The sequence below is a fragment of the Athene noctua genome, chromosome 1, assembly GCF_965140245.1.
Source record: "Athene noctua chromosome 1, bAthNoc1.hap1.1, whole genome shotgun sequence".
NCBI classification, from domain to species: Eukaryota; Metazoa; Chordata; class Aves; order Strigiformes; family Strigidae; genus Athene; species Athene noctua.
This window is the reverse complement of record NC_134037.1, coordinates 229,046,911-229,118,999: the sequence shown is the minus strand read 5'-3', so window position 1 is coordinate 229,118,999 and position 72,089 is coordinate 229,046,911.

The following is a 72,089-nucleotide window of genomic DNA, read 5'->3' as shown; positions in this document are numbered from 1 at the left end:
TACAGTCTAGAACAGAATTTCACTCCTTACAACTTAATAGAATTCACGGCACTATTAGGTTTTCAGCACAGTACCCTCAAATAAATTGTACGGATCTCTATCAACTATGTCAGCTTTGCCAAGAGCTAACACCATATGAATAACCTAATACTATTTGACTAATGTGCTGGGATTCATTGCTCTGTTTCAGATATTAAAATTGTAGACATCTGCATGTGAGCTAGTCACAATAGTGTCAATAGTAGTTTAAGGTACCATTTATCTTATCAACAGAAGTGCTGTATTAAGGCCTGTTTCTTAGAAGTTCTTGTTTTTGTCATTGGACTGTATTGATAGGGTGATCAACTCATCTGTAGACATCGAAAAGATGTCTGATGGATCCTACAGTTTTTTACTCTTTAGTGACTCAGTTCTAATCTTTTTATGTTCAGAAAGGTAGGTGCCTATGTTAACTGTGGGTTCAGTTCACCAAACATATTTTAACAGGAATTAAAGCCCTAGTTTGAAATTACTGGGAATCAGTGGACTATGCCTTAAAGAGCTGACTACTAAAATCTCTGTTATCCTTAGAACCTGGAAGACAAGCACAAAATAATGAATCGTTGACTATGTCTTCCTTAATTGACCAGAGACAGAATTGATGATGCAACTCCTCAATAAAAGAGAACTGGGGACCTATCTATCTCTTCCCCTCATGCCAAGTGTCACAAAATGACTTAAGAAGTTATATTGCTTAGGGACATACCTCTTCAGAACTGACAAGAGAAAACTGGGGAGGAAACTCAAGCCCTTGACACTTCCCAATATCCACTTCTTTTTGTTATCTCGTTTCATGGCAGTGTGAATTTCTGCAGCATTCTCTTTCTCTTTAAAGGCCTAGCCATTTGCTAGACAAGTGTGGATATAAACTAGTTGATCACTACTTGGCCTCAAGGAAGGAGGCTGGTCTTTGACTCTCTTTTATTAAGCAGTGTCGCAAAGAGCCATTTATGTCTTTAATCCATTGATTTTTAATATAGACTAGCACATTAGTAAGACAGTGGCTCCTACCAATCTTGTCAATGAAGTAAATGTCTCCAGGGAAAAAGACTGAAAACAATCTTCTACTTTTTTAACAGTTACAGAAGGTTATGCTTACAAAATGTTCATGTAATTGCACAAAACATGAGATTCTAATTTTTCTTTCACTGATGTCTTGACAACTTTGGTAGCTTCCAGGGAAATTTTCTCAACAAGTTTCAGCAGCTTATTTGTGAGGAGAATCAAAAGGCTGAGCAGCATAATATTTGAATATAAATTACAAGGTACAATCTATCAGGTTTTCAGATCTTCTGCTTAAAATTTGAAATTCAGTACTGACACCCTAATTCTGCATATGTATTTCAAAGTTGTTTCCTTATCATTGTGAGTTGTTAACTAGCAATTGTGTTATGACAGTTTGAAGTAACTTCTTGAACTTTAATCAAATCTTTCTGATTCTTACTATCTTTTTTCTTATACCACAGTTATGGTCATATTAGTGATCTATATTCTCCATACCAATGACCTCATGGTCATTAAACTTCTTTAATGTATTAATACAACTATAAAAGATATTGTCTCACTACTTGCAAAATACAGTGGGCTCATTTTTCTGCCATTTCTCAGACCTTCCTTTTGCTATACTTGCTTTCTGCTTTTGCTCAAAGCTGTTCTTCCGTCTGTTCCTACCAAAAAAAAATGTAATTTCAAGTATGAAACATCACATATTTTATTAGCTGATATTGTATGACAAGTGCTTAGTTTGGCACATTCTTTAAAATATGTGAAAATGCACTTTGTAGAAAAAGACTGAGTACTTAAGTAGTAGAAGTAGTAGCTACTGTATTATGTACTGAAATGATTCAGTAGCAAATAAAATGAGCACATTCTTTGTTGTCTTGGGTTCTGAAAAGCTTCCTGTCTAAGCACAGAAAGAGAAGAAAATGTAACTTAGGAGAAATAATGAATGTGACTATGGCAAAAATACAGGGTTTTTTCTTTTGTTTTCCTAGTATGGGATACATGGAGAAAATTAAAATGTGGAGGGAAGTAGGAAATAGGGTCTACATGGAAAAGAAGAAATATCATGTAAAATGTTTCTCTGAAGAGACTGAGAGAAGAGTGAAACAGAAATACCAAGTTGCTACAGCACTAGGAGGCTGTGTCTACACAAAACAGTGGCCTCTCACTGTTGGCTTTTCATGAAACGTTAGGACTGACTCAAGGGGTACTGCTACATTTTTTGGCTTAGATTATACTTGGTGATGCACCAAGCTAACAAGTAAAGGGTTCCAGTCACACTATGTCTTCCACAGGTTACTGACATGCAGCAGAAGGAAAGTCCAGAATTGTTCCCCCTTAAGAGGTTCCCCACACTATTCAATTGCAAAAGTAGATGCAGAAATTGCAGGGAACTTGACCCCAAATGATGTTCAAAAGAGAACTATGAACATAAGGGAAGTAGGAAGTTCCTCAGAATTTATGTGGTCAGGGATACTCATTTATGTAGCTACAGTGTTAAACAAGGGGAGTACATCTCAAGGTGCTTAATTTCTTTCTAATTTTTGAAGTAAAACCTCCCTGGAGTGCAAATAGTTTCTGTCCTATTCTACCTATGGCCTGAGTATGCTGTCCTCCAGGACCCACATTTTCAAAATTATTTGAGAGCTGAAGTCTGAGTTCACCAAATTTTGTTATTTTAAAACCTTTATAAACAGTTCTAGTTGGCCTTCTCATGCTCATTGCACAGACACAAATTATTTGTTTTAGTACTTACCCATTGCATGATTCAGGTAGAAACTTTCACATTTTAGTTTATTTAAAATGTAGCTGGAGAAAGTAGCATTACTGTCATGTCCCAATTTCTCGGGATGGCGACTCAGAATCACCAATTCCCAGGTCAGGATTAAGGTCAAACAATATATAGGATTCTTCAATGCACAAAACTTAATTTTTATTTGCTCACAACAAATATAGGCACGAAACATTTTCCGTAAGACTTGCAACACCTGCACTGAGTGGTAACCCTCATAGCATACACCAACAAACCACAAACCTTGCAACATACACCAACCAGTGGTAGTTCTTATAACATGCCCCAACAAACCTTAAACATGGCCCAACAAGCCTTCCCTTATATACAGGGGTACAAGGATAGAGAATGGGAGAGAAAAGGAAAAAAAAAAAAAAAAAAGGTGAGAGAGAAAGGCAAAAAAGAAATATTTCACCAATTCTTGTTCCAGCACTGTTTCAGCCAGCCTAGGGGTACAGTTCTGGATGAGCACAGCAACCCGGGGCTTGTCTTTTTATAATTCCTTTCCTCACCTCCAGGCAGGAACCTGGACTCATTAGGCTAATTAGGCATCATGCACAGCCTATGCTTCGAGAATTCTCCTTACTTTGGTGCATGCGTAGTTTATTTGCTCATAATAGATATCTTGGCATGATACTTAGTAAGCTGTTCAGCCTCTGCAACAAGCTGTAAAACTTACCACATACACCAGCAAACTGCAGACCTTATTAACATACACCCACTAGCATCAGACAGGCCCCAACAAGCCTTTGCCTTATACACAGGGATACAGAATGAGAGGAATGACAGAATGAGGTTGGTGGGCTTTAAGGTCATTGGGGCATTACTCCCCCCTCTCTGCAGGTATGACCGTTGTCTGACCTTTCTTCTTGGCACGTGAAAAAAGCTTCTCTATTGGCTTTTTACAGAGTCACTCAAGATAGGGAAGTTCAGCTTCAGAAAACTGTGTTCCTAACTCCATAGAACCCCCTCCTTTCTCTGTGTCTTCCTGCCGTTACCTGCACAGCCCCAGCATTTCCACAGAAACTGTCTTCTTTACCAATGTTCTTTATCAGATGTTTGAGACGTTAATTATGCTTTCATAGGACCGTCACAATTACTTTCTTTTTGTAGTATCCAAACCACTCATTTTGGTGAAGAAAGATAAGGTAGAAGTCCTTCCTATATTTATGTGGTTTGTAAAATTTTTTTTTCTATAAAGTCCATAAAGCAAATATTAATACTGAGCTGTAGAACATTTGTGATTTTTTTTCTCCATAACATTTGTGTGTTCAAAGGAGAACAGCTTTAACTAGAGAAAAAATAAGTTCATATTCCTCTCTAAATATTATATCTATTAGGATTTTCTTTCTTAGATATGGCTTAACTATATTCAAACAAAGGAAAAACTGCAATATGAATATCCAATATAATTGCTGAAACTTCTATCTACTAGGCTATGAGAGCAGAGGGAGGTACTATTTCCTCTTTCTGTCACTGTTAGAAGATAAACTGTTTTAAGTGCCTAATCCCAGGATGATATTCAAGGCTATGAACTCAGTAGAACCCCTAATAGCTTTACAGAGTCTTAGGCTAAACTCATTTTTATCAGCACTCTGCATTTCTTATATTAGGTAGCTTGTCCTTCTTTATGTTATATTCTGTATGTCTCATTCTAAGGTATTAAAATTTTGTAGACAGCCTGAGTTTGGGGTAAAGAAATCAGCAGAAGAAAGGTTTTGAAAGTTTGTCTCATTGTTCAAATACCAAATCCACTTAGGCTCTAACTCTCAGAAATTGGGGGTGCAGAAGGCACAGTTAAAAGCATCTATCTATAATATGACTAATATAATAATTCATAAAGGTTTCTTCATACATGCAATGAAATATCACATTTCAACCTCACTTAATTAATATGTACTGCAAATTAATTTTCATGAGCTTTCTTTTCCATTCATCACTGATTTAGCAATGTGCAAGTGTGTGGTGCCTCTGCATAATTACAGGTGTCTGTTTCATTTTTACTAGACAAGGTATAATTAATATGTAAATTCTTTCTTTTTTCTGTGGGAGAGAAGCATGTTGGTATTATAGAGAGCAATGTGTGAACTATGGGACAGTGACAGGATAAATATAAGGAGAGTTCATTTGTGTATGTGCAGAGGGAAGTAAATTACAAGCTTCTCTGTCCCTTACTACTAACAAAATTGTGCAAAGTTATGCATCGAGAGGCAGATTCAGAAATAACAGAAATTGAGGTCTAAAGGGAAACAGGAGATGGAAAAAACCACACAAATGTTTGCCCTGTAGGTGGGCATAATAACAAAATCATACAGGAGAGAGGGGAGAAAAAGTCTGAGGAAAAATATCAGATGGGAAACAAGGCAACAACAATGGAATTTGTTCTGAGCTTTGCTTATATCAACGTACATCAGGAGTAAAAAACTGTAACAATTTTGGGCATAATAGAGAGTAAATGGGAGGTGAATCTGAACAGTTGTGTGAGAATTTCTCATGTCCATGACTGAGATACTGTCGGCACCAGTTTTGCCTTTTCTGAAAATTTTTCTACCCATTCACAACTTCAGTGAATGTCCTTTAGAGAATCTATAAACAGATTAGGATCATCAGTATTGGGACTGGCATGTTTAATATCTTTGCTTTGTTTAATATCATGGACAACAGGATTGAGTGCACCCTCAGCAAGTTTGCCAACAACACCAAGCTGTGTGGTGTGGTCAACAGGCTGGAGAGAAGGGATGTGCCATCCAGGCCATGAGAAGTGGGCCTGTGCAAACCTCATGAAGTTCAACAAGGCCAAGTGCAAGGTCCTGCACATGGGTTGAGGCAATCCCATGCACAAATACATGTGGGGCAGCCTCGAGGAGAAGGACTTGGGCATGTTGGTTGACAAGAAGCTCAACATGAGCTGACAATGTGCAGCCCAGAAAGCCAACCGTATCACAGGCTGCATCAAGAAGAGTATGACCAGCAAGTAGAGAGAGGTCATTCTGCCCCTCTACTGTGCTCTGGTGAAACCTCACCTGGAGTACTACATTCAGCTCTGAGGCCTCAACATAAGAAGGACATGGAACTGTTTGAGCGAGTCCAGAGTCCAAAGATGATCAGGGGTCTGGAGCACAGGCTCCCCCTATGAGGACAGGCTGAGAGAGTTGGGGTTGTTCAGCCTGGAGAAGAGAAGGCTCCAGGGAGACCTTACAGTGGCCTTCTACTACTTAAAGGGCCCCTACAGAAAAGATGGAGAGGGACTCATTATCAGGGATTGTAGCGATGAGATGAGGCGTAACGGTTTTAAACTGAAAGAGGATAGATTTAGATTAGAGATAAGGAAATTCTTTACTTTGAGTGTCTGGAACAAGTTGCCCAGAGAGGTTGTGGATGTCCCCTCCCTGGAAGTGTTCAAGGCCAGGTTAGACGGGGCTTTGAGCAACCTGGTCTAGTGAAAGCTGTCCTTCTCATGGTAGTGGGGATGGAACTAGATGATCTTTGTTTTTCCTTCCAACCCAAATTATCCTATGATTCTATGATTGCCTGTCGTACCAAAAGTGGGTTTTTTACCTTCCTGGTTGATATGGTCATATTCACTCCTTCAAATATGAACATGATTTGAAACTATTTCATTAAAACATGGGTATTTCAATTGTTTATTACTGATTGTACCATATTTTCTATATAACTGTACATTTTTTTTTAATAACTAAGTGGAGGTTTTTTACAGAACTTCCAAATAAATCAACTTTGTCTTTCCTCAATACCAATTCCATTGTCTAGTATACCAAATTTTCCTTTTCTTGTATTTTAAAGCCAGGAACAGGAACAAAAAGAATTACAGGTCTAACCTAAGATTCCCATTTGTAATACTAGCACTGACCTCAAAATAAGTAAGAAAAACTATAATATGTACATTTCAACCAATTTGTATTAACTTTATAAAGGTAAGTACTTTATGGCGTAGATGCAAATCAATAATGCTTGATCACAGTTGTAATGTTTATAGTATTCTGATAGATTCAGATACTACTAGAAAGCATTAACTATTACAGAAGTATTAAAATTTGAGCTACATTCCTGACTCATGAGTTTGGGGGCTTGGGAATATGGGTAATATTGAAAATGAGCATTTGAACATTATTTTCTCTGGCAGTTTATTTTGGTTTTATTCTTGCTCTCTTAACGATTTGAACACAAAACTATAGAATCTTGTTGTAAGTATGCCAGCTGAACAAATTTTTGGAAGCATATACTTCTGAGGTTCATACAGCTGTTAGATTTTGGGTCGGATCTGCTATGTGATTGCTGCACACTTAATTCTTCTCTGATATAAGTGCCATTCTCCTGAGATAAGTGAAGTTTCATGCCTCCATTCTGCAAGAAACTCCACTTAGTTGGACTCCTGTGCCCACATAAAGCCAAAGGTCTGACGGAAATCTTGGTTAAGAAAATTGCCCTGGAGCTAGGAGGGGGAAATTGAATTGTTCATATGAAAGAATTTGGTTATGAGAGCTTTTCCTCAAGCCACTTGGGCCTGTCAAGGTTAGCTATCAGAGCTATCAAGGTTTTAGGGGTTTTAATGTCATATAAACCTTGTATATGACTGAAGCTTTCAAAACTTTTGCTCAGCCACAATCCTATTTCTACAGATATGAGCGTTTTTCATAAGCAGATAATTTCTTCTAGTTGTGAGGTTTCACCACTGAGCACACAGCTCAGAGCACATCTGGTGAAAAAACAGCTGCTTCACAGGATTACTGTAGAAATTATCTAGAAAAAAAAATTACTTTATTGCAAAGACTGGGAAAGTTATTAGTGTTTAAGCTTCGCTGTATTGACAGAATCACTCCCGAATATACTTTTAAGAGAAGATTCTTAGGACATAACTGGACTAAGATCTCATAACACATGAATCCACCAGGAACACTGATGCACTGGGGAAGAGAAAATATTTTTAAACCTGTGGAAAATCACAATCTGCCACTATATCTTCACTAGATCACATTTCTCCTGAGGGAATCAGGGGATTATTATTCAGGTTGACCACTTCTATAAGTAATAAATTCCTGGGGATTCTGGGCATTTAGAAGTGCTCCTGAATAACTTGCTTACAACAACATGCCTTTCTGATTACACTGGTAAGTAGAAAATACTTCTTTAATGCCTTGTGTTCAATTCTACCTGGATTGTGCAGCTTGTAAGGGTTCACATGCTGTTACTCTCTGAGTACCTGAGATATGTCCTAGGGAGCTGTAAAATGGTAAAGGCTCCCACTGCTCTGTTTGATTATTTGTCAAACCCTTTTAGTTATTATAGGTTACCCTCCCCCCAAAAAAAACACTAGAAGAATAGCTTAGTTGGGAATATAAAACCCACTGTCATGTCTATGACTAATCAAAAGCAGGAGTAGTATGAGTACAGAGAATCAGACAATCATATATGATACTTCCACCACACGTTTTCCTATCCTTCCAGTATTTGCATCATGAGAATTCCTGAAATGTAAACAAAAAAATTCTAGAGTGTAAAAGAACCACTTTGTGATGTAGTTAGAAAAAAATTTCTCTGTTATGCTGTAATTCCATTCCACAAGGGACTACATTTTCAAAAATATTTTGCAATTATAATTGAAGGTAGTTTTTCCAAGGTATTTTTTTCTTTTTTCCTTTCTTATATATATTTCTATTATCAGCACTGAATAACAGAATTTGTAGAATTCTTTCCCAATGGATCTTTTAATAGGTAGAGAGCTGAACTCCTTTCCAGATCTGTCTCCATATTTAGACTTTTCAACGTTGGATACTACAGTGTTTTTGAGAATCAAGACCCGAATCTTTCATGAAATATCATGCAGTATTATTGTTGACAAGCTACTTAGAAAAAGTAGCTGGCTAGTGGAACTGATGAACACAATCTTAGAAGACTAATATGAATCAGTTCAATTTTGATGCTTACTGCAGAAAAAATATGTTTTGTGGACAACATATTTCTGAACATGAAATTCTCTAATTTCTAGTGTTCAAATGCTAGTCTCCACATCTGAAAAATAATTTTTTGGACAAAACTCAGAAAAATAATTAATATTTTTTCTTAAGGGTTATTTAAACTTAAATTTCCCTAATTTCCTTTTCATTTCACTACTATTAACCAAAATTGAAAGAGGGGGAAAAAAAAAAAAAAAAAAGAAAACACAAAATATGGAAATTGCATAAATGAAGGTTTTTTAATGAGAATCATTCAAAAATCATATTAGTAGAAGTTAAGATTATTTAAAGATTTCAAAGTCTTCCATATATTTTTCTCATTAAATAGCTCTATTAAGTGCGTTTCTGTACAGAACTGAAGTAAAGGATATACACATTTTAAATCAGGTTCTGAAAGCACATTGATCTGTATGGGAATAACAGAACTGTTAGAATACATTCACACAAATTGTTTTCAGAGAGTGACCAAACTGATATACAAGGTGTGCAGTCCTTTTATGTATGTAAACTTGTATGACAAAACACATGCCCCCATCCAAGGAATGATTCTGAGGAAACAGCCCATCCACAATTCTTCATGATTTTTTCCATCATCATAAGATTTTGTTTTCCTCTAAGGCCTGATATGTGTCATGGAGCCAATGAAGTTTATCTAGAGCAAAATTAGAATTAAATATGAATTAAAGGCTTTCAGAACATGCATACTTTTTATAAGCATGTCACCTCATCTGTACTCAGAGACAACCCAGCAAAATCTAGAGGTAGCTCAAAAAGAAGATTCCTCCCTTTCATACTAGACATTGGCCAAGTCTTTAAGAAATTTCTTCTGAAATAAAATAGTAATAACTTTCATAAGTAATAAAATCTTAAATAACAATCATGGTCATATATGATCACGGATATATACACGGATTTCTGAAGCATTGTAACCAGATCAGTATCTGAAAATCCCCAAAGTGGGGAATTATAAACCAAAATATTGTGAAGATCAAAACTATGTTATCTATTTCAGGTAATATCAGAAAGTATACTCAGTAAAGCTCTTAGTAAAAATTATTATTTTAAGTGAGTATAAGAGGAGGTAACTACCACTTGAATAATGCATGGATTCTGGTTACTGTGCAAGATCAGCCTTGACCAGGGTAATTTAAACATGGTATAAAAAATATAAAAATCAACTGAAATTACTGGCATCTGAAGTAACCTGATGCTTTTTAAACTTGAAATATATACACAACTAAAGATGAAGAATACCAGTTTTCATGTCATGTATACAATACTTTATTGAGGTGTGAAACAAAAAGGTAAAGACAGGAAACAGTGATATGGAAACAAGGGAAACCCTTTTTAAAGCAAGTAACACAAGTAGCTCTTATATTAAACAGATTAGTATGTGCTTTACAAGACTAAAATAAAAATATGTGAATCACTTTTTTTTTTTTTTTACCCACACTTTTTTGCACCTATGACAAGAGAGAGTGGAAAACAACTTTCATAAAATGTTCTCAGTTTTCTTATTAAGCAAATTATTGTGCAATTATTACACAATTTTTAATGCAATAATCCACAAATATTCATTTGATATCCCTCCATTGAATCTAATCTTGTTTAGTTGAGTTTGATCTACATAGGATATAGAATCTCTAGATAGCAAATTTAAGGGAAGAGAAACCCTGAGAGAGAAACTTTGTTCTTTACATAAGGTCATTGATTTCAAACACAATCCATCTGGTTTTGCCTTCCTTTTTAAAATTATCTTCCTAACATTTTTCAGAAGACAGTGAGTCACTTTCTTCAGGGTATTATTTAGTATATAAATGTTCTAGTATTTCATATACAAATATGTTATATTAATACACTAGAATCTTTCATGGAAATCACAAAAGCAAAATATGAATAATTTTTCAGTAATGTAGCAGAATACAATACAGGGAATACTAGAGAAACAAAACTATATTTTGAGTAAATGAAGTTTGTAATCAACTTGTTTGCTTAGTTTTTTTTCCCCATAGGGAGGTTTATAATCAATCTCTCTAAGATGAGAACTGGAGGGATATACACGTTTAGATGTAAGTTCTTCTTTCTATGTGTGTATAATAAAGATTTTCAGCTACTATAATCTTATAATTAGTTCATTTGGTTGCTGACTATTTTTGGAATTCAGGCCATCTCTTTATATTCATAAATACAAGTTCAGGATATTCATTACAGGCATTTATACCTGAAAAAAAAAAAAAAAAAAGATAAATTTTTCTTAAATAAATAAGTTAGTTGACAATCATGTCCACTTACATGAGACATTTATGTCCTCTATACAGGAAAGGTAGTCCCCATTAGCTGGTCATCTAAATAGCTGAATCTCTTTCACTGAGTTTATAGGGATCAAATTGACAACACCAAGCTTTTTTTCCTTCAACGTGTTCAACAGATGTCTAAGAACAAACTGCTGACAGATGCAGGGCATGAGAGTGGAGGTATGTCCAAAGATTTACACAACTTCTAGAGCATTTGTCTCAGAAGCAGAAATCTTACAATCTGAACTCTAGACAGTATGTACACAGGAACTCAAAGAATTATATCTAAGTCTATGCAGACTTGAAATCACATCCCCACAGGCAAAAAGAGTCTTGCCCAGCATGCCATGAAATACCCTGCAAGGAAACATTTTCTACCCTTCTGTTGGAGCTGAGCTATATCAGCCAAGAAAGAAATCTAGTCAGCTAAAAACTAGATCTGTCCAGAAGGTAATGGGTGGAGCTGTGAGATTCTGCTCTTTTGTCTCAGAGATAATGTTATTATTTCTGGTTTTAAATCTAGCAATAGCATAATATGAAATGCAAGTAGGGAAAGTAGAGTTATGTTTAAAACCTTAAATCTGCTCCTTTTGCTCCTCAGTCAGATTTCCTGTCACTAGCTACTCATTTCATTCTGTAATTCTGGTACATCTGGGTATATAATCTCAAAATGAAAGTTGCCATTAGTTTTGTGCAAGGAGTATCTTTATTTAGTCATACTCTCTCCAAATGTGAGTTTAACCTCTTCTACACTTATCTTCCAATCCTCAGAAATCCGTACTCATTTATGAAAAAAGTTTATTAGTATGCTCCCGTTTTTGGCAGACATTAGCCGGGAGAAATGCAAAGTGGATAAAGGCACCTCACATTTTTTATCAATTTAATTTATAGTCAGTAGAAGACTCCTGGACATGATGGTTATGATAGTCCCAAGATGTGTAAACAAAGCTGTCTAGTCTTTTTCTCCCTGGCAAATTAAAAACCTTAAAGCAACCTTTTCCTTCTACTACTCATCACTCATTTCCAGTGAAGAGCCTCTTGATAAGCTGGTGGAATGGTTGGGGGAGAATGATACATCAAAATAGTAGGGGGAAGTGACTCAGTTGAGAAGTAATGAAGCTCTCTCCATGGCTAAATAATTTGTTATTTCATTACAACTGAAGGAGCAATGCTGGAAGGAAGGGGAAGATAGTCCACTTAAAGCAGCATCAAAACAAAAACAAAAACAAACAAAAAAAAAAAGGAAAAAATACATTTCTCAAATTAGCTCCTAAATTAAGCAGATTATGTTATTCTCTATCAGTCCTAAGAGAAACCAGACTTATTTGGATCATTCTGTGTTGGGTTTGTGTGGTGGGGTTTTTGGTAGCAGGGGAGGGGGCTACAGTGGTGGCCCCCTCTAAGAAGCTTCTCGAAATATCCCCCAGCTCCGAGTCAGACTTATCTCTGCCAAGGCTAGACCAATTAGTGATGATGGCCATGCCTCTGTGATAACATATGTAAGAAGGGGAATCTGAGATGATTTGGGGACTTTGAGGATGAGTTACAAGAAGGGCACCTGTGTGAACACTGAGGTCAGTGGAAGGAAGGAGAAGGAAGTGGGGGAGGTGCCCTGGAGCAGGGAGCCCCCCTGTACCCTGTGGTGAGGTGGCAGGCCCACCCCCCTTGCCACCCATGGAGGTCACAGGTGGAGCAGAGATTCACCTGCAGCCTGTGGATGACCCCAGGGACTCTATGGGAAGAAGCAGCCTCTGCTATTGTAGTTTGGCACTGGCAGGACTGCAACACATGGAGGTGACATATGCCAGAGCATCTCAAGAAGCATGTATCCTGTGAGGAGGGCTCACGACAGAGAGAGTTTGTGAAGGTCTGTCTCCTGTGAGAGGGATGCAATGCGGAGCAGGGGGAGGAATGCAGAAATGTGCACCCCCCACCTTGGAGGAAGAAGCGGCAGAATGACTGCACCCCACATCCCCTGCCCCTGTGCTGCTGGGGGAGGAGATAGTAGTATCCAGAAGAAAACTGAGCCCAGGAAGAAGAGATGGGTGCGGGGAGGTGTTGCTGAGATACAGTAAGGCTTCTTTCTCTTCCGTTCTGCTTGTTAAGTGTCATATTTAGTGTTTTGAATAGAAGTGATGCCTTTTTGCCTTTTTTTTCCCTTCCCCTAATGAGCCTGTGACTGTTAATGGGTAAGCAACACCTCCCTGTACTTATCTCAGTTTCTGAACCTTTCGATTCATTTTTTCTCCTTCCCAGCATTGGAGGTGAAGGAGTGAGTGAATGGTTGTACAGTGCTCAGTTGCCCTCTAGGCTCAAACCATAACAACTTCTTTACTGGCTGAGTACTTTACACAGTTTTAGAGAGACAGTAAAATTTCAGTGCTTTAGTGTCCTAAATGTTAAGACTGTAATATACTCTGAATTCTGCAGATGACCCCAAGTGGGGTGGGAGTGTTGATCTGCTCGAGGGCAGGGAGGCTCTGCAGAGAGACCTGGACAGGCTGGAGCCATGGGCTGAGGCCAACTGGAGGAGTTTCAATAAGGCCAAATGCCGGGGGCTGCCCTTGGGCCACAACAACCCCCAGCAGCGCTACAGGCTTGGGGAGGAGTGGCTGGAGAGCTGCCAGTCAGAGAGGGACCTGGGGGTGCTGATTGACAGCCGGCTGAACAGGAGCCAGCAGTGTGCCCAGGGGGCCAAGAAGGCCAATGGCATCCTGGCTTGTGTCAGCAATAGCGTGGCCAGCAGGGACAGGGAAGGGATCTGACCCCTGTCCTCGGCACTGGTGAGGCCGCCCCTCGATTCCTGTGTTCAGTTTTGGGCCCCTCACTACAAAAAGGACATTGAATGACTCGAGCGTGTCCAGAGAAGGGCAACGAAGCTGGTGCAGGGTCTGGAGCACAGGTCGTACGAGGAGCGGCTGAGGGAACTGGGGGTGTTTAGTCTGAAGAAGAGGAGGCTGAGGGGAGACCTCATTGCCCTCTACAGCTCCCTGAAAGGAGGTTGCAGAGAGCTGGGGATGAGCCTCTTTAACCAAGTAACAAGTGATAGGACATGAGGGAATGGCCTCAAGTTGCACCAGGGAAGGTTTGGACTAAATGTCAGGAAATATTTCTTTCCAGAAGGGGTTGTTGGGTGTTGGAATGAGCTGCCCAGGGAGGTGGTGGAGTCCCCATCCCTGGAGGTGTTTAAGAGTCGGGTCGACATAGCTCTGAGGGACATGGTGTAGTTGGGAACTGTCAATGCTAGGTTAATTGTTGGACTGGATGATCTTCAAGGTCATTTACAACTTAATTCCTTCTGTGATTCTGTGAATTTCTCTCAAATTTGTGACTTCAATTTTATGTGTCCAGTCCAAGAAATAGCTTCATCTTCTTTAAGGGACTGCATGCATTTTCCAGTAAATATAAAGCTATATGTCAGGAAAAAGGTAGAGAAGACACAAAGAGACAGAGATTTGTGGGCTAACACTGCAGACTGTTTTTCAAGCATGTTCATTAAGTTTCATTTTCTATTCTCTGAACTTAGTCTGTGTGTTTCCCTGTAGAAATAAGCAAGAAAATCCATTGTTTCCTGTGTACATCCCCCTTAAATCTGTACTTAAAATTCATTCTTTAAATATGTGGCACTTTGAAGATGAGCTTACAATAGGACTTCAAAACGTTGTTGAGTATCAATCATTTGGTGAAAAACAATTGGAATTACTTTGTTAATTTAGTCATTTATGTCTAGAATTAAGTATTTTAATCATTTATTGAATATACCATCTTTTATTTCTGAAAAAAGAACTCTTATTTATTTGTAGCCATATTTGGTGCTAGAAAGTGGATTAATTTAAAAAAAAAAAAAAAAAAAAAACAACAAACCTAGCATGAATCCTTTTAGCAGGAGACCAGGTGTGTCTGGACAGACATGGCCCATTCCAACTGGCTCTAATGGACCCACCACAGGACACAGCTGAGATCCTCAGCCAAGATGGTGGTGCATCAGCGAAGAAAGCGCAAAATGCTGCATGCCAGTGAGGACTGAGGAGAAAATGTGAGAGAAGCAGCCCTGTGAGCACCAAGGTGAGAGAAGAAAGAGGGGGAGGATGTGCTTCAAGTGCCAGCCTGTGGAGGATACCATGCCGAAGTGTCTATCTTGACCCATGAGCTTTCTCATCTTAATTTATCCCTCTGTCTTGCTGAGGACAAGAAGCAAGTGAGCACCTGAGTGACAGTTTGGCTCTTGGCAAAGACTAACCCAGAACAATTTTTCATGTTTGTCTTTTGACACATTGATATAACAAAGGAATTCTTGCAAACCCTTACTTTTCTTTTACACTTTAATATTAAGTTTTAACTCATATAGGCATATTTTGGTGTTTCTTTTTATGTTATTTACACTCATTTTCAAGTTATGATCTTTCTCCAAACTTAATTCTAAATCATACGTGCACACAAATGCTTACAGTGTCAGATAAATGTAAATTGGAAACATTTAAACAGTTTTAGAGCAGTTCTTGAAGGATCTGATAACCCTTACATTTATAGAAAACTGACAGCATGGCACTAATTCTGAAACAAAACATTTTTCCAAGCTGCTCTTTACATAATTGTATAAAAAGGTATATTCATCTGAACTTAAGAGAGTAGAATTAGTTTATTGCTTTCAAGTTGGTAATAATTGCACAAATTATCCCTGAATTGAAAGCTGTATGCTCACTATACAAACAACAGTATAATTCATACTTTGCTGAACAGCACCCTCAAAGTACATTTGCAACATCATAATATACTAAAAAATCTATCTTATATCCAATTTCTATTCTAAAATTGTAGAAAAATGTTTATCAAAAGATGAGAAATAAGACTCCACTCCCTACTCAGTTGAAACTCAAAGGAGTATAAAGAAAAGGCTACCAGATCAATCATGGAATGGAGAACCTTTCATGCAAAAAAAAAGGAGGTTAAACAAGGTAGGCTGAAAGCTAATATGAACTCTTCAGGGGGACTGCTGCATCAACACTTCAAAGGAATGGAATAGACACAAGGAAAGCTTTTTTTTTTTTTTTTTTTTTTTGACTACAGAAGACTATGTCACCGTGAGATCAGTCTAAGTATAGCAATTTGGAAAATCATAGGACACTAACCACCAGAGTAGTGAGGTTCTGGCATAGCTTTCCACTATAAAAAATAAATATGTAGATAAAAATAATAATTAACATGTTATCTGGTATATAAAAAGATTTATATAAAAGATGTCTGTTCAAGATAGCACTCAATAAAACTCAATGGTTCAAAGGTTTCTTTCTTTTTCAGCTCCTTCTGGGTTTCTAAACTTTTTTGAAAATCAAAAGTTTTTCACGAACACTGGCACATGTTAGGTCCTAGTGAATATGATAGCCAAGAGAAAGGGTTCACAATCTGCCCTTAATTAATTTTTAAACCAGATTATGCCATCCTTAACAAAGGTTTCTCTCCATTCAATCTCAGATCAGTATGCAAATTGTATTACACTTTTTTTCTCTTTAAATCACAATGCCTTAATTTAGCTAAACGTCAAGAAAATAGATTTATTCTCCTGGAAGGAAGATGGATAATTAAATCTTCCATGAAAATGATTAACTCTTATTGAAAAAAAGAAACCAAACAAACTAGTGAGAAACATTTAATTGTAATTGACTGAAAGAGTGCCACATTAAGAGAATATAGATCAAAACATTTGCCATGCACAACTGACATAGGCCAAAACAGAAAAATCCAGTACTTAGATAAGAGGCAAAAACCCTGTCATGGATGAAAATATTTGACAGGAAGTTGATTTAGTAGCAGTTCAAGATTTTGTAATAGTGTGAAGTGAATCAAAAAGTTAAATTTTAGCAACACTTAATGATTGACCAATTTAAAGATTAACAAGGTGATTTTGTAGAATGTTATGATTAAAATAGGAGTTTAAGTACAGATTTGAGAATTACAAGATTCACACTAATTTGCTACAAAGTATTCTAAAACTAAGTATGTGTATATATATATATGTATAAATACAAAACATACACACAAAGAGAGCAGAAATATTTGGATATCCAGTGAAATATATAGAAGTCGACACTTGTGAAGATAAACATGTGTATTGAATCACATACATAGGTGGAGAGGTGGATGAAAGAAACTACAGTTAAAATATCCCTCTTCTCGAGTTTAGAGCAAACACAATACATTGGCATTCCTCAATGGGTGATAACTGAGCCTTGAGAAGTCTGACTTGACCCTGGCCTTTCACTGGTTTTGTGGGCAAACTATCTTCAAACCTCAAGGAGTCTATACCTGAGAGATATCCCAGCTCAGGAGAGATACTGTTCACAGACTACTGCAATCCAGGAGATCTCAAAGGGTCTCACTTAGAATCACTATTTATAGGGTCCAAGGTAGTTGACTTTCATGAGATACTTTTCCACTTCAGCCCAACTCAGATGACGGAGTATTCTGGTACTTTCTACCAATTGTGCGGGCCCAGAACTTGTTAGATCTTGGAGTTCTGGTATCACCCTCTTTGGGCCACAACCCAATTACGGATGTACTAGGCTGTCAGGAGGTATTGATTGTTATTGTTCTTAAGCGATAGAGGAGGGGGTAGAAAACAGCCATGATAAGTGAGTGCCTTAACATTCTGGTCCACTGCCTTTATAATTGCTGTTCTCAAACAGTAGGAGAGGAGGAGGCAGAAACCAGGTGTGCTAAGTGGGTGCCTTAATGCTCTGGTCCACTATTTTTCCCAATTCATCCTGGGTTGGCATGTTGCCCAGGATGGTGCATCAAGGGCTGAGCAACCCAAGAGATGGGGGGAGTTGCATCACCCACACAGAATAAGTCACCTCTACTCTGTTGTGTATCTTCAAATGCATGACATCAAATATCACTAGGAATGACACTGCAAAATCACCATGCCCCTATAATTCCTCTTTTCACATGGTGCGTGGCTTCTGCTACCACTTGTCTTAAACAGGTCTAAAAACAGGAGAAGAAAAAAACGTTAAATATTATTATTGTCATTATTTCACTTATAACTCCTATTAAAATGTCCTCTGTTTCTATGGCATAGCAATATTATACTGAGAATCTTACACTCATTTTTATCCCCTTCTTTGCCTTTGCTGTTGGGCAGTGTCAGGCTATTGCTGCTCTGGGAGTTAGCTTACAAAGGCTACTTTATTGCTCTTCACTGAGCACCATCCCACAGGGACCTTTAGTGTCACCTCAGTAATGCAACTAGCTGCCTCCAGTCCAGTGCCTAGAATGCAATATTTATTTTTACCTTTGACTGGATTTCATTTTCTCATGGTGTCAGAAATAATATGCAAAAGCCTGGCTTGAATTCTAATTTTTGTAATGTTGCATATTCGGATTAGCATCAATCAAAGTTTTGGTGATGGAGAATAAGCAAAGAGAGGGAATGTCTGAAAAAAAAAAATTTAAAATACAGATGTGTGGTGAAAAAGCCACTATGTTTACTTTAAAATTCAACATGTATTTAGGTAAAGTAATAGTGTGAAGACTGGTTCTAAATAAAGCAACAAGTTATAACGCCCGAGGCAAAAAGCATATCCATTCCCTCATTATTGCACGTTGAGAGGAAAGCACAGCTAAGTAAGGGGAGCATAGAGGAATCCTTTCTAATTTAAATCTGAGTACAATCTGTATCAATTTTAAACCATTGAATTTAAACAACAGACATGGGAACCCAGAATTGGATTGAAACTGGATATTTATTCCATAATACAGATAGGCATGCATATTCTTAGACAAGTTTTTGGATCAGTTGTAAATAGCTCTTGATCATGCCAGAAGGCAGATACTGGATTTGATTTTGATTTGGAAACTGATATTTACACAAATTTACATTTGAATTAAAGATGATAAAATGCTTCTATTTATCATGCAAGCTATTAATTCAAGACTTGCTAATGGAGGATGCTTAACTGTAGAGAGAAGCTAGATCAATCTTGGTAAGACTAAGTCAGGAGAGGTAAAGGCTTTATGTTGTACAAGGTTGCTGGGTTTGGGGTATTTTCCCCCCTTTGGGTTGTTCGTTTGCTAGATTTGGATTCATCTGATTTCATATCACTTTTTTATAGGATTACATTGCACTGAACAGGATAACAGATGTCTATACACATATTATTCACTCCCAGTGGTCCATAAAAGTTAGTGACTATTAAAGAAATACTTCACTGCAACACTGACTTCTTGGCATTTCTAATATTTAGAATATGTAAGGCAGCAGTGCACTTTTTGCCTGAATAGGGACCAGATTTTTGCTCTCTTCCTCAGTTTGAAGGCACTTTAATATGGCCATAACTTCAGGAAGACTGTGGCAGCTGCACAGTCACTTTCCCTGTTCCAGTATTCTTTGTTTCAGAGAGACAAATCAGCAAATGTTTTCATAGCTTTTTCTGACCTACTTCATCCTACTCTGAATACTAAGGTTCAGGGCTTTCCTTACCTTTTCCATAGCCTTTACCCACTCTATTTTCAGGTATGCAGTACAGAGAATCATGTGATGTCCTGGTTTTCTATTTGCTACAGCTGAAATGAGAATTAAGGGGGCAGGGGGATGATATTAATTCTTCCACATGTCCAAATCAAGGCAGAGACAAGTTAAACATCTCTTTATATTCAGAAGAATATTCCCAGAGTAAGCTCTTACTTCTAGTATACCCGAGGGTAGAATTCATCTCACTTAAATTTAAACAGCTAGTGTATGGAGACTATGTGTGATCTTGATATGTAGCCTCCTCTCACAGTTAATGAAGAGGAACAGGCACTTCTAGGGTGCATTTCATCTCGTTGAAAAGTAGTTGACAAAAACAGGACAGATAAACCATGCCTAGAGTAACCTATTTCTCTGTTTCTTTATAAAAATAGTTTAAATTACTATCAGTCTCAGATGAGGACTTCTACATCTAAATGTTTCTAGTGTTAGGGCAGATGAAACTCACCTTCATTCTTTGGATCATACTTTTTTCCACTAAAGCAAAAAGGAAATTTGTCGTAATTTGTCAAATGTATAAATATTGCATCCTTTTGTTTCAGTAAGAGATAGTTCATGTGCCTCTCCGTAATGAAAAGGTATTTAAATAGTAATTGAGTTTTGTTAATTACATAGTTTTTGACAAAAACAAAAGCAATATATTTACTTCTTTTTTTCTGTTGTCCTTAATTCAGACACTACAACATAGCCCTACTCTATAAATCTATTTTAGAAGTTTTCATTCCATTTGTGGTAACAACAGTTGAACAGTCTACAGGAATGTATATTATTCTGGTTTAGTACAGAAAATAATGCGTGTGTTATATTTAACCTGGAAAGTGTTTCTGTGGCACAATATTAAAAAAAGGAATAATTTACAGAAGTGTTTTGTTCCTGTGTGGAACATGTCACTTCAGCCCCTGATATATGAAGGTCTAAAAGGTCACTTCTTTCCTTATACATGCAAGTTTATACATAAAGCTTATACATAAAGCTAATGCTTTTTTCTGAATTCCATTAGCTTTTTTATCAAAGGCTTGCAGGTGTTTTGATGTATTTCAACAAAAGATCTATTTATCAGGGATAGTGGCGGCAAACATTAGGAGGGATTGAGAACAAAATTACTGAAGATGTGCTTCAATGCATTCCTTTGTTTCAATATCTTCAGTGCTTAACTGTGTATATGTTGTTTTTTCAATCCACAGAAGTCTTAATTAACACCTAATGGATCTTTCATGCTACATGGAAACCTCACATATGTTTGTTGTACAATTTTATTTGCATAATAATGCATGAATTCATTTTACATTAACCTCAGCAATAACCAAACTGTGATTGCTCATTTCCATCAAGTCAGACCACCTTGTTTGTAATGCTACAGACTTATTTTATATGATTTATTAATGAGCTATTTATAGTACCAGGGGTGTTCTTAGGAGTAGCTTTCCCAGCCTATGAAACTGGGTCAGCCTGATATTAATGTAATGTTTGTGATTTACTTGGCAAACAACCTAACTTTTTTGAGCAGCATTATCAAGTTACACATTTATGCAAAATTTCAAGACATCTAAACACATCATTTTCCCCCCAATTGCTTTCTATAACACATCAAATAAATTTAGTATACATAAGGAGCACATATTATCTAAGTACTCCATAAAGAGCAATACCAGAAACCTGCCTATTTAGATCCATCTCTTCCACTCAGGCTCATATAAATCTGCTTATTACAGTGGCATTCTTTCTAATTAACTCCTGAGAAGAATCAAAATCTTAATGTAGATTTCCAAAAGGAATGCACTAGTAATGAATAATCTGCAATCTGTATGAGCTTTGACTGTTAACTTCATTGCTAAATCATGGGATACACTCACTTATGTGAGGTGTGCACACATAAAAAAGAATAGCCAGTACAGATTTACTGTGAAAAAGAAGGATTCAGAGCAGTAAAGAATACAAAAATGACAAATTATGATTTATTTAAAATAGAATTCAATCAAGTTTAAAATAACTTTTATAAATATGGTAGCATGTATTGGAACTCCGTTCTATGTTCTAACAAGTGTCTGTGACATTATTGAAACACTAGATATAAGTTATAGGACTTCATACATTTAACAACTAAATGGACTGGGTAATCAAAATTTGGTTTGATTTATCCAATAACAGGCAGCTTTCCTACACTAAGTGTAACAGCCCTTTATGTGAAATACAAAATATCTACCGGACATATGTTTTCTCACAATCTGCTATAATGACTAATTATCTAGTTTAAAAATCTACAATTATTCTAGTCCATTTTCTTTTATTTATTTTTTTTCTGCTTCAGCTGCTAACTCTGCTTCTAGTTATGCCTTCTCTGCTACATTAAAAACTTTCTTGTGTCACATATAATCTTTCTCAAATTATATGCTTAGGTCATACTTTTATATGTTTTTTAAATAACTTATATATTTATATCACATTTTTGTTCTTTCCAACACCAGCATTTTAAAAACTTGTATAGATTACTGTAAAAGTTGAACAAGGAGGTTAGAGATTGCTGTGGAAAAAATAGTGACAAAAATATCATGCAGAACATTAAGGGAAGTAATTTGGCACTGAAGAAATAGAATTTGAGACTTCAAGTTGTTTGTAGAATGGATCAGACTTATATTCAATAATGTTTTTTAAAAAATTTTTTTCTTTTATACTTCTTAGCAAAAGAATTTGTAAATATTTTCATGTTATTTAGTAGGTGATATGTTTCTATCTGATTATTGAGCTCTATATTATCTGTATAATTGGGTTATGTTTCTTAGAAGTACTATTAATCCTGACAGAGCTTAAGAGGAGATGATTGTAAATGTTTATGCAGAAAATGTGTGGAAACAAAAGTTTGGAATACAAAGGGGCTTGATTCAAGATATCACATATAAGTGTTTAAACTTATTTAAGATTATGAGCTCGCTCTGCTACTCCAAATGGATATTAATATTCTGTTGATTTTGTGTGGTATCTTTTAATTGTACATGATATCTCCGATTCATCTGAAATGGATTAGATACCTTTATGTGGGTAACCAAAGAGGTGAAATTCTAGATGGCTGTAGGCTGGTAAGAAGTCTCCAAACGCTTTTGTTACATATTGCAGTATTTTGTATTTGATAGACTAGAAATGTTAGAAAGTAAGATGAGACTCTAAATGTGAATTTGACAGCATTCTAATATGAAGAAAAACATTGCTTAGAGTAGTTATTAATATGCTACATCCTCTTAAACGTTGACATTAATCACTGGGAAAACTACTGTGAATTACTGTGCTTTGAAAGTGAGTCAACAGACTAGTAACAAAAAAAAAAAAAAAGTCAGAAACTCACCTTTGTGTGTTGTCATTTGATCTTTAGAGTTTATGATAATAGCTTTTAATTATGCTTCAAGATATTTCACATGAAGAGTCAAGCACTATTAATAAGAATACTTGCTTCCTGTGTTTGTTATTCTTTATTGATTTGAAGGGTGACATTATGCAGGTTTGTCAGATTTTAAAAAACATGGGCTAATATTGCCTTCATGAAGCAAAAACATGTTGTGTTGTTTTTTGTTTTTTTTTTTTTTCATTTTCAACATGATAATGGAATGATCCATTATATAGAGAATTTCAGAAAACTAAATTATTCTTCTGATGAGAAACACAGAAGAATCCAATCTATAGATACAGGAGAGTGAAAAACCCTCAGATTTTCCCAGTGTGCATAAAGGGTGGAAAAGGGTAGAAATTAAGATCTGGATAATTTTGAGTGTTTTGGATAAAAGGCTTCATTCTAATATGTCAGTTTCTTCTGCTTATCAAGTGTAGATCTTGACAGTGGTTTAATGCAAATATTGTGAATGTTGCTACTGTTCATTGTACATGCTAAGAATGAAGAATCTACTGTAATTTTATGATTGGTTTATATGAACAACTCTATTTGTATGTATGCATATATATATATATATATATATGAAGAAAGGGGAAGTAAGGGTAAGCTTATTTTGTTTCTGATGCTTTCTGTCTATGTAACCTCCGAGTAAAAACCCAGATTATTATTTCCATTAATGTTGGATCAGGGTTCTAGCTTTTCTTTCATGGTGACAGGGAAAACCTATAAACTAATAAGGAAATTCATGCAGGACTTTTAAAACTAAATATTGCTAATGTTCAATGTTGCAATTAAAAAAAAATAAATAAAAGCATGATGGAAATTAAATTTAGTTTAGAATTGCATTGAGGCAAAAAGTAAATATTGGTTTAGAAACTAAAGTAAAATGTTAAGTTTCTGCTTCTTCAGGTTTCTGTAAACATATAAATGTAACAAAAATTTCCACTTAAGGTCATAGGGTAATAAACTTTTCTTTTTTTTTTTTTTTTTTTCTTTGGTTCATACTATACTGAAAGATGAGGAAGTTGCCCAGTCACACTGAACAATACATTGCTATTAAAATATTAACATTGAACAGGTTTATAAAATATTTCTTGTGGCTGCTACAAAGTTTTATTTTAAAAGACATTTTACTCTGACAAAACCCCTAAAAACCCCATGTACACAGGAAAAAATACAAAAGTGTTAAAAAGAGAAAAGCGTTGTTCAAAGGGGATAAGAAGTACCAGCTGTAGATCATGTAAATTACCTAGAGCTCATGAAATCTTTTTAAACAGAACACCTCATAAGAAATAAGCCATTTTGTAACCCACCTCCTAGCTTCCTAAACAGCGAAAGGATTGACTTGAGTGAAGCCCAGTGTTTCAAAAGCTGTTGCTTCATATTTTCTCAGGGCTAATTAGTAATTTCCAAATTAAGTTTATTCTGCTTTTCAGTTCAATTGTCTTGAAAGAATATTGAACACAACATCCAAGAACCCAACTGTGTCCTCAACAAAATGTGGTGTTTCTGAAGTCCAAGGCTGAAATAGAGTGTAAGTCAAACATTCCTGAATTCAACCCTATTAAAAGTATTTTGCCACACTATATTGATCCTGTTTCCAATTACAATAATTAAAACTCAAAAATCACCTCTAGGCATCCTAATGAAGCTTCAAACAGATATAGAAAAAAGGCCCTTTGCAGTTTTTCAAAAGTCTTGGAGAAGAAATTTCTGGAAGAATAGACACCTGAATAAAAAAAAAAAAAAAAAAAGGGGGGGAAAGGGACAACAGAGATACAGTATTTCAGCATGAATATGTGTTATACTTTAGACTAAGCAATTTTCTGCAGTTTCATTGGAACAGAATTTGGTGTACACAATTTTAAGTTTCACAAAGTCATCTGTCTGTAACACGAAAAAACATTCAGGTTTGGCTGGTTGGTTGTCCTTTTTCAAATTTCTAATGGAAAAAAAGATGCATGATGGCAGACAAGAACTATTTCAAAAAAATGTTTTCCCGCCCAAACCCAAGAAAATCCCAATTAACTGCTAAGCACACCAGATGAAGTTCCAGAGATGAAGGGATTATTTACTATTACTAAGTGTATTGTTTGTTTCACAGTAGTATCACTGTTCATTTTCAAAGCGCCCACATACGCTTGACCCTTATTTTCCAATGACTATTTGAATATCAAATGAAACCCCATGAAAAACGTTGTAAAGTATCATCACCAAGAGCATATCTTTCCTCACTGAGAAAAGTGATTTAAAATGTGACTAATTAAAAACATTTATCATATTTCTGCTCTCCTTTTTTTTTTTCCTTAACAACAATGATATCATTTTAGTGACTGATGTATTCAAATTCATGTGTTTAACTTAGTCATATGACTAAAAATTAGTTAAGTACTTAGTGGATAAGAACACTTAATGTTAGAATATTATCGTGTGATATTTCATGTGCATTCTTTAAACTCCTATGATGCTTGTTGAAACATATATTAAATTTTCTTTTGAAATACATCTGCTAAATGAGTTCAAATACACTAACCTATATAAAATAATATAAAATACCTGCAAGTAGTATATGTAACATACTATTTCAGTATCATCATAAGTAAAGGTTTTAAGAATTTAAGTTTTATAATATCAAGGAAATGGTTAATGCCCAAATAATTCTGTTAGCCTCTATTAGGACTGAATGGTATAGGCAACATCCAGAGAACAGCTTTGTCTCCTGGGTTTTTTTTGTTTTGTTTTGTTTTTTTTTTTTCCTTTTTTTTTTTTTTCCTTAACAAGAATCAATTTATAGTCATAGCACATTTGGTATCCAGGAAAAATCTTAGTTTTCCCTTCTTTGGCTATTGTTGAAAAAGAATAGGAGTAGAAGCTCTTTTAGTGAATCAGAAATTCTAATCAAAAGTCATTATCAACATGCAAATATAACAGGATGTGTACAATGAAACAATTATCTTGGTATACGTTACAGAAAAGAAGTTATAATTTACCATTTTGTCTAAAAACAACCCAGATGTTTTATCTTGACTGAATCTCTTTCTAGGGGCCATCTTCACTGAGAAATGGAAGTTAGGTATGTATTTTAAGAGCATCTATTTAGAATGTAAACAAAACTTAGAAACAATTTATGTGGACTGGATGTCAGATTCAAATAGTATTTTGCAGAAGATATGGGAGTTCAAATTTAGAAACAAAAGACAGAAATTAACACACAGAAGTGAAACCATTTATTTAAAAGGTCTGAATAAATAACATGAGCAGTTTCCCAGGGAAAGAGGTGACTGAAGGATGTGGGGTACAATTACCAACTCTCTTTAAAAAAAATATTTCACTAAAATTAACCTATCAAATTGCAGGTTTAAAATAAAGAGAATTAATCCTTTTCCAATGGGTAACTCTTACTGCAGGATGTTGAAAATAAGAATGGTTTATCTGTTTTTAAAAAAGGAACTAGAAACGTTCATAGGAGAATCATTCAAGGAAGATTATTAATTATATAGAAACCATATTAAGAGGTCCTTGAGACAAAACCTGTTTTACTTTGGAAAACATTCTGAGCATTATCACTACATATTTGTCCTATTCTTATCTGCATGTAGATGTGGCACTTAGGGACATGGTTTAGTGGTGAAGTTGGAAGTGTTAAGTTTATGGCTTAATGATCTTAAAGGTCTTTTCCAACTTAAATGATTCTGTGATTCTTCCTTGTTGTGGTTCAAGCACCACACAGCCACTCACTCACTCTTTGCCTTTCAGGGATGAGGAGGGGAATATAAAACAAAAGTACGGGGCATAAAGACAAAGACAGAGAGGGATGGCTCCCTAATTATGGTCACAACCAAAGAAGAGACGCAACTGGGAAAATAAAAACAAAGGACATCAATTTAATGTGAACACCACCACCACTACCACTAATTTACCAATCAGAGTAGGACAGTGAGAAATACAACCACATCTTAAAAATACCTTCCCCCCACCCGTCCCTTCTTCCTGAGCTCAGCTTTGCTCCCAATTTCACTACCTCCTCCTCCTCCTCCTCCAACCGGTGCAGGGGAACAGGAGATGGGTGTTGAGGTCAGTTCATTGCCCATTGTGTATGCAGCTCTTTCCTCCTCATGGGGAGGACTCCTCAGACTTTTCCCCTGCTCCAGTGTGGAGTCCTTCTCATGGGAAACAGTCCTCCATGAACTTCTCAGACATGAGTCCTTCCCACAGGATGGCAGCTCTTCATAAACTATTCCAACATGCATCCCTTCCATGCATTTCAATCTTCCCGCAACTGACTGCTCAAGCACAGGCTTCCCTCAGAGTCCCGGCCTTCTTTGGGCACAGCCACCTGCTCCGGTGTGGGGTCCTCCACAGGCTGCAGGTGGGCATCTGCTCCACCGTGGACCTCCATGGGCTGCAGGGCACAGCCTGCCCTCGCACCACGGGCTGCAGGGGAGGCTCTCCTCCGGTGCACTTCCTCCTCCACCTCTCTTCAAATGATCTTGGTGTTTGCATAGGTGTTTCCCTCACAACTCCTCCTCCCAGATTCCCCTTCTTAAATATGTTACCACAGAGACACAACCACCATCACTAATTAGCTCAGCCTCAGCCAGAGGTGCATCTGGCTTGGAGCCAGGAGAGCTTCTAGAAGCTTCTCACAGGAGCAACCTCTGTAGACCTTCCTCCGTTACAAAAACCCCACAACACACAAACCCAACAGATTCCTCAAAAATCAACTTTTGGCCACTGTAAGAAACAGGATAGAAATATACATGGACCTGCTGTTTAATGTGGTTTAGGTGTAGTGTTAGCAGTTGTGTTTGTTAGCAACAGTGGCAAAGCAAAGTCCATCTATTACTTGTTTTCCAGCTCATACTAGATTATTCCAATCAGTTAGTTCTGGAAAGATGTAATCAAGGTTTTTGATCATGGGCATGTTTTACTGCAGGCTTCACCCATGACACTAATTCAACCTAAATTTGTTCATACTATCAAAAGGATCAAACAAGAAATCAAAGTAAAATAACTGGTATGGTTTTATTATGTCAGCGTTTAATCAATTTATGAAAAAGTTCATGAAGTTCACTACCTTAATTGATTCAAGTATTCTTTCTAATCATATATTCCAGACTAGTTTCTATTTTTAAAAAATGTGCTTTTAATTATATCTTTTACTTATACTGCTTTTATTATGTTAGAAAACAAATATATTGAGAAATGGATTAGTGGGAACTGCAGAAATTTTAGTACTCCATAGTGTGGCCAATCCTACACTCTCATCACTCTGACATATATATTAAAGACAGCTCTATTACACAGACGTATTTATTTGAACATGTACGGATTTATCACCAGGAACTAAAGAGACTTTACCCTTCAAAAAATACAGTTCTGACATTGAATTCTGTGGCGCAGTCTACCCTCTACAGTATCCCCTTTTCGATCTGCCTTTACTTACTTCATAGTACCCTAGTATCAGGATTTCATCTCATAACAACCATACCTAATTATTCAGTTGTGATAATTTTTTATCTTGTTAAGAAGTATAAGAAAGCTCCAATGCAAAACTCCCAGCAGAGGCCTATAAAGTTCATCCATATATCACTGAGCAATCATAATTCACAGAATCACAGAATTGTCTAGGTTGGAAATGACCTTGAAGATCATCCAGTCCAACCATTAACCTAACACTGACAGTTCCCAACTACACCATATCCCTCAGTGCTATGTCAGTCCGACTCTTTAACACCTCCAGGGATGGGGACTCCACCACTGCCCTGGGCAGCCCATTCCAACGTCCAACAACCCCTTCTGGAAAGAAATATTTCCTGACATATAGTTTAACCTTCCCTGGTGCAACTTGAGGCCATTCCCTCATGTCCTATCACTTGTTACTTGGTTAAAGAGACTCATCCCCAGCTCTCTGCAACCTCCTTTCAGGGAGCTGTAGAGGGCGATGAGGTCTCCCCTCAGCCTCCTCTTCTCCAGACTAAACACTCCCAGTTCCCTCAGCCGCTCCCCGTACAACCTGTGCTCCAGACCCTGCACCAGCTTCGTTGCCCTTCTCTGGACACGCTCGAGTCATTCAATGTCCTTTTTGTAGTGAGGGGCCCAAAACTGAACACAGGAATCGAGGGGCGGCCTCACCAGTGCTGAGGACAGGGGTAAGATCCCTTCCCTGTCCCTGCTGGCCACGCGATTGCTGACACAAAGCCAGGATGCCATTGGCCTTCTTGGCCACCTGGGCACACTGCTGGCTCCTGTTCAGCGGGCTGTCAATCAACACCCCCAGGTCCCTCTGTGACTGGCAGCTCTCCAGCCACTCCTCCCCAAGCCTGTAGCGCTGCTGGGGGTTGTTGTGGCCCAAGGGCAGCCCCCGGCATTTGGCCTTATGGAAACTCCTCCAGTTGGCCTCAGCCCATGGCTCCAGCCTGTCCAGGTCTCTCTGCAGAGCCTCCCTACCCTCGAGCACATCAACACTCCCACCCAACTTGGGGTCATCTGCAAACTGACTGAGGGTGCACTCGATCCCCTCGTCTAGATCATCAATAAAGATGTTAAACAGGAGTGGTCCCAAAACCCAGCCCTGGGGGACACCACTCGTGACTGGCCGCCAGCAGGATTTAACTCCATTCACCACAACTCTCTGGGCCCGGCCATCCAACCAGATTTTTACCCAGCAAAGTGTGCACTCATGCAAGCCTCCACCAGCCAGTACTTCTGCCAAAATTAACATATTTGTGTATATTACACTAATTATCATTGACTTCGTAATTCCAGATATCTAATTTTTATTGTTTACTAGACCAGGAAATTATTTAATCAAGTGATTAATATAACCCAGTTTGATTATTAGGTTAAAATCTTCATTTGACTTGAATTATTATCAGGGCCTCTTGCAGTTTACTTGTTTATATGATGACAAGAGTGCCTAAACCTCCAAGCACTAAGTAAACCATAGCCTAGCTAGCCTAGCTGTACTGTGCATCGAAGTATCTCAGTAAGCTTTTCAAGGTATTCTCCCAAGTTTCTTTTTGGAGTTGCCTGTTTGGTTGGTTGGATTTGATCAAGTACTCAGTATATCAGAAATACATTCCCTCCAATATTTATGACTGTTACCTCCATTCTGCTCTCACAGAGATGAACAGTTTCCCATGACTTGTACTGTTAGATGCTAACTTCTAATTGCTGCATGCTAAGAAGGTAGATGTAACAACCACTTCTCATACAGATCAGCTGCTTCTCTTCACTGAGTTGTCCCTGTCATTTTTGCCCATGACTCTGTTCAAGCATGTTCTCAGGTTACCCTCCCTTAGTAGCTAGTAATAATACTGATACAATCAAAACAGGACCTTTTCACCTGACAGATTTTCATAATTGTAAGGAGGTAATTCTGCAAGATTTATTAACACTGAAAAAGAGGAATGAAAGACAAATGTATCTATATTAATTTTCTTCAGAAAGTGGACTAGCTATTCCTATTCATGTCTGCATTTATTATGTTGAACTTAAATGGCAGTGGAAGTATTTGAAGAGATATAATAGTAAAAGGTATTAAAAACCCTAACTGAAAAATGCTAAAGATTTTTTGTTTTGTTTTCAAAATCAAATTAGACTATCTTCAGTAAAAAATGCAGATTTTTCCTCTGGAGATGGAAGTTGACAATACTAAGCCCACCAGCAACACATTAAAAGTATAAAAAATATATAATGAACAGTCCAATTTATATAATAACATATAATAAATACTCCAATGGATCAAGCATTGTTCTTTTAAGTGTAAATAAAATATGAACGTCTTTCTTTGAGTTTCTAGAAAGCAATGAAAAAATGCATGGAATATACATATATGCAGTATGAAATACCTTCTGTTTCCTATATAAATCAAGAAAGTGTTATTTTATCTAGTGAAGATCCTCTAAAAGATAGAAAGCTTAACTCAGGGGGAAAAACTATTAAGCTTTTATTTTTCCTGCTTACATTGTGGATGTATACTTGCATTTCATTCAGAGGGCATTCATATCATACACCATTTTGACATTTCAGTCTCTACCTACCTACTTTTTTCTACTTCTTGAGGTTCAGTGAGAAATATGCAGTCGTTCTCTTGTCTAAGACAGGCCATTTCAAGCTGAAGCAAGAGAGCAGTTATAACACTATGTCATAATAATAAATGGTTAACAACTCTACCCTTTCCAAAACCTGCACTCTTCAGTTTTATCACATTACCTGGGGACCTTTTATTTGACATTTTTGTGGGGATGAGTGGGTCTTTTTTTGTTGTTGGTTGGTTGGGGGCTTTTAAAATTTATTATATTTCCTGTGAAGTTATGGAAATAACAACTCAGTAATAAAATATAATAACTATGAAATTATTTTGTAAGCTTTCTCAACTAGTTTCTAATATTTTATACTATTTAAAAGAAACTGGAGCACTGCAGAATAAGTCCATATTTCATTCTTTAGTACTTTCAGTTCAGTATTTTCCTACAGAAATATTATTTGATAATAATATACATATACAAAATAAAGCAATTTACCAAACAATTTCAGAAATATGGATTTCATGAGAAATAGATTGTCTGTAGAACTGAAACTATGCAGAAACTGTATAAAATCAGTGAAAAGCCTTGGTAGAAACAAAAGAGAAACATAATATAATAATCTCAAAATATTTTCTTTTGACTTCTTCAAATTAAATAAATATGGAATTTCAGAAATAGCAATGAAGCTTCTGCAACATATAAAAAAATTATTTTTTCCAAGTATGTTTTTCCAAGTGTTTATTTCTAATTGATTATTATTGAAAGAGCGTAATAAGACTTTAAACGGCCCAATAAAACTCTACAAGCAGACTCACATGTGTGTGTTTATATATGTTCATATTATTTATTCACATAATCTAAAAAAATGGGTAAAAAATCTCAAATTTAATTTTTATATAACCTATCTTTTTTCTTCAGTATTTTGTTTTTGTCATAAAATCAAAATGTACATTCTTTGAGTAAATGGAAGCTGAAATGGAATTGTAACATTGGTACAATGATATATAGTATGCCTACTTTCCTCACACTTATCTGATCACACAATCACTCAATTTTGTTTCATATATAGCTGATGTATATATTGTGTTTGTGTGTATATGTACTGTGTCTTTACACACGTGTATTTATATAAATCACAAAATTTTATCAATGTTTTGTACATAGATATTGTATAATATATAAAAATATGTAAAATATAAATATGTAGTATTTGATTGTAGATTAAATTTAAACTCTTCCAAATGTTTAAAATACCCACTATGTACATAGGAGAAACGATTGCATAAGCATCCAATATGTAGTCATGTTGTGCAAGAAATTTTGCAAGAGAGAATTCTAACATTTAACAATCTATCTCATGTTTTTTTACGAGGATCAACCCAATGAGAATTTTGTTATACACAAGTATAAATCATGGAAAATAAGGACAGACAATGAAAATACAGGAAGACCTTTAACACCAAAGTGAAGTTTGATTTTAGCTAACATTTACTTCCAGATATCGGAAATAGCTTGACTGCATTCCAGAATAGGTGACATGTTTATCTTACCTGTGCCCTCCTGTTCCCCAGTAGTCTTTGACTTACCATATTGTGACCTTTATAATAGCTTTACAAAGGATCAATCAGGCCAAGACAGAACTGTAATACAAAGAAGTATTCATTATTTTATATTGGCTTAAACTAATAGGCATGACAAGTAAAACACAGGTGATTGATTTCCTGACCTTTAAACTGTTTTGTATGTAAAGTGCATAAGTTCCAGCCATACGAGATATTTAATGTTAAAAATGAATTTTAATGTTTAACTATATTTGTTATATGCTGCCAGTGGAACTCATGTTTCATGACAGCAAAATCTACAATTCCATCTCTTTGCAATGACTCCTTTCATGAACTTCTCTTATACTTTTCCGGTATAGTATGAATATCAAAAGAATAAGATATCTTTTAATAGCTATTGCTTTTATGTGACTAGATACTGAACTGCAATCAAGCCAAAATCAAATTCAGGAATTTTTTGGAGGCTAACTTTCCAAACAGCTATATAAACTAGTAATGTATCTTTGGGACTGAATATAAAATGACAACATTAGAAATTGTGTGGGAGTGGGAAAAATATGTGAAAAATACATGTTTTCCTGTTTTGACAAAAATCAGAAACCGTTGCAGAAAGAAATTCATGATCTAACTACCATAAAGAATTCCTTGAATCTTTATGCATTTGTTCACTACTGAAAGTAAGTTTTAGGCATCCACTCATAACTTGATTGTAGAAGATTTAGCTAAGATTTTCTAGACCCCACTATGGATTTAAGTATGTAAAATGCTGGAGATCAGTTTTAATACGTGAATCAAAGAATCTGATTTTCAATTACAATAGAAAGATAGTGACCTTAAAAATCAAACCTATTTATAGGATCTCCTGTTAGACACTCAAGTTCAGGTGCCTTTTCTATAAGTAACTTCTGTTTGAAGATATCAATTCTAAGAATGAAAACAACCTAAAATCACAGTGAATGGCAACAACTGTTTAACTATCTCTTTCAAGTCTGTATTTCAGTGTTCTTTTCATGTACTTCTTTACAACACCTTTATATTCCATTAATCTTAACTTTCATAATGTTTAGTGCTTTGAAAAATCTGTAATTGGCCCAACATGTAGCTAACTTCATTCTGCCTAGAGACCAGAACATGGATCTCATTACCAAGCAAATAGCAAATAATTAAGGATAATGAGGACATTTGCTCCCTAGGATCTTCACAGTTAGAGAATTATTTTTTTTATTTTTTTCTACTGCTTCTGTGAATCTGAATGTAATCACATTCATACATATATATTTTTTTTAATACATGCATTTCAAAGCTTGTATTTATTTTCACTAGCTAGTGTTATCAACTATTGATCCTTTTGGCTTTTTTCATTAAACCAGAGGAGTCTGTCCTTTGCTGAAAATACAGTAGGTCTTAAGAACAGCTTTGGTGGGTCATTTCAACACATATCAAAAATCACCAAAAAATGTTACATGGCCAGAGGTTAAAATGGGTACTTCTAGCCATGGTTCTTCTTGCTCCTCAGCTATAAGTTTCTTAGCCACTAAGGCAAGCTATGGATGAAGAATTACATTGTATTTATCTTTATAAATAAAAATTGTTGTGATTCATGCAAAGTAAAAAAAAAAAGAAAAAGTGATCACCATAAGTATTTGAGAGACTAGATTTCAGTGAATTTTCTGAAGTTTTTTACCATTGTTTTGTGTCAGTGTTCACACTTATAATAAAAGTATGTCACCTTGTTAAGCAATAAGATGTAGCCATACTGCATAATTATACAAAATAAACATACAGTTAGCAGTTCTCATATTTAGTTGGTGACTAATTCTTAAATCATAAATGCTAGAAATTTTGTTAAATTTGTAGGTTAAGTGCTTCTTCCTAGAACTAATTGACATGTCCCACTCCTACACAGTGGTGAAATAATATACAAACAGCATGTGACACTTAAGAGTTCTGCTCATTGTGCTGGATGACTATATGCAGAAAAGTAAAGCACTTCAGGAAATAAGGTGAAATTAGGATATTTTTTTTCTTTCTGCATCTCCTGCAACTTTCTTCCTCCTTTGCTTTCTCTTTTTTCCCCAGTTTCCCTTATTTGAAGAGTGTTCCAGTAAAACCAAACAAACAAAATCAATAACTCCTTCCTTGAAGTCTGGCAGAATTTGATCAGAAGAATTATTATTTTTATTATTATTGCTTCAGAAGTGGAGAAGACATAGGGATTGCTTACTTCGGCATGCATTTTCTATTCCCTATCTGGAAAAATGACACCTCCTGGAATTCCCTGTTACAACTATTAAGTTGTCCTGTCTAAGCTATTTTGTCCTCTCTAAGATCTTAGACTCTTTCAAGATTTCATTACTCTCCTCATAGCAACGAAACACTACATTTTCAAAGAATAACATGTGCTTGATATACTTGTGTATTGCCAGATCTTCTAACAGGATTTTAACTGAGTATCCCTTATAATTGCTAACTGAGTATTATTGCTGTCTATAACTTTCACATCCTACAAATAAGAGTAATGGCAGCAATTATATTTCTAGAAGAGTTAATTTGAAAGATGGCATTTCTGGAATGATGTAGTTGGAGGTAGTTTTGATCAGAATGCCCAGCTGTAAGTATCTGAACATGTCTTGCAGTTATCCATGTTCTTCTTAGCATCTCAGTCTCTGTTAAATTAAATTCTTTAGTCAATTCACACTTTAGTGTAGGCTACAGGATAGGATTCTTTGATTTTATCTTCTTTAAAGAAATATCATGAATAGCACTTTAAAAATTACTATCATTAGATCACACAATGTATGATTGGGCAGGGCAAATCCTTAGTGCCTCTAACAGTAGGTGATAGTAAAAAAAAATGCATAAAAGGAATGATGTGTGAGGAAAAGCTTAAAAAATATAATAGAAAAAGAGACAAAAAATTATAAGGGATCATATCTGCAGTTAAAAGATCTAAGTCTTGAGAAGGATATGCAATCTTGTTCATATTCAAACATTCAGGATTACCATCATGTACTTGATACTTCACATATGATGCGGTTTCATCAAAAAATAAAGAAAAAATTAATGGCAGAATGATTAAGACTCAGTGTTTCCTCCACTGCCATTAAGACTCAAAAGCCAAGATCCACCTGACACTGCAAATCATCATCAAATGTAGGATTCAAATTATACTAATAACAAATCTTTAGTTTTACATCTATATGTATATATTCATATAGATGTAACATGTACTTCCTCTTTGACCATAATACAGGATTTGGGGCATAACAGTTCCAAATAATTAATTTTTATTGCTTGTTCTTTTGTTTTATCTGAAATACAGAAGAAATTTCAATTTCAAGAAACTATATGATAGTGCTTACTAACTTTATTAGTCCTGTTTAACTCAATATTTTCTGAAAAATAAGAAGTCAGATGTTTGTTTTGCCACCTCATTGGAAGAAATCTAGAGCATGATGTCATGGCTTTTAAAAGAAAGTTTGAGTATTTATGACATACAGATATGTCATGTGTAATACATGACATGAAGTATGTGATGTATCTTAACCTTCTTTTCAATTGTGTATACTTACATATACATGTATATATACGAGTATATATAAATATGCACATATATATGTATATACAAATATATATGTATGTTTTTATACATGTGTGTGTGCACGCAAACTAGTGTTGTACATACACACATAGTCACACTTATTACAAATACCTTTTTATATCCTTCTACAATTCTTATTTCTATCTATTGTCAAAGTCTAGGTGTCAGAAAAATCAGACAAGATATTTTCTCAAGATTTTCTGCAGCCCAGCTTCTTTAGATTCAAATGTGTTATTTAAGAGTCTCAGACTACAAATTTTGCAGTATTAGGGGTTTTAGTTGCAATTCTACAGATCCTAAAACTGAATTTCTCTCTTTCAGAAGTTTATTATTATTTTTACTTTAATACATTTGAAGTCACACAAACTGAATTTTACAAACCTGGAAAAAAAACACTCCTTATTGATTACAATTATTACTACCAGGTACTTTTGAAGAATAATAATTTTGAGGAAAATCTGGAGAATAACCTCAGCCAGTGAATTTTTAAAATAGTGTTTTTAAACATGTCGTCTGAGAAATATGTATTCACTATATCCTAAACATAAGTTTTTGTAACAGGACCAAGAACACCCTCCTGAATTTCAAGGTGAAAGGTTAAGGTAGAATTTTCAGAAATAGCTACTACTTATATTTCAAATACAGTTTATTTAACAACTTTAAAAGTCAGTGTAGTTTATGGCAATCAAACAATTGAAAATAACTACTGAATTTCCTGAAGGTCTTTCATCCTTCTATACTTAAAACATTAACTACAATAATTAAACAAAGTAACTAAGCAATCACAGATAAAGGTAAAATCAAAGTTCATCTTTGTGCAAACAGGATTTCAGTTGAGAAAATTTAAGATTAATTGGTTAATCATTCAAGAAATAAATAAGTATAGAATAACGCAGTATTGGACCAGAATTATTCACCCAAAATCATGTAAATGGGTGACACTGAGCTCATTAAAAGGAAAAAAATAAGAGGTTTAGTGGTTGACTGTGTCTGAGCTAATCATGATAGAGTCCATTCACAGTCATTGGAGAGAAATAGACACTTCCAAGTATGTTTCATTTCACCCCAAATGAAATGTCTAAAATTGATCAGATTAGCAGTGCCCTAAAAGATACTTTTTTCTCCACTAATCGGAAAGGGCATACACAGAGACTAGCTTAGCTGTCAGCATCTACAATGTGGATGGTCAAATATAACTAAAATGTAACATCAAATTTCTGTAATACATATGCACTGTTTTCCATATAACTAGTCAGATCCTATTTTCAAGAATATTTTAAAAGTAGTAACAAGATGGAACAATTTAAATGGACTTGAATGGACCTAGATGAACAAATACTAATGAAGTTTACAAAGCTGTGAGCCTGCCTCCTTAGAAAATAACAACTTAAAAAGTAAAAGAAATCATACAGACAGAATAATTTAGAGTATTTTAATATAATTCTCAGCTCTTGTAAAAGGGTAAACACAGCAATAAGAGGTTTAAGCAACTGGGTACTAGTTTAAAACTGATGAAGTCTTTCAGACTGAATAAAATGGCATTTTAAATTTACAAAGTTGTGCCCAAGACACTATCTTAAGAATATGCCATATGCTTAGTCATAAAATGTAACTGACATTTACAATTAGCAAAGTTATACTGATTTCAGCAGATACTCTTGTAAACTACATGCAAGAACACTGAGTGTGCCACAGTTTGCTAGAGAATTGAGATCTTTGGTTAACTGATCGGTGGGTGCATGCATTTGCTGTTTTCTTTTTTTCTGGTGTTAGCAAGATTACATCTTTCTCAGTGTCTGTGTCTATTTAGAAGTTATTGCCATAATATGTAAGTGTACTAGAATAATAAGGAAACAATGATTTATAGGACCGTGTGGATATCAAAACCTAAAAATTAATTTTCAAAGCTGAGTTTACCCTCAACATGCCTGCAATTTGCAGTCTTTGAAACTGGATGTATACAGAAGGTGTCCTTCAAATATTCAGAGCACAAAGGAAAATTAGACTTGCTGTAGAAAATGTTACATTAGTTTAAACTATGGCTTAACTCCAGGTATTTGAGAATTTCATTATATTAGAAAATGCTGGGGGGAAAAAAAAAAAAAAAGTCTTTTCGCATACTAACTAGGTGCTGCTTTGTTCATATTTAAACTTTACCAATTATTTTGTAAACTGGTTATCACAGTGAATACCAGGTGGGCTGGTTTCAGTCATGTAAACATGTTTATAGCCATTAATGACTGCTTAGAAATTCTTATGACTTCCAGCTGCTGCTGCTGAAATCTATGAGCTTGCTTAATTCATGCTTGCCACGTTTTTCAGGCCCATGTCTTAGGTCACTGTAAATGTCTGTGAATCAAACTGTATAGGAAAAAAATCTGTTTTAACTAAAGTTTGCCATCTGAAATCAAGCATCTAGTCTCAATTTGTCAACAGGAAGTGAATTTAACAGTGCAAACTGTTAACAATCAAACTCTTGTTTATGGGCAAGGAGGAATTATCTTATATGTATACAATCAATAATTTATTGTTAGTATAATTGTAATTTTAACAGTCCAAGAATCATTATTATTATAGTTCAGATCTGGTTGTTACAGAATAGTTCTATAGAGACGAGTCTCAATAAACACCCATGGTTTACAGCTGTGGGGTCTCCAGTCTTAGCCTATACCCCATCGCTTATCACCCCATAGCTGTTCTCCTCTACACCACATCCTGTGTTACCCCTTTTTAAGGCTTATGCTGTAGTACCAGGCCTCTATTTCTCCATGCTGTCATTAGGCAAGCTTCGTTAAATTTTGGTGGCACTGTTTATAAGACATGCAAAAGCAAACCAAATTGTCTGGTGAATTAGAAAAATTACTGTCACAGATAAACCAAGTGAAACAAAGCCATGGGCAGGTCAAGAAAAGATCAGACAGAGCATGTCCAACAAGCTGGAGTCCTGAGGTTTTTTTAAAAGCATGTTTCCCCTCTTACTAGCAGTGTCAATACCATATTTCAAGCTGAAGAGTAACAAAACTTGGCTTTCTAGTGCTAATTCAGGTACCAAAGAACATCCTGCCTTCTTCCAGCTGCCCATTGCAGATGCCCTAAAATTGAGATCTGGAGGCCAGTTAGAACACTGGTGATGACAGATATGACACGATCTGCATAAGTTCCATGTTCTGGAGAAGCAGCTGCAGGCAGGAAGAGTTCATTAAGACAGTTAGGATGGTTTAGAGTGCTTATGTTAAACGTGTTATATATACAAACAATAAAGAAAGAAAACTATTCTGAGATGGCAATTCATCCCAACCAGAGATAGATTCAGTGTGAGGAAGTGACTTACGACAGTCTGCTCTCTTCTGATTATAATGGGAGAATACACAGCTAACTTGGAAACCTGAATTTAAGACAGCAGAAATAAAAGAGAAGAAATAATCATTCATACTCCAATAGCAGAAAACATTTCTAAGTAGCTTTTGATTATGTGTTTTCTCCGCCACTATTCCAACCCTTCAGGGTAAGAGACTTCTCTGTTTCTGAAATCATATACCCATACTAAACTGCCAAGACTTGCTAACACAGCATAGTGCCATGCTAATATCTCTACTGGTCTTCAATCTGTTCCAGAAATAGTTTTTATGCCCCGTTGACTACTGTCTGTATAAGCATGCCCTCTCTTTTTAAATCTAAAAACCTCAGTTGACTACATTTTTCTTTTAAACATAAACCAAAAGTGTGAAATGCAACTTTAACTGTCACACATCTTAATTAATTTTCCTTTTTCATGCTTTGTGAAACAACTGTTTCAGTCCTAACTCCCTCCTGTTCCCCACTTCAAAGAGCTTCTCTCAGAAAATAAAACAAGCTCTTAGACTGGTGGGGTAGTTGAACTAAAGCATACTATATGGGTTGCAGATAATGACATTCAAAGAATTTCCTCTATAATCATCCCTAAATGGCTGATCAGGGAGTATACATGGAGGGGAACTGATTAAATAATGAAAGCTCTCCTTCAGCTAGTATAGTTACCTGAACTGAATTAATCATAAATTTTTATTTTTTATTTCAACAAATGTACTGGTCTAGAAAGTCTACATCAAAGATCAACACGTTTTTTTGGACTCTCTGAAGTCCATTTATACTGTTATAGTTCTAAATTGCTTCCTAACTCTCTTTTAACTATAATGAGGATGAATTCTGGTTGCTCTAAAGTAGGTTTTGGGTTGTTTTTTAAATTGTTGTTATAGGATCATGAATTCCATCACCAGGGACACATATGAGCTTAAAAAGAAGACATCTGATGACTGCAAGACATATTTTGAGTGCCTTGAAGATTCTCACTGCAATAATTAGTTGTATTTGATATAATGAGCCAAGTGGCTAGTTGCTGTCCTGCACTATTTTTGTAGTTTTATAACCTCAAGAGAGCCTGAGAGACTTAACTTATAGAAATTTTATCTTAAAGAGTTTTTCTTCTATGAGCAACCAGTATTATATTCTAACCTTGGTAAAACCTCCAGAAAATTTATTAACACTCCCTGGTTTATTAAACAGCTCATGCTTATCCTTGTTTTTTTTCATCTGATACCTAAAATAATTACTCCTAGATATGCTGACTCACTCTTTCTGATCTAACATAGGATCCAGTACACCTAACTCTTGTCTAATTTGGGGTTTATGTACAGAAACTTACACCTCTAGTAAAATCTGAACTAGTAGGTAGGCTCCTTCTAGGATTTACTGACGCTGATACTTAAGTTCAAAGACATCTCACAGGTTGTCTTCGAAATTTCCTGAGAACATAACTTCAGATCCTCATATGCCATATTATGTGGAAAAAGGCACAGGAATAGTAACTTGCATAATAACCTAACAGTAGATATTACCCAGAGAAACTGGTTGTACTTCTGCATTAGTTTAAAGGAGATAGAAACATTTTTTTATGTTCTAAGGAAGTACCACAGCCACCTTACTATAGGATATCCTTGGTGGCAACATTCTTTATTCAGGCTTCTGACCGCAAACCATTGTGAAGCTAAGAATTCAAAAGTTCAGATATGGAAGAAATATTTTTAATGACGATTGGAAAGAGAGGATATTTAGTATCTGTTCTAAGGTTTGAGGGGGGTAGTTTTGTTTGCTTGTTTAATTGAGGAATGTGTAACATACATGAACATAAAACAGTTAAATGACATTTAGAAGTAGATAGGGTATTCTCCTAAAGCTGAGATGAGCATGACATTGGCTTATCAGAAAGTGCACATTTCAGTGAAAAGAAGTGGTTAAAACAGACAGGAAACTGAGAGAAAGAGTTAAAATTCAGCATGATACTAGAGGCATAAATGCATAAGGACTTTGTAGTAGTAACTGGATGATCTTTCCAAGGCCTGAATTCTGAAGGCTTTGTACTTCTGAAAGACTAGACTTACAAAAAGAAGCAATCAGTAAAGTTTGGCTCTTATATGCCAGCTAAATTTACCATGTATTGATGGAGGCAAGGTCTACCACAGAAATTGAGAGCCAGTCTATCTTAAGTTACTCAGCCACTGGAAAACAGTATTAATGGGGCATGTAGCTTTTATTTTTTAATTATTATATATACTTTGATATTCCTCTACTTTTTTAAAAAACAAACAAACAAACAAAAACAAACAACAAAACTCTTATGTAATGCTTGGAAAAAAGGGGAATTCAGAACAGAAGTATTGGAGAAAGTAGTTAACACAGAAGACTCATAAAAGCCAACTTAATTTTCTTTTTGAAGTTTCCTTTTCTTAATTTCCCTTCCTTTTGTCTTCAACATGTTCAACTTTCACTGTGAATTTGCATTCCATATAAAAAAAACACTCCTTTCTGTCATATTTCAGAATAGGATAAAGATATCCATGGAATCACAGAATTGTATAGGTTTGAAAAGACTGTGAAGATCATCTAGTCCAACCATTAACCCAACACTAGCAGTTCCCAACAACACCATATTCCTCAGCGCTAAGTTGACCCTACTATTAAAAACCTCCAGGGATGAGGACATGACCACCTCCCTGGGCAGCCCATTCCAACACCTAACAACCCGTTCTGTAACAAAATGCTTCCTAATATCTAATCTAAACCTTCTCTGGCGCAACTTGGGACAATTCCCTCTTGTCCTATCACTTATTACTTGGTTAAAAAAACTCATCCCCAGCTCTCTGCAACCTCCTTTCAGGGAGCTGTAGAGGGCGATGAGGTCTCCCCTCAGCCTCCTCTTCTCCAGACTAAACACCCCCAGTTCCCTCAGCCGCTCCTCGTATGACCTGTGCTCCAGACCCTGCACCAGCTTCGTTGCCCTTCTCTGGACACGCTCGAGTCATTCAATGTCCTTTTTGTAGTGAGGGGCCCAAAACTGAACACAGGAATCGAGGGGCGGCCTCACCAGTGCTGAGTACAGGGGTAAACTCTTTGGGCTCAGCCATCCATCCAGATTTTTACCCAGCAAAGTGTGCGCTCATCCAAGCCTCAAGCAGTCAGTTTCACCATGAGAATGCTGTGGGAAATGGTGTCAAAGGCCTTACTAAAGTCAAGGTAAACAATATCAACAGTCTTTCCCTCATCCAATATGTCTGTTACCCTGTCGTAGAAGGAGATCAGTTTTGTCAAGCAGGACCTGCCTTTCATAAACCCATGCTGACTGGGCCTGATCCCCTGGTTGTTCCACATGTGTTGTATGAAGTTACTCAGGATGAGCTGCTCTATCAGCTTTCCAGGCAACGAAGTCAAGTTGACAGGCTTGTAATTTCCCGGATCATCTTTCCAACCCTTCTTATATATGGGCGTCACATTGGACAGTTTCCAATCAGTCAGGACCTCCCTGGTCAGCCAGGACTGCTGGTGAATGATGGAAAGCGGCTTGGCGAGCACCCCAGCCAGCTCCTTCAGCACCCTCGGGTGTAACCCATCCAGTCCCATAGACTTGTGTGGTTCTTGTGTATGTGCACTATCTCCTCCTGGAATGCAGTGGGGTCTTTCTCCCAGTCTCTGTCTTCTGGCTGAGGAGGCTGGTTTCCTTCATTACAACTAGTCTTGCTATTAAAAGACTGAGTCAGAGAAGGCATTAAGCACCTCAACATTTTCCTCATCGCTTGTTACCATGTTTCCTTCTGCATCCTAGCAGGGGATGGAGGCTCTCCCTAGTCTTTCTTTTGCTGTTCACATACTTATAGAAACATTTCTTGCTATCCTTGATTGCTGAAACCAGTTTAATTTCCAGCTGGGCTTTAGATCTCCTGATTTCCACCCTGCATAGCCTCACAGCATCTTTGTAATCATTGTGAGTGGCTAGCCCCTTCTTCCAAAAGCAGTAAACTCCTTTTCTCCCTGAGTTGCAGCCAAAGCTCCCTATTTAGCCAGGGTGGTCTTTTTTGTCTCCAGCTTCTCTTACAGCAGCTGGGAACTACGTGCTCCTCCTGTTTGTTACCCATGCTGTGTGCATTGGTATACATGCACTTCTGATGGGCTGATCTTTTGTTCCCTTCCCCCTTCAAATCTAGTTTAAAGCTCTCTCAATGACCCCAGCTGAATCCTGCCCCAAGATCCTTTTCCCCCTCTGAGACAGGTGTTTCCCCTCCAATGCCAAAATTTCTGACATCCTGTGTACCAACCCATGATTGAATAATCCAAAACCCTGACAGTAACACCAGTCTTGGAGCCATAAGTTCATCTGTTGAGTTCTCCTGTAACCTTCTTCATCCATCCCCACAACTGAAGGGATGGAGGAGAACACAATTTGTGCCCCCGACCCCTTAACCAGTTTCCCCAAGCACCTGAAATCTCTCTTCATTGCTTTAGAGCTTCTCCTGGTTATGTCATTGTTACTTATCTGAAAAACCAAGAGAGGATAATAGTTCTTGGGTGTCACTAAAGCAGGGAGTTTTTCCATCAGGTCCTTGATGCAGGCCCCGGGGAGGCAGCAGACTTCCCTTTAAAGTGTGTCTGTTCTGCATATTGGGCCTTCGACACCCCTCAGAATGGAGTCACCCATTACAATGACCCTTCTGGGTTTCTTTTTAGAACTGGTTTTAATACCTGCTCTAGAACGACCTTTCCTTGGTGGACCTTGGTCTTCCTTCTTGTTTGTCTCATTTTGTTCGTCCTTCTCTTCTTCATTCAAAAGTTCCAGGGTCCTGAATATATTGTGAAGGGATACCATGGAAGGTGAGGGAGGTCAGGAGGGGATTTTTCTGCCTTCTTGAAGAAAGACCTCTTTCCAGCCTCCCCCACCTCTTAGGTCCCCTCCTTCTGTCTGGTAGCCAGAGGATGAGGGATCGCCTGCCTCGTTTGGGGCCTCCATTTGCTCCTGTTGCTTCACAGGTGCCAAGGTGCTACTGCACAGTCAATCTTCCTTTTGCACACCCTAATACTTCTTAATCTCTCAACCTCTTCTCTGAGTCCCACCACCAGGCTGAGCAGGTCCCCCAGCTGATGGCAGCGCACACAGAGCTGTCCCTGCTGCCCTCCAGCAGGACTGACAGGCTCAGGCACTCCCTGCAGCCTGGGACCCGGACCGCTGCGTGTTTGCGTGGCAGCTCCCTCTGGGTTGCCACGTTCTTTCTGGTGGTGAGTAGAGACCATGGTTCAGTCTACCCATGGAGGATGGTAAGATGGAACTAGCTCTGATAAGTTTTAGACCCCGGAGAGAGTCTACGCCCTGCCTACGCAAACTGACGTGCAAACTGATGCGCCTCACCCTTCTGATGTGCCAGGCCCTGTTTGCCTGCACTGTTCACCATGCTCCTGTTTGCTCAAGCTCCCTGGGGGCTGCTCCAAACAAAATCATACAAATTTTCTGTGAAAAAACTATATTGTACTTCTGAATTAGTTCTGTATTGCTTTCTGAAGTGCTTCCTTTTTCTGATCTGTTTTTCCTCTAAATTGTTTACTGTAAAAGAGAACACCAATTTTCCTGAAAAACAAATAACGTTGAGACCATTGTAATTGTTTTGTTAAATATCACAAAACAGTGAGGTGAGCCTGGTTCTGATATGTATGAACTTTCTGAAATAAAACTTTTGAAGTAATTTTTTTTTTCATGCTTTCCAGCTGGTAGGGCAAAGCATGATCCATGGTTATCAGAATACCCAATAGACAAAAAACATTTGCTGAGTTCATAGAATCATAAAATGCTTTGGTTTGGAAGGGACCTTAAAGATCATCTAGTTCCACCCCCCCTGCCATGGGCAGGGACACCTTCCACTAGACCAGGTTGCTCAAACACCTGTCCAGCCTGAACTTCCTTATATCTAATATGAATCTACCATCTTTCAGTATAAAATTATTAGCCCTCATCCTATCACTACACTCCCTGATAAAGAGTCTCTTCCTGTCTTTCCATAGGACCCCTGTAAGTACTAGAAGGCTACTATAACAACATATATATGTTTTGCAAAACTGTATTTTGTTGAAAAAATGGACCTTCACAGATTTTAATCAGTTCAGACAGGGACAAAACTCAAACACTTTATTAACATAAAACCACTTTTTACATGAAAAACCATTCTCAGAAATAATATATATCTTATTTCAGAAGCAAAGATTAAACTCACAAAGCAAATCAAGCATCAAGAGGTCAGAATGTTACAGACGGATTCTCTTGCATTATGGCTATCCCCATGGGAGGTAGGGAGAAAGAACTCCTTCTCCTCAAGGAGTTTAACAGCTCTGAAGTTTCTTTCGGGGCATTACTTCAGTGCTGCGAGTGAATTGTCACCCTTACCTTCAATTTTCTGGCTTCATATGTGGAACATTTATTCTGCTTACCTACATTAGGCTTCGGAAAATTCCTCTACAAATTCCGCTCTGCATAAGAAACTGTTCCAGAGCAAAAATCATGATCCTGTCCCTCATGCTGGCCTCTAAATTTTCCTCCTTGATTGAGATGATTTACAGTGCTCAAAGGTACATTATGTCCTCTCTAACATGGTGGAAAGGCAAGTTTTTGTCCCATAATGGAAGAACTAAATAGTTTTCAGTGGGAAAGCTGGGCTGAATTTTTGATGCACAGAGATATTAGTAAGAAGTGACATTTATTAGGCAGCTGTTGTAACATTGGAATACAAGAACAACATGTAAGAGAAAGAAAAATGAAATGGAAGAAATGCAACAAAGAAAGATAAAAGAAAGGTTATATGCATTAAAAAAAAAAAAAAAAAAAAAAAAAAAAAGGCAAGCTTTTAAACATTCTGTGAACAGACTCTTTTACTAGTGTGTCCCCATACAAACTTTCCTAGAGATCAAACCTGTAACATACTGTGTAGCAGTAGTGATGTGTGGGTAGCACCTGAATGCTTCCACTGATTTCAGAGGAGGAAAAACATGTGGCTGCGTTTAATGTATTTTACAGATGAACGAACCTAATGTTTAAGGAAGTGTATATTGACTTTTTATCTGCATCAAAGCTATAAATATTACTGAAGATACAGCATAATAAGTGGAGAGTGACTTATATAAAACCAGTTTGAGTTTCTTAATTAAATTATGAGCTTTCCTTTCAGTATGAGAGAACATATATACCACCAAAACTGATCTTCAGCTTAATGGTGTCCAGATGAACAGTAGTGACACAAACTGAGAATATGTTAGGCTTTAGAAAATAAGAAAGAAATGTCATTTTCCTTTGCTGTATTTTGTCTTTAAATGTACTCCAGAAACAAAAAAGAAAATATGATGTCCCTGACATACCTAAATGACCAGAAAATACTGGCTATCATAGACATGAATGTTTTCTGTTAAATTCTGAGCTAATGAAGAAAAGGAAACATTGCAAAATATTGTATTTCACTTGATGAATTAAAAGCTTTCTTAATTCTTCTGCTTCTACTTTTTTCTCTGTATATCCTTAGAGACAAATTTTGGCATGATCCCACCGAACTCATTATGTCTCCATAAGTATGCACAGGAGTACGATGACAACAAAAATAAATTCATTTAATCTAGAAATATGGTTTTAAAAATCCAGTCATCTGGGTCTGATTTAAATTAAATAGTCTTGTTTGTCAATTTTAATTTGAGATATGGATACACACAGTGTTACAGAGACTTGATTCTCTCTAATAGTCACAGGTTTCAGCACCTGGAGCCCTCAGTACAGGAAAGACATGGAAGCAGATTCAGAGGAGGGCCACAAAAATGATCTGGGCAATGGAACACCTCTCATATGAAGAAAGGGCTTTCCCCACGCCCTCCAAAACCACCAGTGGTTATTGTAATGGATGTGTCTGGTTGCAATGGCTGCATGTGACTCAAAGCAAATTCAGGGGAGACAGATAACAATACAATAGTCTAATCTCAACAATGCACCCACCTAACCACAGTTCTGGTTAATGTTTGACTAAAGCCAAATTTGGAAAAAAACCCAACTTCTGTAGTCAGTATGTAAATATAAATCACCTATCTTACTCCATAAATAGTGGACAGCCTGTTGAGCTCTCCTGCAAAAAAGCAGACTGCATGCCAGGATCTCCCCTTGAGTAGGGATGCCTCCCAAGGTTACTCCTTAAGGTTGAGAGAGTCCTCGTCACAACACAATCTCAGTTAGTCATTAACAGCATGTTAAACTTTGAAATCCTAAGTGATACAAAGGATTGAGTGCACATATATAGTCCTTTAGATACAAACTGTTGACCAAGTCTGGGACAAGGAGTGGATCCAGACACATCTAGATTCCTCTCTAAGAAGGAGTTTAGAAAGCAAGGTTATCCTTGCTGAACCTTGTGACTCAATTGGAAGGTCTTCCTGATGGTTTTGTCTGACCCTGTGCAGTAAATTACTATGCAGTAAATATCAGGTGAACCTTGCCATTGCGTTTTGTTAAACCACTGTCACATTTACTGTCAAACTTTGATAAATCACTGTTTTCTGTCAATAAATATATTGCTACTTCTCCCTCATGGGCGAAGTGCATCACTTCATCTGCAACAAAGGCTGACAGATCTGGGGTTATTCAGCCTTCAGAAGAGAAGGCTCTGTGGAGACCTTATTGCAGCCTTTCGGTACTTCAAGGACCTACAAGAAAGTTGGGGACAATGTTTTTAGTAGGACCTGTTGCAATAAGACAAGGGATAATGGTTTTAAACTAAAAGAAGGTAGATTTAGACTAGATATAAGCAAGAAATTTTTTACAGTGAGGGTGGTGAAGCACTGGAACAAGTTGCCCAGAGAGGTAGTAGATGCCCCATCCCTGGAAATGTTCAAGGTCAGGTTAGATGGGGCTCTGAGCAACCTGATGTGGTTGAAGATGTCCCTGCTCATTAGAGGGGTGTTGACTAGATGACCTTTAAAGAACCCTTCAACCCAAATCATTCTATGATTCTATGATTCTCCTGATGGCTTTAGCTTGACTGCCATCAGACATTTGAACTGGATGCATAAGGGGTTTTTTTAGATTCTTCATCAGCTAAGGCCATTATTTAAACAAGTGTATATCACCATCTACTAGCAGGGTATGTAACTTAAATGAGTTTAAGAGTCTTCTCCTGAGCTAGCTTTGAAAAATTGTATTATCTAACTGAGTTAGGATTTTCCACATCCAGTGTTAAAAAGCCTGAAAGCATTTTTTTTTTTTTTTAAAATAGGACATGAATTCTTGGCTTAAAACCATAAAATATTCACATTTTAGCCACTATGATCTACTCCCTCAAATGCAAATGTTAATACTGCTGTAAGCAAGACAGTTGAAGGATGTGAGACAAGGTTTGTACAGAAAGATAATATCCTTTATTAGACACAAAGTTATAAGTAGAAAAAGCAGGTTTTTTCATATACTATTTCTTATTCATGCTTGGTGCTTGCCTTTCCAGCACATAGTTTTTGTCTCAGTTCAGAGAAAGCTTTTTTTTTCTCTCTAAAGTCTCTATCTCTTCTCACAAGCCACGTTTCATGAAATGTGGGAGATGGTGGCTTGACTGTCTTTGTTGTAACATGAAAATTTATGATATATTGATGGTGTATTGATGGTACACACAACTAAGGCTGAAAGATGAATGATTTGACATACTGATTTTAGGTTGCAGAAATCAGTCAGGTTTCATGTGTACCGTACAATAAGCCTGTGTAAGGTTTACCCCTCTCCCTTCTTTGAAGTACAGTTATTAGCAAAGTCCTAGAAGCATCAACTACAATGATTTTCATATACTTTCTGACCACTAAGGAGAGATTGAAAATATCTTAAACACATGGTCTAACTACTGACTTCATTGTGTAACTACATAAATTATGAATCGGTGCCAGTGAAACAGACAGACAGCATGTTTGCCAAGCTGTCCCTCTCAAGGGCCAGCTTTTCATTCTGTGTTTAGCTGTTCCACTTGTGTCTTTATCATAATCTCAGTTTTCCAGCATTTAATAATTTAGTTCCTCTGTTGTAAGGTGCCTTTGGAAGGTAAAAAGAACTGAGAGGGGACCAGCTAAGAAATCATAGACTTCAGTACTATGAAATGTAATTGTCCTCAGTGACAGCTTTAATCTCTCATGCATCTGAAGGTTTACTTCCACTGATATTGCTTGCTATCCAGTTACCACACATGCACACAATTTTATTTTATGCACAATTTTCCCGTGATGATTTTGTCTTAACTTTTTTAAGTTAATGGAAGCTTTTTTTATCTACTTCAAAAGACCTGCAGATTAGATTAAGGAGAGACACATAAAGGACAAGAAAGTCATCAGGAGCAGTCAGCATGGATTCACAAAGGGGAAGTCATGCTTGACCAACTTGATAAAGTTCTATGATGAAATGACTGGATTGATAGATGAGGGAAGAGCAGTGGATATTTTCTGCCTGGACTTCAGGAAGGCCTTAGACACTGTCTCTTGTAAGATTCTCATGGACAAGTAAATTGATATATATCAGTGACATGAAATCTAATTGGAGTTCAGTAACTACCAGTGTACTCCATGGGTCAGTACTGAGTCCCTTCTTGTTTAATATTTTCACTAACTACCCAGATGATGGGGCAAAGTGTACCCCTCAGCAAGTTTGTTGACAACACAAAACTGGGAGGAGTGACTAATCCACCAGAGGGTTGTGATACTGTCCAGAGTGACCTCAACAGGCTGGAGAATTTAGTCAGCAGGAAGCTCATGCAGTTCAACGAGGGGAAGTGCAAAGTCCTGCACCGGGGAAGGAACTCCATGGACTAATACAGGCGGGGGCCTGCCCAGATGGAAAGCAGTTTGTCAGAAAAGGCCCTGGAGGTCCTGGTGGACATCAACTTGAACAGGAGCTAGCAGTGTGCCCTTGCCACAGAGAATGTAAATGTTATCCTGGGCTGCATCAGGCAAAGTGTTGCCAGCAGGTCAAGAGAGGTGATCCTTCCCCTTTATTCAACACTGGTGAGGCCATACCTGGAGTCCTGTGTCCAATTCAGGCTCCTCAGTACAGAAGAGACATGGATATATGGATAAGTCAAACAAGGGGCACATGGATGTTGAGGAAAGAAGAGCAGCTCACATATGAGGAAAGGATGAGGGCTGGGACAGTTCAGTCTGAAGAAAAGAAAGCTCAGGGGGGATCTCATCAATGTCTATGAATACCTGAAAGGAGATTTTAAAAAAGACAGAGCCAGGCTTTTCTCAGTGGTGCCCAGTGACAGGACCAGAAGCAATGAACACGAAGTGAACAACAGGAGGTTTCATCTGAACATCAGAAAACGCTTTTTTCCTGTGACGGACACTGATTGCTGGCACAGATTGCCCAGAGAAGTTGTGGTTTCTCGCACCTTGGAGATATTCAGAAGCTGTTTAGACATGGTCCTGGGCAACCAACTCTAGGTGGCTCTGCTTGAGTGGGGGGTTTAGAGGACATGGCCTCCAGAGGTCCCTTCCAACCTCAACCATTCTGGGACATGGTAGTCTAAAATCAGAATAAATACAGAATATTGCCATCCAGTTTCTGTTAGCATGAAAGAGATTATGTAATTTTACTGTAAATTATTGTTATGAGGAGTACAAAAAGGATTTAAGGTATACATAAAGAAACACAAGTGTCATTTTATTATTAAATTTTCACCCTTTAAATATATCTGCTCGTCACTTCATCTCAAATTTCTGTCATCTGTGTTCATTGAAATGGACAGTAATTAAATTAATATGATTGTCTGTCTTTTCCTTATGTGTGGAATATTTTTCTCATATAAAGTTCAGGAAAACAAAATACTAATATTGCTCATATGGTTCCAGAAGACCATAATGATATTACTAGATTTAAATTAATCCTTATTTCAGAGTTTTGCATAAGCAGAATATGTCTGTGTACTTCTCATAATAACTGTGTATTCTCATTGGAAGCCTTTCATATAAAATGGTTTCCACTCATGATTTACTTTCATGATGTAAATTACACTAATGTGACTCACAACTATACATTGTCCCTAGTACCTGTCTTCATTTTGATCAGCTGGACATTTCTTGTTTATACCTTAGTAAGCGTTTGGGAAAAAAAAGAATTTTTTAAGGAATTAAATTTCAAAATAGGTCATAGTAGTATAACATATGAACATAACACCTGATTTCACATAACGGACTAGGCATTGAAAATTTCCAATACCTCATTTTTTGGACACAGATTTTAATGAGAACAGAAACTGGCACAATATAAATCAATATGACATGATTTCTTGAACATAAGGGGGATAGGAGAGGTGAAATATTAAAATCTCAAGACTTTGTCATTACTCTGAAGACTGAAAACCTATGACTGTATTGGGTAACTATAATCCAGTCCAAGAGGAAAAAACCCTCTCAATTTGTCAAGCACTTTGAATAATAAGGTAAAACACTAGTTTGCAGAGAAATGCAGATATTTTTTACGTTAGTTAAGCAAGACACAAACATTCCATCTTACCAGTTTTCATTTCCAGTGATCTGACCTGGAACGGGGTCTGTGTCCTTGAGCAATGCATCTGGATTCTCTGAGTAATACAGAGGCCAAAGTAATTTTTCAATGTTCCTGTATTAGTAGTAAATGCTTTGTTTATTAGAATCTCCTCTACCAAATAGAACAAAAAGATGAGGAAATTGTTAATGAAATCTTATCATTGATAAAGATTTTGAGACATTTAACACACTTTATTCATACTAACAGAACTGTCTTCTCTTTAATTCTGAAAAATAATTTATTCTAAAGTATTTTACTAGAACACATTAAAATTCTCTAACTCCCATTACATTATGCTTATAAAAACCCCTATATCTAGTTTGGTTATTTACAGAAATATTCATTAATGGCATGAATTGTTGTATCAGTAGGGTTTTGTCACTGATTGTTTTTTCTTTAATTCCTTAATGGAATAAAATATAATAGAAAGTAAATATAATTTTGAGATACATGTAATTTCTTATGAGCAATAATTGATAATTTTCAGGCAGAGATTATGTAATGACAACTGAAATTTGTGTATTAATGTTGAGATTCATGTTACATTGTTAAAGTATTAACAGACCCTCACTAATATTACTCAGTGTTTCTGGTATAATTCTTTATCCTTTTCAGTCATTTATTCTTTTCAGCTCTTCTTAAGATCTACCAGGTCTGTACAGTAAGATTCTAATGAATCTTTTTTTCCCCTTGCTTAAAATTGTTCAGTATTTCCTAACCCAGATGATTTTATGCTGAGTTTGTTTGTTTCTCTGTTTTCTGCAAATGTGAAGTCAGGTAAATTGTTATAGTGTTTGTAGGGAATGTATTTTGTCTAGTCCAAATCACATATCAAAGACATGTATCTCCATTAAAAATAGGGAATGCCTAATGTGGCAACACTGTTCAATTTAGGAGAGACATTTAAATTTTTAAAGTTAGAGGCATGAAGCCAAAGCCAAAAGGCTCAGATAGACAATAAAGCTGTTAGAATTTAAACTGATTAAAAGCCAACAAATAATTATTATAGTTCACTCCTTATCTGAGACTGACTGCTAAACTATTTAAAGCTACAGTGTGGACTCTCTGCACTATTTGAGAGGGTAAAGAAGCTGCTTTAAAGTGTGGTTTCCAGCTTTATAGGGTGGATTAACAACACACGCCACAAGTGACAAGTGGAAGCTGAAAATCTTCTGTGCTCTCAGTAACGATCTTCCAGCTTAGGAGAACCAAGAATAGGAAAAGGAAAGGTGGAAAGATGAAATAGTTGAGGATATAATCTTTAAGCTTAAGCATAACATAAAGTAACAACAAAGTAAATGTGTGCCAGAATATCCTGTTGTTTAATTTGCTATTTTAAAACTTCTAAATTGCTAGATTAGCCATAAAAGACCATCATATTTTATATTTTAAAAAGTTATTTATTATTTAAGAATAAATTAAGCATATAGCCCATTATTTTCTAATTAATAATTAATAATGCTGTAGGAACAGCCTGAAACAAATTAAAACAACCACTAATAATGAAAATAAAAAATTAACATTAACTTTAACATTTAACTAAATGTAGTTTTAAAAATTTGTAGTTATACAAGCAATACAACTGACTTGAGCAAAATTATAAGTATTTGCAAAAGTAGTCCCTAGGTACTTTTTAATAATTTTGTATCTTGAAGAAGAAAATCTATCTTGAAGAAAAAGTACCATCAAATGTAGCTATAATCCATTTTATTTATCCTTTTCAGCTCTTAAGATCTTTCAGTTCCGTGCAATAATTTTTCTTTGTATCATCTTTCTGACTTTTGTGTGTGTGTGTTTTCAAACATAGATACAGTTTAAACTTCTACAATCAAGCACAGATATTTCTATACTGTCAAAACACAAGTTGTGTGTGTTGATCTTCTTTAGGCTCATGAAGAGAAGAAATCTGATAGTATCTTATTTGACATCAGAAGTTAAAAAGATGGGTGGGCCCTTTTTTTCCCTCAGTGGCAGACAACTATGGTCACTGATTGTGACTTAGAAATCTCAGACTGGACATTTAAAAAGAGTTATTAGCAAACTAATGCAGAACTGGAGCAACTTGCTTGGAGTCTTATGGAATCTGTACCCTTGGAGGTTTTCCAGGCTTAGTGGCCAATGATGTGGGGGGGCAGCGGGAAGTGGAATGTAGTTGAGACCCAGGTCCCCTCTATGATTTGAAACAGGTCCTGTTACCTGATCCAAGCTGCATACTGTCAGAAGACCATTCACAATGCATATAGTTTAGCTTATTATTTAGCTTTGCTTTTCTGAAAAAAACAGCTTATTCCAAAATAAAACTAGAGTTCAGAAATGGTGACAGCATGAAATTGTGAATACTGGGAATGATATTGCATGACTTCTAAACCTTTTTATTCCATAAAACTCTTTCAAACTATCTTGTCAGGTTTTGAACACTCAAGATGCTTTACCTTCAACATCTTAACACATCTCTTCAAGGTAAATAAATCATACTCTTTGTCATTATGTAATACATGCAGCATACTGGTACCTGATATGCCTCCCACATACTATTTCATGAACTTTAACTGAAAAACAGAGTAGTTATCATCATGCTCTAGCTGTATAAGATGGATAAATATGGCCCATTAGAGTTTTAGTTCAAGTAAGTCAAAGTGGCAGTAACTGAGTCACTTTAGAGGGGATTAATTTTAAGTTGAGTAGGTGGAATTAATTCCAAATCAATTGGTTTAGGAGCTAAGAATTGCTTTTCTGAATGGATACTGTCAATAAGGTAGGTACACCTTACATTGTAGGGAAAAAAAAAAAAAAAAAAAAAAAAAAAGGCTGAGTTTATGGCCATAAAGTAATCAGAAACATCCAGCATCATTCTGTTTAACAGATAGCTCATATACTTTCACATACACATTTTAACTAAAATAAATGGGCAAGCAGTGCTATCAGTCGACGCTTCAACGGTCAGAAGGAGACTCATCTCAGCTAATCAATTAAGGTACATATGATCCGATACATATTTAGAGAACAAGTTTAGGAAGAACCTTGCTTATTATTTTTCTATTTCTCTCTGATAACCATAAAGAGAATTTGGGATGTTTGCCCTAGATGAGTATCGAGAAGTAACCATTAAAGTTTTAGATGTTCCATCTTTGGCATCTAGTGCTGAGATACTTCAGAGTACTGTAAAATGCTAGCTGATATAAAACAGAACTTTTGGGAGACATAGATGTTTCCTTGCTTAGGATTAGTTTAGGGCTAGGTGTGATACTTAGGGTACATCAAATGTCACTAGATGTTATCCAGATGAGCTAAGCCCCTAGGAGAGTAATTAATCTCATGTATTTTAGGTTACTACATTAGTGTAGATTAATGTTTAAATTCTCATTATAATAAATGAAAATCCAGTTGATATATTCAATGGAATGTTGAAAGAAATTGATCTCATCTTAATGCAGACAATCATATTTGGTCAGATGAATCAGCTACCTTAGGTGAGATACGAATCACTCTCTAGACTCCATTGAGTACATTGACTAGGTTTCCATTAGTTATAAAGAAATTCTAGACACCTTTCTCAGAGGCAGACATCTATATCTAAAGTTAGACCTGGTAAATCCTGCCCTAAATTTAGGTGAGATAAATCCCATCATCAATAACTGAAAGTAAAATTCCTCTCTCTTGATAAACATTTAGAATTTAGGTATTAGCCTTCCTGATGAATATGATCAACAAAAATGAAAAAAACAACTATTGCTTCTGATGACACATCTTTATACTGTTGCTACTGACTACACCAAGTTTCAAAAGAGTGTTTCCGAATTGTGGCAGACTTCTGAAAAATCCAGACATGTAAACTGTTTTCAGTCTTTGCATGTGATAGTTTGGAATATGAACTGTGATATTCTGGAATATGAACTAACCGGTAAAGGCACATTTTCACTGAGGGAAAAGAACAGAAATAAATGAAGTAGATGTCCTACTCTGCCAACTGTTCTAAAAGGATAGTAATGTCTGAGAGATCAATAGGTCAAATGGGAAAAAGCAATAATGTCTTGAAATACCATATATAGATTTATCAGATGATATCTGTAAAAGTTCTGAGAGTATAATACTTGCACTGTTTTCACATAACAAAATTTGCTGTTACTGGCAGCTGAACAACTAACTCATAGTCTTCTACCTATGTCTACACATCTCTGCTTTCTGTGTTGCACTTTATTTTGTTGTAAGAATCGTACTTAAAGGCTCAAAGTCCTTATAAATTCTTTAAATGGAAAAAGGAAAGAGAATCACAGAAAAAAGAAAAATGGAGAGAAAGATAGAGTACAAGAGGGAGGGAGGGAGGGAGGGAGGAGAGAAGGCAGGAAGGCAGGAAGGCAGGAAGGCAGGAAGGCAGGAAGGCAGGAAGGAAGGAAGGAAGGAAGGAAGGAAGGAAGGAAGGAAGGAAGGAAGGAAGGAAGGAAGGAAGGAAGGAAGGAAGTTGGTTACCTGTTTTATATAAAATATTTGTTAAATAGTTATCAAAGTCAAACTTGAAATTTGGACAGACATTATGTCATGCTTAGTAGCCTATGTTCCTGTTTAGTTTCAGAGCATTTAATAAATATATACATACATATATACATAGATATTCATTGATATAACGTATAAACAGTAAAGAAATAATTACTCTCTAGACAGTAGTTTGAATTCTGAAACTTAGCTGTATCTAGTACAACTGGCCTGTTTCAAATCCCAGAAAAATCTGTGGACACCTTCCAAAGGTCTTGAAAAGAGATTAGTAAGGTTTTTTAATGCTGAAAATGAAAAATATTTTTTCACTGATCTGCCTGGGAGAAGTCTGTTGTACCAACATTAATTGAAACTAGGTCTATTTGTACCTCAAAGTAATCTGAAAAACACAATTGCTTTTCTAGTTATTTCAAACTGGTTTTCCTTTGTCATGAAAAAACGGGGTTCTAACAAAAAACAAACCAATATCAGTAACCACATTAAGTTTTAAAAGTAAAATATAACTTCAAGCAAAAATGTTGATAGCATGATATGAGAAGCCAACATAAATTAAACAGTATGTGTTAAGAGATTCTTTAAAAATTTGTAAAACAAAGCAACTGGAGGCCAGGCTTGACAGCCTAGTCTTTCTCAAGTGGCATTACAGGTTCTTGTGTCTATGCCTCAATGATAGAGCAAAAGTTCCAGAGGTATATTAGGACAGTGTCTCTGAGTTAATAGGCTTTAAAAATATAAGTTCAGCATGTGTATTCAATGCAGTACTGCCCAATATTTTTTCCTTATGAGAAAAATATATTTTTTTTTTTTCTTTGTAAGTTTGAGAAGTTCTGTTCGCTTAATCTTACAAACACATTTCATGAACTTACAGAGATATAAAGCTCGAGGTATTATTTATGAAGGCATTTTTAGGATATCCAGAAATTAGCTTAGACAGTCAAGATAGAGTTTATTAGTGTTTGTTACTGCCTCTTTGTTTTCTAATATTAAATTTAAATAATGTATTGCAAATTAAACTGGATGCTTCTTGTCACTTCAGAACATGTTGATCAACCTCCTGCTTATTTGTTTGCTTTTAAATGGTTGAATACTGTTTTCCTGTCTTCCAGTTTCTAGACATCAAAAATCCAGTTCTTTCAAACTGTGTTCACTCAGCCTGTTTTCTGAACCTAATCATTCTTACTACACTCTCACAGAATTTCAACAGTATTTTCACAACTTAATTGAATAAGACCTTCTCTGGAGGCATCCGCACTGTTGATGATTGTGGAAAAGATACATTCAAAATACTTTAGAATGAGTTGCTATAAAAATCACTTTGCTACAAAACATCTAAGGCAACAGAATTTATAATCTGGGACTTTGGAAATGGTCTAGTGTACCCAAGATGATTTCTGAATTATATGACACCACATGTTTTAGCAGGGTAACAGCTGAAGGTCAGAAGAGAATCCCACATGTATGTCTTGCAGCTAAATCCTGTCTTTTACCTCAGAAAGATATTTCACCGAGGAACAAAAATTTACATGCCTAACAGAGTGAAGCGGAACTTCACCTAAACACTTCAATGTTTGGATGTAAAAGTACATGTCTGAAATTAAGGATGATAATCAAGGCAAAGAGAGTGAAAGTGTCAGTGAAGAGGAAAGAGAACTGTTTTTCTCTGCTGGATAGAGATATGCAGAGCAGACATGATCACCATCACTCCAAGTAAATCAGTATTCACCAAACAAAAAATGAGTGATGCAGCCCATGAATCAAAAGAGCAAATCAGATCTCGATATCTAGGGACAAATGTTACAAGGACTTAGATGCCCACAGTTAGGATGCCCAGAAGAAACAGATGGACAATGGCTGAATAGTCAAAGACTTTCTTTGGAAGGAAACACAAGCATACAGATGGCAGTTTGACTAGACTGAATTTGATTCACATAAATAGGGAGAACTATTTAAGACTTTGCATACAGAAAGCAAATTAGAGAGAATCACTTACAAACTAGTAAAAGAAATTATCTAAAATAAAAAAGGAAAGAAATCTACAGACTTATGAGAATGGACCTAAAATGTAAATTTCAGTGAACACAATGACTTGGCAAATAATGTCCACTGGGAATTATTTCTAAGTGGAAGAAGAGACCTAGCAGCTCCCAAAAGAGACTATATTGAAGGCAAAGATACAGCTGTCCTCACAGTGTGTAAAGACAGGAAGAGGGAAAGATAAAAGAAGCCAATATGGCTACATTTGGAGAACTTTAGTAAGTGAGAACTTGGAAAAGGATAATTAAAAAGTGGAATCTGTACACACTGGTAGAAATGATAGAAATCTTACATGTAAAATCACCAGGGTAAAGACGTGATAGTGATAGGACCAGAGGTAATGGTTTTAAACTGAAAGAAGGTAGATTTAGATTAGATATAAGGAAGAAGTTCTTTACTGTGAGGGTGGTGAAGCACTGGCACAGGTTGACCAGAGAACCTGTGCTGCCCCCTTGCTGGCAGTGTTCAAGGCCAGGTTGGACGGGGGTTTTGAGAAACCTGGTCTTGTGGAAGGCGTTCCTGCCCATGGCAGGGGGGTTGGAACTTTAAGGTCCCTTCCAACCCAAACCATTCTATGATTCTATGAAATAAGATGCAATTATCAAATGGCATAATTGAAAGTATAATAGTTCTATAAATACACTGAGGAGGTGATGGTTAAAATTATAAATTTGTTATTGCATGGACACACTACATCTTCTTAACACTCTACATCTTCTTATCCTAAAAGTGGTAAACGTGATAGATAATAAAATAATTACCTTTGCAAGGAATTGCAAAGAAAGAACAAAATAGAGTGTGTGCATAAGTCAACAGAGACACAAGGAAGAAATTTCCTGGCAGGAAAACTCTTAGAAATTTATAAGTCGGGAGAAATATTCCTAGAAGTATTTAAGAAGCAAGTAGAAGGAATATCCACTGATTAAGAAATTGTTAAGTATGGAAGAAGTCACAGAAGAATAAAGAGCAAACATAATATGTATCTATGAAAAGAGTAAGAGAAAGGACTCATAAGGCTGTAAATCAGAGACACTAACTGATTTCTAGTAAGATAGTCCAAGAGATTATTAAACAAGCAATTGTTGCAAGCATCTATGTAGTGATAAACTGATACAAAACCTCTGGTATGGATTTGTGAAGAACAGATTGTGTCAAACTAGATTTCCATCTTTGGATTCCTTTTATATTCCCACTAAAAGTCCATTCCAACCCAAACCGTTGTATGATCATATGATACTATGGTTCTCAATAACTGGAAATCGAGAGCAAAATCAATCTTTCTAAGTGATATTCTAAGTTTGTTTTTCAACTAGTTTTTGAATAATATTTCTGTAATTTTGTCTGGTACATATTTTTAGGTTTCTTACAAAAATGTCATTTGATAATATCTATTAAAAAAATCTTATTAAACTTAATATATTACCATGTGTCGTGGTTTAACTGACATAGTAGCTAAGGGGATACAACAGATGTGTCATAAATTATTAAGATTTATTAATAGATATTCTCAAATTATTTCCTTTACTACATACTCATTTTATTGATACTCATTGTGCCTTAGTCAACACAGCACAAGTCTGAGCACATGCTGAAAATTGCAAAATGGGTATCTTCAATGATGTCATGGTTGTTTATATTTCCTTTTTTCTTCTTCCTCCCCCTCTCCTTCTTCTTCATTTTTCCCTAACTTGTAATACCATAATCATCTTGTCTTTGAGGTAAAAACCTCAAAACCCCTACTCATCCGTAGTGAAATTCACTTAAAAAAAAAAAAAAATCTTTACAGTTTATTTAAAATAAAATATCTGTGGTTTTAAAAAGCAAATGAGCCATTTCCTATTCAGTGACAATACATAAAGCATTGATTCAGAAAAATGTCCAATGCTTTTCTTCTTTCCTGTTTAAAGGATAATCTGTTTTTATCAGTAGTATATTGATGTTTTCTCCTATACCATGCCAGCTGTATTGCTGACTGTTTTCAGGGATGTAGAACTGATGTTCATTCATTTAATGGACTTGTCTACTATTTTCCGCAGTTATCTGTATTGTGAGAGGAATACCTGTCAGAAAAGTTTTGTTCTTTTATTTATCTTAGATCTAGTTCCTGTGCCTTGGTGTTAATTTCGTTTTTTGATGCTTCGCCTTTTTCTTTTCTTTTTTTTTTTTTTTTCCCCACTACAATCATCTAGGCACTCAGTTCCCCAGCTCCAAGTTCCAGGTGTCTTTAAAAGTCTGACAGGGTCAAAACAGGTAGCTGATCTGTCTCTATCATTGGCCCATAAACCTAGAAAAATCAACTCACTGAGATTCTCACAAAAGAATTGGGACAGGAGAAGTGTTGAGAATTTTTGGCTCTGAAAATTTTTTAATATAAAAAAAAAAAAGGTAGGTAAGACATGGAAAAAAGGAAAAGTGCCATATAAACCATGATCTAAAAAGCCACAGTCCAGATTATTTTATTATTAAGAAGTAACCTGTACATTCTGAGGTACCTTTGCGACCTGAGACATCCCTAAGATGGCTGATATGACAGAGTACTTACAGGAGAAACAACAGGCACTGCAGGGGTCCTTAAACAGATTTAGATGCCCGGAGTAAGATAGTCAGACTGAGGTAATAGCTCCCACAGAAACCAAACCTAGAACCCATATTGTTGAGTATTTTGCAAACATCACAGCCACCACTGCACTGTCTCTGACATATTCATGTTCTCCCTGAAGTTTAAAAGACCAGTTATTTGAGCCAGTTCAGCTTGCAATACATTTAAAGGAAAAGATAACATTTGAATTTTCTCTCCTTTCTTACTCTTCTTTCCTCTCAATTGTAAATAAGGAAGGAAACAATACATACAACAGATTAAAAATGAAGGGGTTTGGGGCTGAGTGCACTTGCCCAGTTTACCATTAAGATAACTGCAACAAGATGTTTGAGGGGAAAATATTCTTTTTTTTATTTTTTCTTTAACCTTCACATCGGAAAATGAACAAAGAAAAACCACCCATCTGATCACCCATTTGGACTGGATAAGTAAAACTGGGGTTAGTTCAGTGTCACCTACTGAACTCTTTATCCAACCTTCAAAACTTCTTAACATCAAACCTACTTTGTTGTTACTGTATATGGTTTTGAGCAAAGAAGAATAAAAATTCTGTTTCAGCACTGCTGCTTCCTGGTTGCAGTAAATGATTTGAACTGGCTTCTTGCTATGGGAAACAATAATGGACGTTAATGTGACTTCTTTAAACAGGAGTATGTCTTGTTTTTACCAGCAGGCAAAGGCTGTTTATAAAATGACATTTTTCAAGCTTGATTAGAAATTAAGGTTTTTAGAAGTAAGAAGAAACTGTTAAGAGCAAACTGCAGGTACTATTAATATGGTCATATAAAAAGTACATTTCTTGACATATTGTTCCTGTTCCTGCTCACAGCAGGCTGACAGACTAGATGTAGAGAGAATAATAAAGTTTTTTGTCTATGTTTATGTCCAGTATATAAGACAGCTAGTCTGAATAGAAAAATAAAATTACATGCCACTAATCCTCAAAATAAATGCCAGGACAGATAGAAACTGTCAGGAAATTGTCCCCTTTACAATAGAGAATTTAGCCTTACTCTTCAAATAACCTACCTGTACTCTATGTGATACTTGTTCAGGAATCATGGCAATTCTACCTACTGCGCTTCATATTTCCTAAACCAGTGGACTCTCTTTTCTCTCTCTTGATCTCCTTCTAGCCATATATAGTTATACTGTAATTGCTATTTCTGTTACACCTTTAGAAGTCCCCTATTGTTTAAGATGACATTTGCTGAGCGGGATAAGTAGCATGCTGAGTAACCAGAGATTCAAAACGGAGTAACATGACAAACACAACCTCTAAGCATCATTTCCTCTCTGTTTACAATGATGCATGCTGGAAGCAACCTAGCCTTTGTTTCAAGTCCTGAACGATGTTGAAATTAGGGTCTTTGGATCTCTACTTGAGGATCTATCAATTATAGAGTGATATACCTGTAAATATCTCTATCTACCTTCTATCTTTATCTATAAAATTATTTGTTATATGCATACGGACACGCAAGCATACCTCATTTGTATTTCTATAGATTATATGTATTTATGTATGTATGTATATACACAGACATTAAAAAGTTTGACTCACAAATAATGGTATATATATGTCGTGCCTTTGTTTCCTGAGATATGTTTGTTTCCAGATCGGTGCTTTCTAGCTAAGTGGAAAAAAGACATGATTTTCTAGGACAGTCACTGAAAATATTTTTGTTTTCTTACATTCATTTACTTTGAGCTTGTTCAAAGCTGAGATGTTTACAAATGTATGTCTTGTTCTCAGAAGACATAATATCAGTGCTGGTCCACATTGCAGTTTAATCTAATAATGAACTATAGCGCTCTCCTGCTTGTCATGCTACTGAATGTAGCTGTGTAACAAAGTAATTATTTATTATTATCTCAAATTAACATGTATTTATGATATGCATATATTTTATTACAGCTGGTCTTTTGTCTTATTTAACTGTTGTGCAGATACATAGCTAGTAGACTGGAATTCATTTTTCCCAATATCATGATACATTGGTTTGGGTTTTGGGACCTTCTCATGGGGAATTTATCTGAATTTACTTCTATAATCTAATACTACATTACAATATGTGAATGAAATATTTATACCTCCTCCATGAACTTAGCTCATATTTATGAAATAAATAATTTCCCTGTTGTCCACAAAATTTCCCAGTGCTGTAAGTCCTGTAATAGAAAACCATAGTGTTTATTTTCAGTAATGGCTGTATAGGAGGCAAGAATTAAAAGTACAGAGGTCTAAGTTTATCCTAATGAGTTTAGACCTTCTGTAATGAAAACAGGTATCTAAATTAAAAGTAGAAATTATTTGTAAAGTACTGAACTAATGACAGTACAAGTAAAGATCTGGTTAGATATCTGAAGACACCATATTTACCCAGTGTAAATCCTGTCATGCTAAACTGTCTACCTCACAGAAGCCAAGCATACTGGTTTGCTGTTAAATGCTTAGTTTTACATCAGTTACTGCAATAGTACATAGAACTGAACGCCATTTTAGAAACTTCTTGAGCATTTCTTTAAATATGCAGAGAGTGTAGCCAGAATTAACTCATGGGATTCAACCAGAAGAGATAGTCTGGAATTTTAACTGGTTCACTTTCTAGCAGGACCAGAGTGTGTGTAATCTTTTTACATCCTATTTTTCCCTGCAGATTGCTGGTAACATTACACTAGCATTTTTGACTATTTTTTAGTGATACAGTGCTACGCTAAATGTTACATTGCATTATGTCACAGTGGGCTGGTACAGTGTAAAACCAGAAGGACAACTTCTATACATTTTCTTCAAATTGAAAATCTTCAGTTAAGGAGCTGAGTAAAACATGTAGTAATATGAAATATAACATAATGATATGTTTCTAGTTTAAAAAATATTTTTGAAAAATAATTGTTTCCTAAATGTATCTTACATGGTATAATTACAAATTTAATCTCACAGTCTTACACTGCTGCTATAATAAAGTTACTCATTTTCAGATCCATTAAGTTAACCACCTTCCTGCTATAATGAGAAAGTCAAAGTGACCTTATATCAGACAATAGGTGAAGTACACTGATTTATACTTTTCTACTTTATGACATATTCTGTAGTATTTCCTCAGGTTGTGTAAATCAACTATGTTTTTACTGATGGAATCAGCATTTGACTGCTGATCTGAACAATGGGATATATGTCGTCACATGATATTTGAGACAAAATATTTCAGAAATAAAGATATACTTGACAGTAATGGATTTTTTTTTTTTTTTTTAAAGTCTAGGGATACTTATCTCGTTTCTAGAACAAAATATATGGTATATGATGAGGATTCAGGTTATCTGCAAAGGACATTTTCCATTTCAAAATGGATAATAAGTAAAGTGGGAAGTAATAATACAGAGAGACAGAAACCAGTAGACAAGGGCTAACAGAAGCAAAAACCCCATAAAGTTCCCATCACTAACTGATGAGCCATTAAGAAACTGCAGGCACAACTTTGGAGGGGGCCAGAGGAACATGAGGAATGGGGATAACCCAGGGAGGGGCTGTGGGACTACGAAAAATTTATTAAGGAAGGTTTAGGGGAAGGAGATCGAGGAGGAAGAAATGGGAAGAATAGACAGAAAGGGGTATAAAAGAGGCAGGTCGTCTGTAGACCAGGGCTGGGGAGCACACTTGTCTGGCAGAGCTCTGCGCCTGAACACCCCAGTCCTGACTTCTTATTAAATCTTCTCTTAATGACCTCTTTGAATAATCTCACCACCTATCCTGTGTTTGTCAGTGCTACAAGGGCTCAGTGCCAGCTCCTGTGGGAACTGGTGTGAGGGGACTGGGTGTCATCTCCTGCAGTCAGATCCCTCAGTCTGACTGTGGGCACCCCTGACCTCTAGTGTCAGCTACTGGAGCTGGTGGGATCTTTTTAACCTTCAGCCACTGGGGTGGGAATGGTGTGTGTCCCAAAAACTAGGTACTAAGGGGATGATCATGGGTGAGGGGAGTGAGGGGCTCAGTGCCAGTGGCTGGATTGTGACCACAGGTCACAGCTGTGTGCTGGGTGCCAGCTGCTGGGGGTGAGTGTCTGTCCCTTTCCCAAAGGGGGTATGTGTGGGGTGGGAGGGGGGCTGTGGAGTCACTGGCAAACACTGAGCTGGACCAGCCAGTGAGTGAGAGGCTTCGGGTCTGGGCAGGGGTATCAGGGAGGCAGAGGGTCTGTGGTGGTATTCAAGTGGACTCGTAAGTGCAGGGTGCCTGTGGGATGAGGGTGTGAGTGCTGCACATCTGCAGCATCTATTGAGACCAGTTGGCGAGTCGGGGACCCATGGGGAAAGTAAGGGGGACTGGGATCCAAGTAGGGGAGCAGGGCAGGCAGAGGGGCCATGCCAGTGCTCAGGGGATTCACGAACGTGCACGTGCCTGTGAACCTGGAGAGTGCGGTGCGTGTGCTGCACTAGTGACCTCCTGCCTCTGCCAGCCCAAGAGGAGGAGGGGACGTGGCTGTCTGTGCCCGTGTCTGGTGCGAGTCCTGAGTGTGGGCGCTGCTGGGGGCAGCACATTTTCTGTGGCTGTCTGCATGACCAGCCATGTCCGTGACCTCTGTGTCCATGTGGGATACACATTCAACCTCACTGCTGGTTGAACCTGCAAATAGGAAAGTAGCAGCTTTGTCCATTGGCCTTGGATGGGGACCCTGAGGTCTCAAGGCTGGGCACAGTGGCTGGGCAGAAGTCCCCTGTTCCAGAGCTGTTGGAGGCAGCAGATGCTTTTAACATCAATTAACACATACAAATTGAAATAACATTTATATCTACCTTTACTTTATACTAAATTGCTACATACTGTGTGTTGATACCATTTTTTGTTGCATCTTTTACGTATTTGCTTATTGTGCTTGGAAGTCACGGGATAGGAAAGTCATGTTAGGTATTGAAAAGTCCAGAAAACACTCTAAATATGCAAAACTAGCTTATAAATTTCATAAAATCACATGCAATTATAGACTACAAACCAGAAGAATTTTTAATCAACTAGTACTTAATGGAGAATTCTGTTAGATCTGATCAGGTGATTTTCATTTCACAATAATTTCATGTGGAAAAGCAGTGTTATCTGCCTTTTAGAGAGTTATAAGAGAGATTATAAATCATGACTTCCACTTCCTTTCTAAACTACTGTTAACAGTTTCAGTGTTAATATTCCTTTTCTGTTATTTTTTGCTCATCTGAAAATATACTCCTAACATTCCACAGCCTAAAAGAGATACAGAGCTTTTTAGTCTTTGGTTAGATGGAATTTACTAATTTTGTATAGAACAAATCTGTACTAATGGTCTTCATCTCCACGACCCTTTTTTTTTTTTCTCTGTGAGGCTTTACTAAGTACCAATCACCTTCTCTACCTGTCTATTTTTCAACTCTTTATTGCCACAAGGCTAGAATTTTTGCAAATAAATTGTCTAATTTACTACAGTGGCTAATTAAGTTATATGAGGTTCAATCTAAGTAGGTTAAAATAATGTAGTTCTTTCTTTCTAGTCTGTGTGAGCAATTGATACAGACACTTTCGTTTTGATAAAAAATGATAGATTTCTCTTCCAAAAATCAAATTATTTAATATGTGATCTGAAAATGCTACTTCTAAATATACAGACACTCTATGTGTAAATAAACTTGAAAATTAAATTCTAATAATGTTCCCACTCTGAAATTACCTTAGCATATTTCAGAGGAAAATCACATATCTTTGTGATGAAAAGAGCATTTCACCTTCTGAGAGGACAAACATTTGTCAGACATTGGTGTTGACTAATCATTCATGTCACCATGGGAAGCAGGACCAAGGGCTAGCCTTGTTTTGTACACGAAGGCCAGTGTCCTGCTACACCTGCGCTGGTTATCATGAAGTGTATTCTTCCCAAGAGGAACTCTCTTGATACATACTCATGCGGTTAAAATGGTTTTCAAATTGCATATTTCTCTGCCAACACAGCACTTTGATCCTTCGCGTTCCTAACTTCCTGCCCAGATCCTTGCATGAGTTCAGAAAAACTGCATCTAACGTAATTGATTTTATGCTACCAGCACATCCACAAATGGACTTATATGAATAACTTTAAAATGAATATCATAACTAGTGAATTAATTTTTCATTCTTGGTTTATTACTTGAAAATCTGTTTATGCTTGCTCTGGAGGATGCAGTTATATGTTGTGGTGCCTATACAATTGATATACTTGAATCTAAAAGAATTTTATTTAAACTTTTTTGGATGGACTTTGTTTCATCTTTTAGGGAAAAATTAAGCAATGAATCCAAGCAAAGTGTTGTAATTCCTTCTATCATCAGTGGAAGGAGACAGGCACCCAGAAAGGGTAGTTAATCCCACCCAGATATGTATCTTCCTTGAGAAATAATCCACTTGGAATTATGTTGTATTTACTATGTTGCAGTCACTATTATACAGGTTCTACTCATGGCACTAGTGTTTATATCATTGCAAATGAGGCATGGCAAAATGTGTAGGGTGGTGTAGCCACCAGTGAAAGAGAAACCTGTTACCTCAAATTGCTCTGCTGGTGTATGCTGTCCCCCTTGATGGTAGTATAAAACCCTTTATAACATGCCACAATTATAGATTACACTCATGTAGTTCATTAGGCAGAGTAGTCCATTAAAAAAAAAAAAAAAAAAAAAGACAAAATAGTTAACGCTGAAATGCTATGTGGATTTTAACAACTGTGTGAACTGTGAAGAAGAAAATAAAGGAAATAGTGGGGGGAGTGTTTAGAATTTTTTTTTTTTTTTTTTTTGGCACCAACTCTGAAAATGAATGGAGTCATAATTGTTTTGGATGTGGGTAAATACAACTGTTGTGAATGGTCACTGCTCATTTCAGTGTTCAAATTAGTACCTGTCTGAAAATATTTCATTGTATTGTAAATAATTTTCTCAGTGTAGATCACTAATTTTTGGAAGAGAATCAGCCAACATGTTATTCAGGACACACCTGGAGGGCAATTTGCTTGACTCAAGTTTTGTGAAACGGAAATGACACATTGTTAATTTGCTTTTAAACTGCTTGCCATGTCTAAGAATTAAATAAGCAATTGGATGAGATCAAACCAAATTCATTGAGATATCAGCCACGCAGTCCTTCTATTTTTCCTGGTGGTGATAGAAAAGCCTTTTATATGATCAGTTAACATGCTCACATTTTCCACACTTGGCCTTTTCAGAAATTCCTGTGACAAATTATTTGCTGATTTATATTCTACTCTGCATTTGAAGAAAATATGCCCATGGACTTTAACTTAGAATGTTTCAGATTTTTTGTCTCTGTCCTGTTACCGGTTTTACCACTTTACATGATGTCTTAGTCTATATGTACCATTGGGGAAATATATATATCTACGGAGAGTTGTATTTGCAAATAAAGTCTATAAGAACACTCAGACTCAGGTTTCGATTAATTTATGTGTTTACAAACATTTATATTACAATATTAACATGTAATTTATCACTATTAGTTTATTAATTGATCAATTAATATGTGGCAGTTATTTGCATAAATAGGATCTGAGTCTCTACTGTCGGTACTGCTAGCAAGAACTGTAATCATAATATTTATTCTACATTTCAGTTAAGCTTAACTCATTTGATTCAGGTGATTGGAACAACCTCTGGAATGGCTTATCTTTTTCCAGACATTCATCACAGAGGATTTCAGTGTAAAAGTTACTAGTCTAAATTTAACTTGGATGCATCCATACCAGATTATCTTTAAAAAGCCACTATCTTAATGCTAAGGGGCAAGTGGCTACCACCTCCAGCATCTCCAGACCATGGACTCCTCCTGTTCACACTGGTCCCTGGAGACCCAAGGTCTCTGCCTAGTCTGAGGCATGTGTCTGCTGCTGTCCCTTCAACCAGTAGTGAGGCTGACACAGACACACACAGAGGGCAGGGTCAGAGCCGGTCACACAGAGGACCACAGACCAAGGCGCTGCCCCCAGCAGCGCCCATATTCAGGACGCGCACCAGACACGGGCACAGACAGCCACGTCCCTCCTCTTCTCAGTCTGGCAGAGGCAGGAGGTCACTAGTGCCGCACACACACCACATTCTCCAATTTTGCAAGCACACACATGTTCTCTTATGCCCCGAGCACTGGCATAGCTCATCTGCCCACCCATTACCCTTGCTAACACACAAAACATCAGTCGAGCAGAAAGATATCAGTACAAACCATAACAGGGAAAATGTTTCTGCTAAATTCACTATATTGTATCATATAATGATCTAACATATGGACTACTATATACTTCTGGATGACAGACATCTGTTGAACAAGTTGGATGATTGAGATGGTGGAGGAAGAGTCCGGTATCTACAAGTTATATATAGGAGGTAGGAACAGTTCTGGACATGTTCATCAATCTGACAGAGAGGGTGGATCATGAACTGATACTAATTGTCCAGGGACAAACCCAGGATCTTTCTCATGTCTCTGTTAAGATTAAGTATAGCCACTTGATACAACAGCTGCCCCCTAATACATCAGGATCTTGGCAGGAGGCAGGATAGAGTAAGTTCATTTGCAGATTAAACAATAGCAATTGAGTTATAAGGTATTTCCTGGGGCTCATTGATCACAAGGAAGGAAATAAATGCAGCTAGTCATTATTCCCAGGAAACTGTTCTGATGATTTTGTTCTTTTCTACACAATTCTAAATGCTTCATAACAAGGTCGGATAACAAGTACATGTATATCAGGATGATAAGCATCTTAGAAATGCTTATGGTAGAGACCCTGAAGGTTGTTATTACTATTATAAGGTGAGAGTGAAAAAATAATCTCTGAGGTACGTACCTTTGCAATGTCTATTACTATTTCATTGGTATGTATAAGGCCTTTCTGGAAAATTAATGTACCATTTACTAAGCAACCCGGTTCTGTGAGCTATCTACATTCCATTCAGCATGTAATTAATATTTAAACATCTTTTTCCTCTTTATTTTTGTATTGTTTCTGAATGACAAATATTTTTACAGCTTGAATAAACATTAGCCAGGGTCCTTAAATTAATGTTTGTGTATATTTTCTGTTTAGTTTACCTACTGAATGTCTGACTATATCTGTTTCTACCCTTAGGTGCATGCCAAGTACCACATATTATTTTTCCTGCTTGCAGAAACATGATTTATTCATCGATAGAGGCATAACCCAAAATTATCAGTAGTAGCAGGTAAGAACTGAAAGATCATTTCATTATTCTGGGATTCTGAAGACAAAAAAAAAAAAAAAAAAAAAATATTCTTACACTCTTAGTAATTTCCTGATCCAAAACTATATAGAATCTTCATTAGTGGTAATAGGAAGGACATCAAACCTAAAATGCTTTACAGGAAGAACTGTACAAAGCAAAGGCAATGTTTTCTGCCAAAGAAATAAAATATAAAAAAGAAAAACTAAACCAAAATGGAAGGTCTTTCCCATTTAAAAACTAGAGATATTGTAATTATTTGAAAATTAAATTGTGTATGTGATATTTGTATATCCATTTTTGTATTTAGCTTGTGGTGAATTGATTCCTTTTAAATTTAACTTATTCTGTATTGCAGTTAGCTGAAACACCCTTGGGGAATACCCTGTTCATAAATAGGCTACAGTAAAGATCATATTTAGGCATATCTGAGCATAACATTAAAAACCTATTTGTTCACCATGTCTCTGAGAGATTGGGTAAGGATCACCATATTTATCATACTACTTATTGACAGAACTGTTTTCTAATAGTTTTCTTTTCCAATCTATTAATCTTAAACACTACAATACTCTGGCAATGAGGTCCATATTTTAATTATACATTGTTTCCAATATTTTGAATATTCCTATGACTGGATATTGTCCAGTTATTTTATTTAATGACAAATACTGAATAATCATGACTTATTCATCATCTGTACCATGCCAGTCATGATTTTGTAGGCCTGTGTCATAGCTCCCCTTAGTCATACCTTTTTCAGTCTGAAGAGTTCCTAGACTGCTTAATTTTTCTTTATACAGAGATCAATATTCAAAAATTAGGAGGTAGAGAACAAGATGCATATTGTTCATGCTTTCAATGAAGAATGTAATTAGAACTGACATAAAGCTGGTCTCAATGGGAGGAAAGACCTTATGGCAAAGAAATACACAGAAATCACAACATGAACGGATACTGGAAGACTGAACATTTGATTCACTCTCTCTGAGATTTTCATAATCTAGCTAGATACATTTGCATTCGGACAATCAGAAAGGAATGCAGTACTCAAGATTTGGATTTATACAAGTTTTCAACTTGTTCCAAACCCTTTTGTCAATAATTCTGATATTCTTTTTGCTTTGTTTCTTTATTTTTATTATCTACAGAGTAGATAATTCTGGAGGATGATCCACGGATCATATGCATCATTTCATGTCTACATGGATTCCAATATCACATACCTGAGGAGATAGTAGCTAATTTAAGTATGTTACTAAAAAAAAAAAATGCATTTACATTATGCAAAACAGGATATGAAGGTCCTCAGGTTAATGGAAATCCAACACAAGAAATGCCAGAGCTGTGAAGCCATAGACACTGATTGCCCCATGTTAAAGTACTTTTGTTTAACCCTAGCTGTGGTCACAGAACTAATACCTGAGCAGGTCAGCTGGAGCAGGGCCTACAGCCAGACTTCTCCAGACATGCCTCTTATGCTGTCAACTGGACATAGAAATGCCATAAAAGCAAATTTCTCCTACACACAGGGAAAATTTATGAAACCTCAGGCTCACCTAGATTTTCTGGAGATTTCCTGACATTCAACAAAGCGGCTGTAAAAGGAGGGCTTCG